We start from the raw sequence: 60948 nt of genomic DNA, 5'->3' as shown, positions 1-60948 counted from the left end.
CAGTTCAATAACAAATTTTTCTTCCTTCCTGTTAGCTTCCTTGTTTCTTCTTTCTCCAGCTCAGTGGAGGACTATTAACTCTTCTGACACTTTTTTTGTTTTCTTCCAAGAATATATTTTCACGTCTGAGTAAGCGCCAACGCCTTCCCTGACTCCTTTGGGAAGAATGGGCGCATTCTGAGTCACGTCCACCGATTTTCATGGCAAAGTTTCCGAGCATTCAGTGGAAGGCAGCGTGGCGTGGTGAGAAAAGTCGAATTCAGGACTCAGGTCACCTGGGTGTCTGGTCCCCATCACCATTTCTGAATCTACATGAAAGGGGCCGATGGCGCTGCCTTGGTTTCTCATTTGTAAAGTGCATCAAGTCCCGTCTTGGGTGTGAGCAAGCTTTGTCGCATACGCGGTAAGCGGTACCACCGCAGTACCCCAATCCGACCGCGCTTAGGCGCTCCGCCAGGGCCCGGCCCGCTTCGGGCGCGCGGCTGCGTCGCGGTGCGGGGAACCGTAGGCTGCGCGCGCAGCACCTCGGCCGCCTCCCGAACCCCGCGTCCCTGTTGCCAGGGGAACTGGGGGCGGTGCGCTTTCCGGCGCTGTCGCGGTGAGTCGGAGCTGTCATGGCGGAGACGGCCTGGAGCACTGACACCGGGGAGGCTGTGTATCGCTCCCGGGACCCCGTGCGCAACTTGCGCCTCCGGTAGTCGCATCGTCCCAGGGCCCTGTGCTTTTATGCTGTCAGATAATTCGAGCCTGAACTTTACTTCTTGTTTGCTGAGTCCCCACTTGTGCTTTCAATCCTGATCTCTGCCTCCTGGTCTCCCCGCGTCTCTCTCAACTACCCTCAACACTCTCCACTCATGGCTTCCAGACTTACCAAGCCCTTTCAAGTCTCTGCCCTTCTCAAATTCCTCAGAGCTTTGTACCCAATACACTCATCCGCACTCTTCCTTTTAAGACCCCCGGCCGCGCTCACGTGCACCCAACACACCTAGGTAGCCCCACCCTCTTCTTTTGTTCCCCCATTTTTGCTCTGTGTTCATCTTCTGGTTGTGTGTCTTGTAATGAGTATTCCGGGCTTTTCTTTTCCTGACAGAGTCCACCTGCAAAGAATCACATCCAGCAACTTCCTCCGGTACCAGCCTGCTGCCCAGCCTGGGAAGGACCTCATAGACTTGGCCACTTTTAGGCCTCACCCAACTGCCAGTGGGTGTATGGTGGTGATGCGGCCCCTTGGGGACCTGGGGAAGGGCCTGGGGCGGTAGTCGCCTTTTAAGACAGAGTAGCCCCAGATCTGTAGTCTGAGAAAAGGAATAGAGAGGTTGGGTTCCTTGCCTCGGGTCACATGGCTGATAAATGTTGAAGCAAGGCTTTGATCCCGACCAATTTTATTTAATTAATTAATTAATTAATTAATTTGATCCCAAGCAATTTTAAGTACTCCATTACATTGTGTTAAGAAAATTGAGTAAGACATGATTCTTGTCATCAAGAGCTGGTCGGAACTGTGGTCATATGTAGTAAAATAGCAAAAGACTATACTTTAGATATGTTAAAAATCTGCCTGGCAACCTAAATAGTGGTTGTGGCATTTTTTCTAAGAGAAAATATGCTCCAAACTCTTAATATATATGTGTGTGTATGTATATAGCATACTGTATGTATACTTTAAATATATATATTTATGCACCCTACTTAAAACACTTTTAAAATTGGGGTCTGCTTGAAAAAGGTACATATTAACATCAGCTGTGCTTTTGCAGTTTCCTTGTCTCAGAAGCCAGAAGAATGAGAAAGAGAGGCCAGTGTGTTGTATTAAATTGCTAGCCTCTCTGCGTTTGTTGTATCTGTTCAAATATATTTGCAGGCATGAGTGTGGGCTGGTGGGTTATGAAGCGCGTGTCTCAAAAAGGCATACTAAACCAAGAGTATATTTGATTTGATTCTTTAAGTAATAATTTATTTGCCTTTCTTCTTCTCTTCCGGTACTTGGTCTTCTAAGGTTACAGTGCTTGTGGTTCTAGATGTATGGCTTCAGGAACAGTAAAGACAAGAATGTCAGGATTTCTTTCTAGCAAATGTGGACAGTTGGGATTGAGGAAGAGCTATCCAGCCTATATTCTGAATTTGACTCCTGACACTGAATTAGATTAAGTAATTCGTGGGAGCCATGACTTCCTTTTATTCAAGTTAGAGTAGTAACTAAGACTTCTTGGGTCCTAATCCTGGCTTCTACATATATCCACAGCCTCTCTAACCTTTGTTTAGAGTGAGTGCTTAATAAATCCCCAAACTCCTGCTGGTTTTGTGGCAAATATTAGAGCAGGGACTTGGGTTATAACCAATCACAGAGCAAGAGGTGGCGCTGATTTGACTCAAACGTTTGACTCACTCTGTGGTCTTTGGAGGTGGACACCGCTCGGAGGAAGAGGAAGAGGAAGAGGTCGTGATTGGGTGGCAGGAGAAGCTCTTTAGCCAGGTGAGCCCGTGCCACTTCTCCACTCAGTTTACCTCCACCTGCTCCACCTCCACCTGGCTGGTAGCAGGGAAGGATTCCTGATACATAGCGCCTGATTTCCAGGAACTTATAGCAGTTTATACTTTCCCCTGTTGTGTTTTTGTTTTTGTTTTTGTTTTAAAGATTTTATCCATTTATTTGAGAGGGGAGAAAGAGAGAGGGGGAGAGAACATGAATGGGGGGAGGGGCAGAGGGAGAGGGAGAAGCAGACTCTCTGCTGAGCAGCAGCCTGACAGGGGCTCGATCCCAGGACCCCAAGATCATGACCTGAGCCAAAGGCAGACGCTTAACTGACTGAGCCACCCAGGTGCCCCCTCTCCCTGTTGTGTTTAAAGGGCAATATAACATAGTGACTGACACTGCCCAGTTTTATGATCCTGGGTAAAACACTTGTCACTTCTGGGTGAAACCTGCCATCTGTAACACCAGAGTTAGATGAGACCCTCACTCTGGTTCCATTTAGCTCTAACATTCTTTGGATCCCCTGCTCTCAGTTCAGAGAACTGGAAGTTGGCTTCGGAAACATGCCAAATTGCATCGGCTCTATAGAACTGATTCGATGAAACAGTTACAGGAACAAAAGTTTGACATATTCTTACTAGATCTCTGTGTCCTTGTGACCTCAGTTTGAAGTAGATCTGTACCGAAATGAAGCAGCCTGTCAGAGCCCTTTGGATCATCAGTACCGTCAAGAGATCCTAAAGCTGGAGGATTCTGGTGGCAGGAAGAACCGACGAATTTTTACCTACACTGACTCTGATAGATACACCAATGTGGAGGAGGTATTGTGTTTTTCTGGGGTCCCATAGCTTCCTTCTTTCCCTCCCCTAGCTTTCTGGCCTCGCTGGGTTCTGTGTGTTAAACCAGATGCCTGTTCAGACAGATAGCCTGTCTAGGAACTGCCTTGTGCTGCTGGCCCACAGGCTGGAGTAGAGTGGGTACAGTCATCAGGTGGTGTGGCTGCTGCTCCTTCTCCCCCTGCTGGAAGGCCTGGGGGAGAGGGCAGTGTCTCTCACAGTAGGCAGGCTAGAGACCGGGAGAAGCAGCCCCAGGCTTGACTTCCTCCTTGCGTCATGGGATGAGACGGGTGGGTGGAGTCTCGAACCATCTAGATAAAACCCATCAGGGGATGCAGCCACAACTCTGAGTCGATGGATTTGAAGAGGGATTCAGTACAGCTGTGGGGAGTGGCTTAGTGCTCAGTTCGCCTGTGCTCACATACCCTTCCACTCGCCTCAGTCCCTGTATGACACGTTCGTTCTTCTCAGGGAGATTTTTAATTGGGAATAGAGCCTGTATTTTCTGATTTTTGTCTGTGGCCTTGGCAGTTCTGCAAGGAGCAGGTATTAAATGAGTGTTTTTGAAAGATTGGTGCTTATGTTAGGAAAGCTCTGGGTTGGTAACATATGCAATTTGGGTTTTCTGTTTTAGAAAAGTAAATGAAATTAGTGCTGAATTACCCATGGGAGGACTTTTCACGGGATACTTTGTATCCCATTTGGCATTTTCCAAGTACCAGGTAACATCAGCATCTACCAGGCACACTCACCCAACTTTTTGCTGGTATTTACTTGGAGATTATAGATTCATTTATTTTTTTAGAAAGATTTATTTATTTGAGAGAGAAAGCACATGTGTGGAGGGGGGGCAGAGGGAGAGAGAGAATCTCCAGCAGACTCCGGCGCTGAGCGTGGAGCCTGACGAGGGGCTCAGTCCCAGGACCCCAAGATCATGATCTTGGGCGAAAACCAAGAGTCAGACGCTCGACCGACTCTGCCACCCAGGAGCCCCTGCAGGCTTATTTTAATGTTAGCACAAATAAACTCATTTCTGAAGGATGATATGCTGCTAAAATCTTGGAACAAACCAAGGCATGGCAGGAATCTTCCCTAGCTTCTTTGTGCCACTGTCCCCTCCCCTGACATGTATAACTGTGAGATGGCTGTACCTATTAGATTCAGGTCCCAGATGAGGTTTCAGAAGGAAGACTTGCCTTCAGTACCTCATCCCATATGGCCCTGACCAGATGGGTCACACAGGGCTTCTCTTTTCCTAGCACTGTCAGAAAATGACCACTGCAGCCCGGGAGGTGCCATCATTCTTGGTCGAACGAATGGCCAATGTCAGGCGGCGACGGCAGGACAGGCGAGGGATGTGAGTGCAAATGAGTAGGGGGTTGGGGGGGCCTTTGTCGTCCTTCCAGGCCAGTATCTGGGTATGTCTGCTGCCTTGAGCTTCCTGTTCTGCAGGAGGCCTCCCCCGGGTGTGCTCCCCCAGGTGCCTCCTATGGGCTCTTCATGGGGTGCCACCTTCCTGTGGTGTCTTCCAGGGAAGGTGGCATCCTCAAGTCACGAATTGTCACCTGGGAACCCTCAGAAGAGTTTGTCAGGAACAACCATGTCATCAACACCCCTCTTCAGACAATGTACATCATGGCAGACCTGGGGCCCTATGGGAAGTGAGTGAGGCCCTTGCTGCCCAGCTCAGGTCCTCCTCCTCTTCTCTCGCCACCCATCATCTACCCTGTTACAGTCCCCCTGGGGAATGCGGGAGGGAGGGACTGTTTCTTCTTTTTCTTCTTAGTCGTACTTGGAAGAAGGTATTTGACTATGACAATTCTCACTACAGCCTCTGTCCTCTCCCCTGACATGGGCTGACTACCTCTTCTTCTCTTTGGTTAGTGGGACCAGTGGTCCTGAGCCTGGGTGTTGATTTCCGGGTTTCTAGGCTTGGCTATAAGAAGTATGAACATGTCCTCTGTACTCTGAAAGTGGACAGCAATGGTGTGATCACAGTAAAACCTGACTTCACCGGCCTCAAAGGACCCTACAGGTGAGGAGAGGAAGAAAGGGGGAGGGAGACTGGCATTCCTTCCTTTGGCTTCACTTCTTGCCCTGAGTTGAGGAGATTCTGACAAAGTCCTTCATCTGCCCTGGTTTCTAAATCCCAGCCAATGTTTCATCTCCTTTATAACAGACCCTTAGGGTCCTGGGGACCCTGTTCTCGAAAAGTGGGCAGCTATACCAATTTGAAAGGGCTAACTTCAGTGGTGTAGTTAAGGGAAAATAATTCTCTGCGCTGCTGCCTATAGGGACCACGGGGGGGATGAGCTCAGCTAGACCTCTTCCTCTGGCCTGACTATTCCTACCTCCGTGTCTTACAGTAAGAGAACTTATAAGTTAGAAATGACCTAAGCCTACCTATCTGTTTTTCAGGCGAGAGAACTGGGTGCCAGGAACGTTGTGCGTTAGGGTTTCCCTGTGACTTTGAGGCAGAAGTGGGCCGCAAACCTATGCCCTGTGTCCACTCTGATGCCCTTTTGCTTTTCCACTTTGTTTCCCTCGCCCGCTCATCGTTCTGGCCACTTTCGTCCTCGTTTGCTTCAAGTGAGGTGTATGGCCAGTGATGGCTCGTCCTTGGGCTACATCTGGAGACCCATCTCTTCTCATCAGAGTTGGTCTTTTTGTGGCTTTGACCTTACAGAATTGAGACCGAGGGGGAGAAGCAGGAGCTGTGGAAGTTCACGGTGGACAACGCGTCCTCCCTCGCGCAGCCGGAGGAGGAGGAGCGGGAACAGCGTGTGTTCAAGGATGTAAGAGCGGCTTCCTTCCAAGCGCAGGGATGAGCCTGTGTGCCTGGGAGTGAGACCGTGTCTGAGCTTCATGTCCACAGCTGCAGGGTCTTTCTTACTGGCCCTCCCCTGCCATGGGAAGCATTGCTGACTTATCAGACCTGAGCCTTTGATCACAGTATAACATCATGATAATAACAATGACCATTGATTTGAGCGTTTACCCTGCTCTGTGAGGCCCGTCATGTACTTTATTTCATCACTTTGAGGCGAATACTTTTATTATTACCATTTCATAAATGAGGAAACAGATTGAAAAGCTAAGAAGTCTGCCCAAGGTCATGGGGCTTCTAAGTGCAAGAGATGGGCCTGGGTCCCAGACCAGAGACTCCAGAGCCTCTGTGCTTTACTTTAAAATGCCAGTGGCTTGGATGCTTCGGCCTCCGGCTCTCTGTGGCCTTTCAAATTACAGTACCCTTTCTCCCTCCCATTCCGAACTAACTCTGGTTGGCTGGGCTTGCATCTTGAGTTTGCATATGGTTTGTCTCCTCAGCTTTATGGCCGGCACAAGGAGTATCTCAGCAGCCTTGTGGGCACGGACTTTGAGATGGTGAGTGGCTTGGCTTCCTGCAGCACCACGAGCCAGGTTTAGCCAGAGCATCCGGACTGTGGCTGAGTCATAGCGCCTCTTGTAAAGGACGTCTTGTTTATGCCAGAAGGAAACCAGAGACTAGCATATGGAGCATAGTTCTTGTTATGTGTTTCAAAATATAGCAGTGGTGCCTGGGTGGTTCAGTCGGTTAAGCCTCCGACTCTTGATTTCAGCTCAGGTTGTGATCTCAGGGTCATGAGATCGAGCCCCGTGTTGGGCTCTATGCTCAGCGTGGAGTCTGCTTGAGATTCTCTCCCTCTACGCCTCCCCCACGGCCTCTTCGCTCGTGTATGTGCTCTCTCTCTCTTTAAAAAGAATAATAATATTAAATATAGTATATTTACAGAGAACTGTTAATGAAAAAGAAAACTCCAGTGAAAAAGGTCTAAAAGGGCACACACGTGCCATGGGTGGCTTTCTCTGGGGTGGGGATGGGGTTGGGAAGGTAGATGGGTGTTGGGTGGTGAGAGGGATATGTCAGGGATGTTTACTTTTTATTCCCTAAACTTGTTGGCTTCCAATTTTTATCAGTGTAGTGCATTCACATATTCCTTTATGATTAATTTAAAAAATTAATATTAATTGATGAACAATGTCTTTCTCACTCTTCATGTGGATATTTTTCGTAAGCGCCCCATAGAGAGGGTAGGGGCATCATTTCTGTTTGTCAAATAGTTTCTCTCTTAAGCAAGCAAAACAAAAGTTTCTGTCAGTTATTCTGTGGTCCCGTTCTTTGTCTTTCCTTATTCCAGCAGTTCCAGTCCACAATCAGGAGACAAGCAGAGGATTACCCAGCAGTTTCCCTCTCTCCCTCCCTAAAAAATTCACTACTTTTATATTGCATCAGCAGCAGATGTGCAGCATTAAAAAGTTAGATGAGAAAACACAAGTAATTAAAAGAGCAAACTCCCTAGTTCCTTGACCTCAGGCACCTAAAGGGAACAGGGGCCCCCAGCGTCCCCCTGGATGGTAACGGGCAGCCGTGCTGGCTTCCCTTGGCTATTCTTGTAAACTCTCTGTGCTTCATTGCCCTCCTCGTCCTTTAAATTAACGTGCTTTTTTTGCTGTGACAAACTTTAGAAATGAAGGAAATAGTTAAGTGGAGAAGCGGCAGGGTGGGGGGCAGGGAGGAAGCGCAACCGGGGCGCACCCATGTCTGGCCGCCGGTGTCAGGTCTTCCGGGCACTGGTGGGTGGTCTGGAGGACGAGTGCTGACTCTCCCAGACCTCCCGAGTCCTGATCCTGTCCCTCTTCTCTCTACCTTAGACTGTCCCAGGCGCCCTCCGGCTCTTTGTAAACGGAGAGGTAGGTAAGTGCCTTGCCAGAGAGCGAGCCCTCGATGCTGGGACAAGTGCCCTGACAGAGCTGCGAGGTCATCACACACACACACACACACACACACACACACACACACACACACACCGCCCCCGCTGGAGGCACTGGGTTGTCTGTCCTACTCGGGAAGCTCAGTCATGAGTCTTTCCTGGAAGCACAGGGAGTTCCTGGCCCTCAAGGGACTTGCTTCCCGAAGTGTGTCGGCCCTTCAGGATGGGGTTGGGTGCTAAGGGTGATAGGAGAATAAGCTGAAATAACTAAGTTTCTTGTTTTCTTAGTTTCAGCACAAGGCTACGAGTACGACAATCTCTACGTCCACTTCTTTGTGGAATTGCCAACCACTAGTGAGTGATATTCCTAAGTCTTTTATACCCATTCTGACAGTTTTCTAGAGCCATTCAGTCAGGCTTCCCCACTTCTTTCAAAGAAATTGTGACTGCCCTTTCCAAGGTCATAGATCACTTTCAGGTTGTCAAATCCTGTGGTGACATCTCTGCATTCACCGCACGTGACCTCTCGGAAGCATGTGGCACAGCTCACGTTTCCTCACTGGAACTCTCCTCTTGGCTTCTGGCTCCACACTCCTCTCTTCGCTTAACTGGTGGCTCATCAGTCCCCTTGGCTGTTTGCTCATCTGTTGGTCTCAGAGCTTTCGAGTGTCCAAGGCTGGGCCTGGGCCTTCTGTTACTCCCTCTGTACAGTCTTTCTAGATGGTCCCATCCATCCCATGGCTTGAATACTATGTATATGTCTCAGAGCCCTAGATTTCTCTCTAGGCTTGGCCTTTCCCCTGAACTTCAGGCTCATATCCAGTTGTCTCTTTGTCATTCCTGCGTCACATGACCCAAAGAACTCTTGATTCTCCCTCCGGCGCCACACCTGCTCTCATGGTCTTCCCAAAGGGACTTGGCAATGTCATTTACTTAGTGGCTGCTGCCAAAAACCTAGGAGACACCCTTGATTCCTCACTTCCTCTAGCTCCCTACAGCCAGTCATTCCATCAGTAGTTCCTGTCGGCTCTGTCTTCGGAAGATGTCCTGAACAGCTCCTCTCTCGAGCACCCTAGACCAAGCCACCTCCATGTCCTGTGCAGGCCCATGGGTTAACTTTCTAACCTGCCCCTTTGCTTCCTTTGCAGCTCATTTGCCACAGACCCCACAGCCAAGTGGAACCTTTGAAAATGTAAATTAATTGTATCTCTCTTGAGCTTTAAACCCCAACAGCTTCCCCTCCCACTTAAGAGTAAAATCCCAGCTCCGAAGCCAGCACAAGCTGGCCTCTGCCTATCTCTCCCTTCCAGCATTCCAGTCATACTTTTGTTCTTGAACACGCCAAGTTCATTTCCACCTTAGGGCCTTTTGGGGATCATTTCCTCTGTCTGAAACCCTTTCTGTCAGATCTTTGCACGACTGGTTCTTCCAAGTTCAGGTCTCAGCCCAAGTGTTCCCTCTGAGAGGTCCTCCCTTGGCCCCTCGCCTCACTCACCACGCCTCCCTCTGATCTTCCAGAGCCTGCTTTATTCTTGGTATAGCATCTGTCACTACCTGATAGGCTCTTGGTTGGTTGGTTTGTAGTGTGTCCCCTGCCAGCTGGCATGTTAGCTCCTTGACAGACCGGGATCTCTTCTGTTTGCTCACCAAGATATCCTCAGTGACCGGTCATAGCATGTAGGAGACACTCAGTAAATGTTAAGCGAATGATGGAGTGTGTGAGTGAATGAATGGGTGAAGGAACTTTGTCTTTTTCTCAACCACTTGACTTCCTCCCAGGTCATCTTACTATATATGGTCTCTGGCTTTCAGATTGGTCAAGCCCAGCATTCCAGCAGCTCTCAGGAATAACACAGACCTGTGCCACCAAATCCCTGGGAATGGTACGGAAAACAGGAGGGGTATCTGAAGGGGAGCCGGGGCTCTGAAGATGACCAGGCCGCCAGCCTGGGGAGCACTCAGAGTTGGGTCCGGCCCTTCTCTGCGAGCTCTGCAGGGCGGCCTGGTGCAGGGCTTCCCCCTCTGTCTTTCTGAGGATGGTAGCAGCTTGTAGGTGGGCGCCCCATCTCCTCTCAGCCTCTTATTTCCCCCGTGAGGGGATAGTTTTTCTTTTTCCCTTGTGAAGGCGTCACTGGCCGCAGGGAGAACAGATTCTCAGTGAGGCCTTGCCCACCCCATGACCCTGAGTGTGAAATAACACTTCTCCTTTTTAGGATAAGGTGGCTTACTTCTCCTACCCATTCACATTTGAGGCCTCCTTCCTCCATGAAGACGAATCTGCTGGTGAGTAGCCCAGTAGGTCCCGGCCCCGGGCACTGCGCTCGTGGCGCCTTCTCTTGGGGAAGGCGTCCTGTGACCCGGCTGCTTCTCTCGCTTCCCCAGATGCCCTCCCAGAGTGGCCTGTGCTCTACTGTGAGGTGCTCTCACTGGACTTCTGGCAGAGGTGCCGTGTGGAAGGCTACGGTGCCGTGGTGCTGCCCGCCACCCCAGGTGACGTCTCGTCCTCGCCCTCCACGTGGCCCACATGCCCTAGCTGCTGGGAGCGAGACTAACGCTCCTAAAACATTCAGCCTCCCCCAGGGAGGAAGGGGGATCATTAGGAATTAGAAGCATTTAACTTGCCGGGTTCCTTCCCCTCGTGAGGCCTTCTCCCCGCTCCCCAGAGACGGCTGAGTGGAGTCGCACCCAGCCCTGGAGCCGAGCGCCCGAGTGGCTGTGGCGTCTGCTCCCAGCTCCCCTGTTTAGACTCGCGGCCCGGAGGGAGAAGCTCAGGTGGGGTGGGCTCTTGGCATCCGTGTGTTGAATAGATCGGCATTTCTGAAATAAGAGCCGCCGTCTCCTGCTGGGTGCCGGCACTGTGCTAAGTGCTTCTCCGTAATTCCGCCAGCCACTCCGCGGGCGCAGGCGCTGCCGTTGCCATGTTACTAGTGAGGGGAATGCGGCTCAGAGGGGTTAAGAAGCTTGTCCTGGGTACACACGTAATAACTGGCAGAGCTGAGATGTGAATTTCTAGCTGACTGATTTTCAGACAGGTGCCCCAGACCGCCAGGATCCCCTCACCAGAGGTGGGTCGTCCCCAGACAAGGTGTTTCAGTGGTGGCTAGGCCTGTGTCATTGCTGGGAGTCCAGTGAGAGACCGCGTGCCCTTCCTGGCTGAGGCCCCGCGCTCCTCTTCCGGCCCAGGCTTGCACACCCTGACAGTCCCCACGTGGAGGCCCATGGAGCTTGGCACGGTGGCCGAGCTGAGGAGGTTTTTCATTGGCGGCTCTCTGGAACTGGAGGACCTCTCCTACGTGCGGATACCAGGAACCTTCAAGGTGCCTTTTGTCTCTGGGCAGACTTCTTGCTGGGAGCTTAGGTTCCTATCTCTTCTGGAGAAGGTGGGATCAGGGTTAAGGCCCCTTAGTTGCTTCATTATTACTTAGTCCCTTCCTTCCTGTGGCTTCAGCTGGAGGTCATGGCTGCCTCTTGAACCAGGTACAAACACCTACACTGCTATCCTAGGAGATCTCGGGAAGTGAGGGTACTTAGAGATTGCCCTGGCCCCGTCAGAGTTACTAGCCCCTCCTTCCAGCCCATCACTGAGGCTGCAGTCATCAAAGGCGGGGAGGATTAGCAGGCCGCTTGTCAGACTGCTTACTCTCAACTGAGGTTGGGGCGTCCCCTGATTGACAGTTGGGAGCCCCATGTTAGCCTTGAGGTGATGGAGTCTAGGTGCTAGAAGGAGGGTCCCCCAGCAGATCTGTTCTCCGAGAATGGGAGGAAGAATGGGGGTGACGTCCGTGTGGTGCTGGGGTCTAGAACCCACAGAAGCTTGACGCTGTCTTAACGGCAACCCCAGGGGGAGCGTCTGAGCCGCTTTGGGTTCCGCGCTGAGACCACAGGCAGCGTCACCTTCCGCTTGCACTGTCTGCAGCAGTCCAGGTGAGTGACCCCGGGCCCCCACCTTTGGGAGCCTTACCCCTGAGGGCTGGACGGCAGCTGTGGCCATGTGCTGGGCTTCTGTGCAGGGCCTTCATGGAGTCAAGTTTCCTCCGGAAAAAGATGCGGAGCGTGCTGGACCGTCTGGAAGGGTTCAGCCAGCAGAGTTCCGTTCACAATGTGCTGGGTAGGTTTCCCTCCTCCCCGCAGACGGCCACCCCGCATCAGCATGAGCCCCGCTCCTCCCCGCACCACGGCGGCTGACCACTGCGTTTGCTCCCCTCTCAGAGGCCTTCCGTCGCGCCCGGCGCCGCATGCAGGAGGCCCGAGAAAGCCTTCCCCAGGACCTGGTGAGCCCCTCGGGGACCATGGTTTCCTAGCTCCCAGCGACCCTGGCCCTCCGTGCAAGAGGACAAGACGGATGGTTCTGAGGCTGGCGCCGTCCTGCCTCTTCATCTTTCTCCCCGGTGACCCCGCTGGCCTGCCGAGAACCGGAAGAGCTGAGAAAGTCCCGGGCCGGCCCCTCTGCCTGGTCTTCGGCACGGCCTCCCCCTGCCGCGTAGCAGTAACGCTGGAGACCCCGCGGTCCCCCTCTGCACAGCTCAGCTACTGCAAGTGGCTGTCACGACAGGGCAGGCTTGTTGGGTTAGCCCGGGGTGGGGTGACCCCGCCATTAGTTCTGTCCTCAGCACAGCCTCTTTTCTGGCCTGTGGCACTGTCTCGAGAGCAGAGAGCTGCAGGGGCCTCCTGCTTCACAGCCTGGTTACAAAGGGAGGCCCAAGAAAGGAAGAGGAGAGAGCTTGGATTCCTGGCCCGGGAGCCTCAGCCTCCTCTTTCCAGGGTAGCCTTGTCCTGCCGCTTGGGGCCTGTTATGTTTGAGACCTGAGCAAATGAAGGCTGAAGGCAGTGCCCAGTCCTTTCTGCTAGCCGGGTAGTATCTTTTATTGTGTTTTTTGTACATAAAAACTTTTTGTACTGGCTGACGTGTCGGCTGTTTTTCTTCTCAGGTTGCCGGCATGGCCAGGGTATTCTCCTGAACCTTCCCCTTTCCTGCCCTTTCCCACTCTGGAGTGTCTCGAGTCAGGCGGCAAGAGAGGCTTAGGGGTTAGTGTTAGGGGGGCCCTGGCAGTGCTCCTCTTAAATGTCTGGAGCAAAACACGGGGCTGAGGTTACGCCCTCCCCAGCCGAACGCAGAAACCAGCTCTTGCCCTCAGCGGTCTTTTATTGGTACAAGCGGAGCTCGCTGCCCGGCCTGCGTGTTCCAGCGGATGGTGGGGCGGCTGGAGCCTGGGGGGGCATGGGCTGCAGTCGTGGGTGGGGGGTGGGGACAGGCTGGGGAATAGAAAAAAGAGGCCGGAGACCATCCAGCTGACTCTTCTTGCCTGGGCCTCAAGACCTCCTTGCACCCAGAGCCGATGCCTGACCTAAGACGTAGGAGGCGCCCAAGGGGGGAGGGTTCACTGCTGCTGGGAGCCCCAGCTGTCACTCCCAGCCACAGAAGCAGCCATGAGCCAGAGCCAGCAAAAGCGGCCACGGGGGTGGTTGCTCCGGGGAGAAGGCAGCCTCGTGGTCTTCGCCAGGTGCTCTCGTGTCTGAGGCCGGAGGCTTGGGATAGGCTCCTGTGGAAGCAGCGCACACGGGAAGTGAGGAACTTGTTGGGTGTCCAGACACGGAGCCGTGTGAGGTGCTGACGCCTAAGCTGCGTGGTTGGACACCTGATTGCCCCGCAGGGTCCTAGGCCTGGACGGATTAGCTGTCCGTCCAGAAGCCAGCGTGCCGGGAAGCCAATGGGAAGACTTCCCTGCCTCAAGTGGCGAATTTGGCTGTCTCTGCTTCGAGGTCTAAAAGGACGCAGCCGTCTGGTCTGGGAAGGATGTTGGAGGAGGGCCTCCCCTTACCTGTAGAGGCCTCATCTGCGCCGCCAGGCTGACAGGTTCAACCTGGGGATGCGGGTACAGCTCACAAAGCCCTGCGGGTAAGTGTTGGCCCTGAAGATGTCCCTCGACACGGTGGTGATGCCGGTATTGTCACACACAATTCGAGACAAGGAAATCCGGCGCAGGGCCTTGCGTTGTCTCTTGGTGAAAACACCCCGTTTTTCCCACCAGAACCTACCGAGACATGTGGAGAGATACAGGTGCAGGTGAGGGAGGAATGAACATAATGAGCACCTGTTGTATGCCAGGTACTTTACATTATTTCATTCAGTTCTCCAGAATTCCTGCAAAATAGTATTATTCCCTATTTATAAACGAAGAAGCAGGTTCAGCGCTCAAGGAAATTGCTCAGTATTAAGTGCACAGTAATTTAAGTGTCCAGGGCTGGATTTGAACCTGGGTAAATGCCAAATCCAAATAGGGAGTCGGGTCTTAAGCCATAAGCTTTATTGGAAAGAAACCAGATTTAGCCCTTTCTGCCCATGTTTTCTGGGACCCACTAGCGGAACAGCGGGGCTGACAAGTCTGTTTTGTGGGTTAAAGGTGCCTGTAGCCCAGGCACCATCCGCCTTGCCTGGCCCATGGTCTCTCTCACTCTGACCAAGCTCTCCACAGAGGAGCGTCCTGGTCTCAGACCCTGCGAACTTGGAAGAAACGATCTAAAAAGGGCACTTTCCCCCTTGCTGAGTCTTGACATGCTAGCGCTTTTCTGCCCTGCCTCTGGGGCTGGTCTTTTTAGGGGAGGGTCCCTTACCTGTCACCATTCCGGGCTCTCCTGAACTGGTTTTCAAAAAGACAAGCCAGAAGAGGCCCCACTCGGGCCCCTGGTGAAAGAGGCTCTGCGACGGCCCCAATCCAGATGTCAATGTTGTCAGGTGTCCCATACAGACTCAGGAACTTCCGTGCCAGACCTGGGTTTTGCAGCACCCGGCTGAGCTGTGCCAGATTCCGGGGCTGGGAGAGGCCACAGAAGCGCCTCCAGGCATTGTACCCTGTAGGGAAAGGGGGTGGAGGCGGTTCAGCCTTACCCTGCTGACTTCCCTTAGCTTCTGCTGCTCCACAGTTTCTCCCGAGAGAGCTCTGTGGTCAGGAAATGTCAGTCAGAACAAGATCCCTGCTGACGGAAAAGGTCAAACCTTCCAATCAAGCCACTGCCCTCTAGTTTTCAAAGCGCGTAGACAAACCATGCTTTGTCTTGGGAGTGTGTCCTGCTGTAACCCCCGATACCACAAGGATATTATTATTGGCCTCAAGTTCATCAATGAGGTACAAATAAGACCCAGAACATAAAAGACTTCCTCAGGTTTAGAGAAGGAAGGAATGAACAAATACATAGGTGAACAAACCAAGGAATGAAGAGTGTGGTTAAAGTTTACTCAGAAGAGGACCACATGCTGTGTGATTCCATTTATGTGAAAGGTCCAGAATAGGCAACTATGTAGAGATAATCAGTGATTGTCAAGGGCTGGGGTGGGGACAGGGAGTGACTGTTATTGTAAGGTTTCTTTTGCGAGTGATGAAAATGTTCTGACATTAGCAATGGTGATCAGTGGACCAAAGGCCTTAACAGACCCCCCCCCCACCAAAAAGTGACCAATGCCCAACTCTAAATATACGGAAGTCATTGAATCGTATACTTCATATGGGTGAATTAATTTATGATATGCTAATTATATCCCAATAAAGCCATTTGAATTTTTTTTTCACCTACTCAGAAACTCCTAAAGGCCAGCCTTCTGATTTCTCTGCTAGTAGGATCCTGCACCAGGCCCAAGCCAGAAGGTGGGGCAGGGACCATCAAGATAGGAGATCGATTTGCCCTGACCTTGAAGAATCTACCTGCCCAATATTGTCCATTGAACAACTCACCATCTTCCAGCTGAGCAAAGGAAATGATGTAATGCTTTACCTCACTAAGCACTGGTGTGCGAGAGTCTCTTAGGACCCTCACAGCACCTCCGTGAGGCACTTTGTAGTCTCCATCGTATCCATGGATACTGGCTGAGCTTGAGCAACTGTGACTTTGTTAAGGTCACTCCACCAGTCAGTGGATTTCAGACAAGCTCTTCCAATCCCAAATTCGGTGTTGGACTTTGGAAGGGATTGGAGGAGACTGTCAGAGCTAGTATCCGGACAATATTGCTGGGACAGCTTGGAGGAAAAGTTATGGGGGGGGGGTGTGTGGCACAGAAACGCACTATGTGGCACCTGGGTGGCTGGCAATCTCAGTTATCCAGCAGGGGGCGCCCAAGTGAAAGGAGGAAAGAAACAGGCTCTTCGCGCGCTGTGGTGGGGATTGCCCCCCCTTCCCCGCCCCCCCCCCCCCCCCCCCCGTTCTACACAGCCGCAGATGAGCCGAGGCAGACGGGGCTTCAGGTTGTATTTAGACAGGAAAGGAGGGGAGAGGGAGAGGGGAGCAAGGCGGTGACCAAAGCCTTCCCTTAACATTATGGCTTGCACAGGGGGAAGAAAGGAGAAATTCTGAACTTGATTCAAATTTTACTACTTCCTAGTTATGTGGCCTTGAGAGAATGACTAGATGTCTCTGAGCTTATTTCCGCATCTATAAAAACAGCTGTGATAGTTGCTTCTCAAGGTCCTTGGCAGAACAAAATGATTAATAGCCATGAAAATTCCTGGCAAAGTGGCTACATTTTCTTCTTTCCTGGGATACATTTTTCTTCTTTCCTGGGATTTTTGTGTGCCCTCAGGAAACAGCCCAGGCCGTCACCAGTTTATTCCACCTGTTCCCGCCTCTTGGGTTCTTTGCCTTTCTGCACTTAGAGCTAGGGCCTATTCCTATGTCCCCGGAATTGAGTCTTCCTCCTTGGAACTCGCCAGGGTAGTGGGGACTGGAGCAGTTCTTCCCTGCCCTTTCAATGTACTGTTTTCTCCCCCTGGAAAGCTCTAATCTGCTTTGTCCACTCCCGTGTCCAGGTCCTGGCCGTGCTGGGAACCTACAGCTAGAGGCCCTATGGTGGCGGGCGAAGATGTGGCAGGATGGCCAAAGGGTGGTCCCAGGGAGGCTTGACTGCATCGAGCTCAGCCTCGCATGCTTCTGAACCACAGCACATGGGGTAGACGTTTCCAGCCAGAAACGCTGCACCAAGGGTCTTCTCTGAAAGCTGCCCCCGCCCCCCGCCAGCAGCACCCCCAGGTCAGGCCCCTCACCTGGGAGGCCGTGGTCCCGGCTGCGCTGCATGTTGAGAGCTGCCAGGTCCAGCCCGATCCTTCTCACTTGCTGGAACAGCCGGTCCCGCAGCTCGTCCACTAGCATGGAGTCCTGACGGTTCAGCTTGGCAGGGGTGGCCATGAGGCCTCGGAGGATGGGGTCGATGCCACCTGGTGGCGGGGAATGTGAGCAGCACAGGTTGGCTCAGCCTCTGGGGAGCCCCTGGGTCATCACGGGACGCCACGCTAGCTCAGCGCTGGACAAGCCAGAGGCTTATATCCTGTCGTGTTTGTATCAGGAAGCAAAGGCCTGGATAGACTTGAGGGGAGCTGGGGCTGGCAAGGAAAGCAGTCACCCCCGCTTCTTAAAGAAGGAGCAGAAGGCAACCTCCCGCTAGGCCCACAAGCCCACAGTCTGACCTGAGGCTCCTCCCTTGGGAAATCCTCTGATCCCTGAGGGCATGGGAGGCGCAGGCCTGAGGGTCTCGGTGCGCCTGCCTTGCAGTGCCCCGGGGAGGTGATCAGCAGTGGCCTGAGCGGCAGCCCGGCCTCCTGGCACTAAGCTTGGCCCCACTCCCGCTCCCATCCGCTTTTAAAGCCTGGTCACCTTCATGCACGACTCGCCAGCTGGCGAAGAAGCTGGTGCTAAGCGGGACACGCGAGTTGGGTGCTGAGGCCCGGTACTGGCTGTCCAAGCGGAACAAGAAGGGCTGGAGCATGGTGTGGCCAAAGCGGAAGGCCAGGGTGAAGACGTTGGCCACACGAGGGTCCACGTTGGAGCAATACCCCCGGTAGGGCCCTAGGGTTCTCCTCGCCCGGGCCTCGCCCAGAACCAGGGGCAGAAAGTCTCGGTAGGTAATGATCTACAAGAGAAGGCAGGAGGAACGTTACCTTAGCGGCCGCCGCCCCCTTCCCTTGCCTTTGGACAAAACCTTTGCTTTCCGAAGGGCTGCTCAGAATACCAATTCTTTATTGCCATCGTGTCAAATGTGGAGATACACATTTCGCTGTTGGCTGATGAAGATCCCAAAGCCCAGAGAACGGGGTGACAAGGAGAGTGTCACACAGCGAGTTAGTGGCAGAGTTTGGGGTACAGGCCAGATCTCAGGTACACTCTCTATCACCCCAATCTAGCTGACTTGAGGCATAGCCCCAAAGAATGTATTAAGGAAAAGGAGCCACTCTCTCAAATGGTGTCTCATGCCAGATTGTCTTCTAGGGACTGCTGGGGCCCAGGGCTCCCTACCTGGACCATGGCCCCCACGATCTTCCGGGCCTCCTGGTACAGCTTGTCTCCAGTCCACTGGGGATTCAGATGCTTCAGCTCTGTAGCCAGCCGGTTGTGCTCCCGCATAAAGAGGGTGTGCATAGCCGCCAGTTTGGGGGTTTCCGATGATCGGGAATCACCTTGACAACCGCAAGTTCAGAGTCACCACAGCCCTTCCCAGAGAAACGACTTTCTGCTAAGGCAGACAGCTCTGGGGACTAGAACGAGGTGGCAGCACTTGGGGCCCCGGGCCGAGCTCCGGGCCCTCACCGGACCTCCATCTCCTCAGCTGTGCTATGAGGCTCCTCATGGACTGCCACCCTCCGCCCCCACACAGTGGGTCAGGAGTGGGAGGCAGCGGGGTCTCTGATCCCTGAGTTACTGAAACAGGGTCAGGCAAGGTGGGAAAGCACAGGGCGGCCAGTCTTGGGCCTAACGATTCTATCCTACAAGTGACCAGGTCCACAGCTGGTGGAGGGACCCAGATGACTCTGGGAACCTTGACTTTGGGACCGCGAGCCCACCTGTCCCGTGAACTGCAGCCAGTTCTCCACCAAGAGCTAGCCCTTTCCCCAGCCGTGGACTTGGGATCTGGCTGCTCATCCCCACGGAGCCCAGGGGAAAGAGAGAGAGGGTCGGGCAGAGCCCGTTCCTGGAGCCGGCACTTCTCCTGCAGGCCTGGCAGGAAAGCAAACTCCTGAAGGGGGGCCCTACACACGGTCACTTGCTGGCTTTGAACGAAACCCTCTTGCACCAGGTCTTATTTAATCTACAGTTCAGTCGACCGCGGGGGGCTGACCTGCCAGGAAGCAGGGGATGCGCGCTGTGCGGTTGGTGAGGAGGCAGGGGTCATCACGCAGGGTGTCGAAGGGCAGCAGGGCCCGGCCGTTGTCGCTGAAGCGGGTGTTGACGGCCAGCAGCCCCAGGAAGTTGGTCCGGTTGCGGAGCCGCAGGGCGAGGGAGACCTCGCTGCCGTACACCATGCTGGCGTCCACGAAGGAGGTGAGCGCGTTGAGCTGGTTTCGGACTTTGTTCCTGTTCTGGGGGCATGCGGGTGCCGAGCGGAAGAAGGGGATGCAGTCACGCTGGTTCCTGATGCGGGGGTCATTGGGCGGGATCTGAGGGGGAAGCGGAGCCAGTGACGTGGGGCCCCTCAAGAGCAAGCTCCCTCCTCTGATCATTCAAAACCTCGCTTGAAACTCCCCTCCTCTAGGAAGCCCTCCTCCATGCACCCAGAATCTTGCGGCTCACCAGGTCAATCTGAGCCTCCTTAGCACTTTTTTTTTTTTAAGATTTTATTTTATTTATTTATTTGACAGAGAGAGAGACAGCCAGGGAGAGAGGGAACACAAGCAGGGGGAGTGGGAGAGGAAGAAGCAGGCTCCCAGCGTGGGAGCCTGATGTGGGGCTCGATCCCAGAATGCCCGGATCACGCACTGAGCCAAAGGCAGACGCCTAATGACTGAGCCACCCAGGCGCCCCCTTAGCACTTTGTATCATAGAGTCATGGAAGGATCCTCATTTTACAGATGGGGAAACTGAGGCTCAGAAACAGGAAGTGACACCTCGCTAGCAGGAGAGGAAGGATTAAGACCTAATTCTCCTGACATTTGGGCCTGTGCTCCTCTCATTCCATCGAATTCTACAGGCATTTCCTAAGCGCCCTTCTATGCCGGGTGCCCCGGTGACCAACAAAGGTCAACAAAACCCAGCACAGCTTGCAGGAAGCTGGCGCTCAGTGCAAACGGGTACACACATAGAGACTGTAACTCTGAACTGAGGTGCTATTTGCTATGCTTGATTTAACAGCCAAAAGCAAAAGGTGCTCTAGGATAATATGGGACAATCCCCCCGAGGACGTGTCCCTGCCCCGGAACTTGAGGAGTGGGGAAGGCTGCACAAGCAAGGGGCCAGCCACGAGCCCTTCACGTGTCATGCTCCACAAATGTCGCCCTACCTGTTAGGGGTGAATGAATGGGGAGGGTATGCCCACGCGTCCCCCCGCTCTTGCCCCAGAGAGGCTCTGCTCCCTGGAGTCCGTCTTTCCTTCCCTAATGTTCCACACCATGCTTGCCTTTCAGCCTGAAGGATAGCACCCTGCTCACAACACCATCCCAGGAACTGGTGAGAGCTGCAGGGCCCTTGGACCTCTTCAGGAAGGAGAGAAGGGCAAGAGCTAAGAGTCCCTAAAGGCTCTCAAAAGCAGCAGCCCAGAGGCTTCCCCTGTCAGGATCAGACCTCTGGGTCAAGGCTGGTCTCCACTGCGTCCTCCTCTGTGAAGTCTGCATTAAACGTACTGGCAGACTGCCCCGCCCCCACCCCACCCCGCAAGCACGCACAGAACTAGGGGTCTGTACAGGGACGGGCCCCTTGCCTTTGTCTGATACCCCAGCATCACAGACAGCTCCTTAAGGAGGGTGCTTTAGTCTTACAGACCCCACCCCCAGCTCTTGGCCTGGGGCCCGGAGGGCTGACTGGGGTACCTTGATGGGGAAGCAGGGGGGCAGCTGGGCGCAGGTCTTCTCGCAGTCCACGCCCGCAGTGAAGGCCACTCTGGCTGGGGACTCAGGGGAGAAGTCCAAGTCGTGGTCAATGAACTGGCCCCACTGCATGAACATAAGGGCCCTGCCCCGGTCGGAGGTCAGCCTCTCACTGGGGAAGCGCACAATCTGGTTCGAGACCGCTCGGACCTGGTGGGGAGAGAGATCAGTGTGGGGCATCCTGGGCCATCTCAGCAGATTGCCCCCGCTGGCGTGAACACGGTCTCTCCTCTCCTGCCCTCCCCTCCCCAGCCCTACTTTGTCCCACCCCCTGCTGGCTGTCATGCCTACAAGGATGGCCTCTGGTGTGGCTCCTGAGGATTCCAGGAGTAGAGAAGGGGAGAGGCCAGGCTGGCTGAGACCCCACCAGCTCTTCCAAAGAGGTAAATAGATCGAATCAATAGACCAGTTTATAGACTAATGGGTACCTAGATGACAGAAGTGACCGAGAGATGCATGAACCAGTTGGTAGGGCTGGATAATAAGTATAGAGAGAATTGGATAGATAGATGGAAGAAGAATTAATAAATAGATATTGGTAGAAGAGTAGGTGACTGTCATACTGACATGAATAGACAATTGATAAGCTGATCGATGTGAAATCATTTAGAGCAATAGACACAGGTAGAATAAGACATACAGCTCTTTACATTCAGCTAGACACTTCGATACTAATTCTTCGAGAAAAAGCAATACTATAATGCCTAGCATTCCTAGATCCCATCCTGTGTAGGTGTTTATACTAAGGACCTTATAATTCACACACCAGCAATAGGAGGTGGGTTTTACTGCCATTTTACAGATGAGGAAACTGAGACTCGGCTGTGCGACTTGCTCAGAGTCACCTCGCCGGCCAGCGGCAGAGCCTGGGTGCCCACTGGCTCTGGGCTGTGCTCTTGCTCCCCGTGTTTCGAAGCACCCTCCAGACTCAGCTGCTACTCACAAGAGGGAGGAGGAAACCATTGCGCCTCCTGTTGGGCGTCCAGCCGAAGGGGAGTGACAGCCTGTCCTCGTACTCAGCTGGCAGCCAGCGGGCCAGGGCCTGGTTGGAGGCCCCCAGCCAGGGTCTTCTCCTGCAGCAGTCAGCAGCTCGGGTCAGGAGGAGTTCCGGGCCCAGAGGGGTGGGGTGGGGGAGGGAGGTGCCCTCGGGTCAGGTGCGGCCCCGGCACCCACCTGTTGTTGCATCTCCCGGTGATGGTTCGATACTTGTTGCTGCACTTCTCCTCCTGGTCCTGGACAGCACAGCCACTGGCCTGGGACAGCAGCCGCAGCTGGGGTTCTGTCAGCACATCTGGGGGTGGGACAGGTGGGCAGGGTCCTGGGTCCAGGGTCCTGGCTCCTTCCTGACCGGGGCCGTTCCATACCTCGCATCCCTCGACCCTCTTCCCTCCCAACAGCCCAGGCTGTCTGCCCTGCCTTCCCAGGTCAGAGCAGGCCCTGGGGCTCGGGGGGGAGCCCAGTACCAGTGACGTTGAAGGAGCTGGAGCCCTGGGATTGCAGCTTCCCCTCCAGCAACTCCAAGGCCACATGCATGTAATCAGCTGCCCGAACCGCTGTCCTGGTGGCTGCTAGCGGCTGTTTGAAGTAGGACAGGAGGTCCATGGGGCTGGCCAGGCCACTGCGGAGGCGCTCCTTGATGCTGCAAGAGGGGAGCAAGGGCTGGAGAAGGGAAGCAGGGCCCCTCAGCAGAGCCCCCCAGCAGAGCCCCAGCCCGGTGGTGGACGGTCAGGGCAGCGTGAACCAACAGGGTGGGTGGAAGGGAGGATCTCTACCAGCACGGTGCTGCCCCAAGGTGCCCGGGGGCAGGGTGATGGCTGACATGACCGTGGCTGGAGCCAACCCACCTCATCGACCCTTCCAGACCCACCTCCGCTGAGTCTGATTGTAGGCGGCATCCACCAGCAACTTGGCCTCCGTTATGCAATCCCGAAGGACTGAGGTCTCCACTGCCGCAGGGGGTGCTGTTCAGAGGGAAGGGGACTCAGGGTCCAGGGGAGCCACGGGCTCCCCCCAGACCCAGGCCCCTCCCCCTCCATTGCCGTCCTCCTTGGCTGTGCAAAGGTATATTACCGGGGCCAGTGCCCTCACAGGCTGGGGCTAGGATGAGCGTGGAGAGGACCCCTGCCAGGGCCAGGAACAGCTTCATCTCCGCAGTGAGGCCCCCGGCCACAGCGGGGCAAGGGATCGACACCCACGTGCTGCACACAGGTGGGTCCCCTGCGCCCTTCTCACCTGGAGGTGCCCAAGCTGGCCTCTCACCTCCTCTTTTCTGGAAGTAGCTGGGAAGGGACTTTTATATCCTGTCTGAGGGTGAGGGAGGGGAAGTCCAGCCTCCTGAGGTGGGGCCCTGGAACTTCCCTCTCATTTTCAGGGGAGTCATGAGACTGAAGCACCCCACCCACCCTCTTGGCTACTGAGTTCACGGATGTATTTCCCCCCAGGCTCAGGGCAGTGCCTGGAACACAGATATTGCTCGGTGAGTATTTGCTGGAAGATTGAGGAGCAGTGTGCCTCAGAAGAAGACTGGGCCTGGGCCTGCCTCTTACTAGTCGTATAGTCTTGGGCAAGTCACTGTCCCTCTCCAAGCCTCAGTTTCCACATCCCTAAAATGGGACTTGGACCAGATGGTCGGAAAGGCTCCTCTCCTCCCCTGAACTGGGGAGAGACAGGTCTGCCTTACACTTGTATCTTCCCAGACGCCTCAGCACAAGGCGGGGCATTCAGTAGGTGCTCAATAAATGTGCATTGAGTGCATGGATGATTTCAGGTCAGTGATTCTGCCCCTCTCCTTATTCCTTTCCCTGCCAGTATCTCTAAGATGTGGGAGAGGACCAGGCGTTGGCTGAGGCAGGGCTGAGTCATGAAAATTAAGGGGCTGCCTCAGGGGGCCACTGGGGACCCGGTGAGATGTCGCAGGGAAAGCGCCAGCAGAGGGATGGTAGCAGGCCGCCACGCAGGCGGAGGGCTGCCCCGGGCTCAGTGCCTCTGGCCGGGTTTCCTCAGTGTGCCTCGGTGGCAGGCTCACGCCCAGGCAGGGCGCCTGGGTGTGGATCGGCTCAGTCGCTACCTGTGCGAGCCTGGCTGGGCCTCCGTGTCCACATGGGAAGGGTAGAAGGCCCTCGAGGTCCACGCCTTCGCTCCCAGGGTGTCGCCCGCTCTGGGCCTCCGGGCCTCGGCTCCAGCCATCCCAGTCCTGCCACGGAGCAGGTGCGGGCTGCTGCTGAGCTCCGGAATCCTCACCCCACCCCGTCCCGTCCCGGCCCCCGCGGCCCACAGCCTGCCAGTCCTTGCTCCCACTCCAGGCCGTCCCTTCCTTGGTGCCCAGCCACACCTGCTCCGAGCCCCCGTGTACCCCACCTCCCACCCCTGCGCCCCGGCCGCGGCAGTTGCCCTTGAGACACCCCTTCAGCAATATCTTTCACAAGCTCCAGTTGAAGGCCTGGGCCCTACTGATCTTATCTCCCTTTCCTCAGCTGGTGCCCCTCTCCCGTGACAAGGCAGCCTAGACGGAAAGTCATGGGGTCGTGGCTAAAAGCACATGGAGCTCCTGTTGGTGACCCCCTGAATGGCTTGGGGTACATCACGCTGCTCCTCGGGCCTCAGCTTCCATGCCTGTGAGATGGGGACAGTGAGCCTCGGGAAGGAGAGATTTTAAAATCATAGAGCGCTCCTCAAATGTGCCTCAGCTCCCCTGCCCTCAGGGAGCCAGTTGCCACAGAAGACAGGCGGCCAGGGTGGGGTGTAGGTACCCCAGGTTGCCCTCTCTCCAGGATCCCCCCTAAAGAGGACTCGGAGTGAGTTCCGCTCTCCCCCCAGAGAGGACTCTAATTCTTCAGCAGTAGTGAGCTGTTCCAGGGTCCGGCACAGCCGTGAGCTGCCATGGCCTGGGAGAAGCTCCAGACAGAACCTGGACCCTAGACCCAGCCCTGCCGCGTTGGCTGGTCTCTGGGAGATCTGGCCCATCGACTGCTGGAGGGGGTGATGAGAGGCGAGCAGATGGGAAGGGACCACCAAGGAGCCCTGCACAAGTGGTCCCAGGAGGGCAGGTTCCCAGGGGGCGTGGCCAGGCAGACCTTCAGGCAGGGAGACCCAAGGAAAAGCTAGGTCTACCCTGTGGTTGTCCTGCCCCTTCAGCCTGTGTTGTGCTGCCCTCCGGCAGGACCCTGCCTCTAAGCTCCAGACGCCCAACCCTCCACGGACAAGCACTCTCACAGCCCTGCCCTCTGCTTCCAGGCCTCTCTGAGTCTGCAGGAAGGCTCCCTCTGACAACCACAGCACGGCGCACTTGGGCCAGCTGCTCAACCCCTGGGCTGGCTTCTTCGCTGTCAGATGGAGGCCATGACTGTGTCTACCCGAAGGGAAGCCATGTGAAACGCCACCGCGGTGCCTGGCACACAGCAGGCGCTCAGTAATGCTGAGTAGGCCTTGTCGTTCGGCCTCCACGTTGCTTCCTGTAGCGAGCTCCCTCCAGGCTGTCCCACAAGCGGAGCAACTACCTTCAGGGTGAAGGCAGGAGGCAGTGAATATAAGGGCTCCGTGGCCCATCCAGGCCAGGGCACTGGAAGGAAGGGAGGGAGGGAGGGAGGCCTCTTAAGTTAGGTTTGTTCAGATGCCGGTTCTCTGGGCCCGCCTCCTCCCAGCAGAGTGGGCATTCCAGCTGCCAGGGCCCGGGCCCCTGGAAACCGGGTGGACTGACAGTGACAGAGGGAGAAGCCCTCCAGGGGCTCCCCAGTTTGGGGACCTGCACCCCTCTCCTGCTGTGACCTTCCCTGGGAGGCAGGCTGGGCCCTGGGGGGTCCTTGCCGGGTCACACAGGGGTTTGCTTTGACGTGTGCTGTTTTCTGCGGCCAGGAAGGAACACACCCAGAGACCAGAAGAGGGGTAGGGGCTGGGGCCCTGAGCCCCAAACACTCGTCCCAGGGGCTTTTCACGAGGCCCATTGGGACCTCAGCAAAGGGATTTTAGATTTTCCTTGAGGCTAAGTGTTGCCCAGTGGCAACCTAGAGTATCTGATACTGGGAGCAGACTGTTTTTTGATAGCCTTTCCTTTACACAACAAAATTATTTCCAGTAATCTTCATTAAACGAAACAGGTAATGGTTAGAAAAGAAATGTGTGGACGTCCTCTTATTAAAGTTTGTCTGTGGAATCATACCAGTAAAGAAATAAAAATAAAATATTAAAATATACAAAGGGAAAGAGTATTGGATTAATATTTTTTAATTAAGCAACTGTGTTTTAAATAAAGGGGCAGAACTACCTACATACCTGTGGTTTCCGTCTGTAGGAAAGGAAACAGTTTCTGTTTTCTTGATTCATTTTTTAGTTTTAAAATAAACAACTTGAAATTTTAAAAGAAGAATCAATTTCTGGGGCACCTGGGTGGCTCAGTCAGTTAAGCGTCTGCCTTGGGCTCAGGTCATGACCCAGGGTCCTGGGATCGAGCCCTTCCTGCTCAGCGGGGAGCCTGCTTCTCCCTCTCCCTCTGCTGCTCCCCCTGCTTGTGCGCGCTCTCTGTCTCTCTGTCAAATGAATAAATAAAATCTTAAGAAATAAATAAATAAAAGCAAGAATATGCAGCCCCAGGGGGGTTGGGAGGCGCCAAGTGCAGCCAAAGCCAGCACCGTGGCTTTGAACCACGCAGCCCAGGGTGCCCTGCAGAGCAGAGCGAGAATTCTCCTACACAACCTGCAGGGAGAATTCGGTGCTGTTAAAGGATAAGGAGTAAGGATGCGTTCATCCGAGGCTTACAGGCTTACGAAGCTTACGTGTATTGCTATTAAAGCAATAGTAACTCGCAATTGTTTAGAATTGAGAGGACAGAAGACATCTTTGGGGAGCAGCGTGCATCGTGACTGCTTAGCATCACTTAAGCAAGGCGATCTTCAGGAGCAGCCCGACCCTTTGTCTGCGTTATTAGGACTTTTACATTTCCTACAGACAGTGCACCCCTTCTTTCCCGCACGGAGGTGACCGCGTCCTCTGCCGTGTCCTTTGTACTGGTGCTTTGCCCCTTCCACTTGCCCTTGATAAAAGACAAGTCAGGAGGCCGTCAAGTCCCTCCTCACACACTCCAACTTTGGGTGCCTGGGAGAGCGCAGAGGGGGAGCATGGGGCTCTGAGCACCTGGGGGTGGGGAAGGGCTGCTTATGGGCTGTACTGGGGATGAGCCTGGTCCTTTCCAGGATTCTAGTGGGCAGCATCGTGGTCTCTGAGAGTCTGCACAGCAGCCCAAATCCTTCCATGTTTCCTGGCCTTGCAGAACCTCTCCAGCCTCCACTCACCCCTCCCCACCTGCTCACTACACTCCAGCCTTGATCTCCCTGATGCTTTCTGGAAGCACAATGTTCAGCCTCACCTCCGGGTCTTTGTAATGTTCCCTTTGCCCGACAAACTTCTACTCAACTGCACAACCCAGCTGAGAAATCACCTCCTCCAGGAAGCTTTCCTTCATCCCTTTCCTGTTCACCCCCCAACACAGTCTGGGTTATACCAGCAGAGCACTGATGCTTTTCTCAGCACATATCAGGCCATTCCAAAGGCGCACTGTGTCACCACGTCCAACTCCTGGACTGGCCCGGAGTCCTTTGGGGACCCCAGGCCTGATCTTGTTTACAGCTGTGTACCTAGCACCTTGCACTGGCCGCGCCCATGGCCAGTGCTCAGAAATGTTTGTGGAACATGAGTGAACCGGCTTAACTCCGTGAGTGTGCACACCCCCTTCCACCCTGGACAGGAGGACATGCCCCTTTCCCCACCGAGCTGGGATCCCCTCTTCCTTCTCCAGGTGGCAGTCTGGCACCCCCAGGATCTTGACCCTGATAGGCCAGGTAGGCGGGGTGTGGCAGGGGTTGGGGAACCGCCATGGTGATGATGTAGAGGCTTGAGCGGGCACTAGGTGCACCCCGTGACTATCCCCAGTGTGAGGCTGCGAGGCCAGGAGCCTGCGCTGGGGGCAGTTGGAGTGGGTACTGCCTAAGGGATGTGAGGACGGACAGTCAGCTGAGCATGGAGGCCTCTTGCTGAGAATATCAGAGGGGGATGCCCCCCAGGGCTGGGTGTTTGGGAAGCTGGGCTGCCTGCCAGGCGCGGGTGAGTTCTCTCCATCTGTGGAGTCCAGAGCTTGCTGCTGGGGATGGGCCAGGCTCTTACAGGCTGTGGCCCGCTTGGACCTCAGACGCTGGGGAGTCTTGCAGGAGAGCTCTTCCTCTGAAAGGGAAATGGGCACAATGAGAGTCCAGGACTGAGCCACACAGGAGGGAAGGATTTTTTGAGACCCACCAAAAAGACAGCCTGGGGTGACGGGAGGAGATGGGGCTGGTGGAGACTGGGAAAAAGGGGGCCAGAGCAAGGGTAGGGGTGCCTGTGGGTCAACCCCTCAATGGCTCTCCCTCCCTCCCTGGTGGCCGTGGGAGTATGAGGCCCTGGGGCACTTGGCACCGCTGGTCCCATAAGCATTCCGTCCCCTCTGCTGGCTCGTCTTGGCCCTCCATACAGCGTCTCTTAAGGAAAGGAGCTCTCGGACTCACACAGTCAGGTTCCTGCCCCCTGCCCCCTCCCCTCTCCTCCGAGCCTCCATCTCCTCTCTATTCCTTGCCTTCTAAACCCACTGGCTTTCAGCTCCTACAACAGGCCTGTGTCCGCCTACTGTGGGTTTCAACCATGAAGGCCCTTCTCCGTTTGTGCCTGGTGATCCCTACGGACCCTCCAGGCCCCACCTACAGGGAGCCTCTCCTGCCGCAGCCCCACCGGCCAGGACTCAGACGGCTGCGTTTTCCTGTTTCCTGCTCTTACAGCTCCTTTCATAGCACTTAACACCATTGTGACCATGCATGTAGTTTTGTGGTTGGATCTGATGAAGCTCCGCCCCCCGGAGGTCTGTACTCGCCTGTTCTAACGCTCACCGTAGCCGCAGCAGCGAGCACGAGGGGCTCACCGTAGCCGCAGCAGCGAGCTCGAGGGCTGGTAGAGCCGTAACAAGGCTTTGTGGAACGGAGGCACGTGCTGTGACCTCGCCCGCCACGGCTCTTGGGCCAGGAAGGGGATTTGTGCCTTTTCATCATTTAGGACCTGGTGCCCCTGGTCAGCGGCATTGATCTCCCTGGGCTGGGCCAGCTCTGGGTGAGCGGATGCTGTGGTAGGCCCGGCCCTGCCAGGTTGAGGCCCAGACCCTGGACCACAAGGGAGCCTTCCCTCCCTGGCTTCTTTTAGCTGCAATAGCCTAGAATCTTCCCGCCTGCCCTCCCCTGGCCATCTCGAAACCTCAAGATTCTGCAACTACTTTCATAAGAACCGTCCTCCAGCCACGGTGGGGCTGCTGGCCACAGGCACGATTGGATCTCTTTATCTGCTCAGCTCCAACGGCCCCCATAGGGACAGCTGCAGCCGAGCAGGGCTCGCAGCCTGCCGGGCCTTCTCCTGCTCCCGGGGTTTCTGGGAGTGGGGACCTGGGCCCTGTTCTCATGAGGAGAACACTGAGGTCTGCAGGGAGGAGGGGCTTGAAGCCTGGACTGGCTGGGAGCGTGTGCACATGCGTGTGCACGTGTGTGTGCACGCGTGTGCACGTGTGTGCTCCAGAGCTGAAGACTCTGCTGAGCGAGGCTGGAAACAACTTACTGTGGGGCCCTGGAGAGCTGGCCTGCACCACGCTGGCTCTGTGGCCTTGAGTAAGGGCTTGACCTCTCTGATCTGCTAGTTAAGTTGGCACTGAGGGGGAATGTTCAGAAGGCAGGAGCATTCTCTGGTGAGCATTTGAGAGATGCACGGGTCCAGACTGGGGGCTCAGCTGAGGGCAAGCACCCTTCCCTTCTCCTCCTTCCTGCCTTGGCATTCTGTGAGAGCTGTACCTCGCCTCCTCCATTGGACCAGAAACTCCCAGGGGCAGGGACTGGGGGCGGGGGGAAGGAGGATTATGGGCTTGCAGACAAAGCGGCAATGCAGTGAGTGAGAGGGCTCAGTGGGGCCTATGACCCACAAGGCACTGCCACTTGTGGGGTAACTGAGGCCAGGCTGTACCGGCTCCAGAGGGAGGCCGACAGCTGGCTTGGTGTGAATTATTGTCCTTGTCATTTGCCAGCCTGGGCTCCATGCTTTACTCCGCTCACCTGAGCCCTCGCTGCAACCCTGTGAGGCAGGTGCTGCCCCTGAGACCTGGGTTTTATTGTGAGGTAGAGCGAAAACTTGTCATGGTCTTGGAGCCAGGGTGGGGCTTTCAACCTGGGTCTTACTCGACACGCTGCTTCCTTCTCCCCCAAGCTCCCAAGAGCACAGGTGTGACAGCCTGGGAAGGTGACCTGGGCCTGAGCACAAATGCAGGCCTGGTGGCCCCTGAGTAGGACTCGGGGCAGTCTGACAGGCCACCCTGGCGACCCACCATACTCTCCAGGCTCTCCTGCTGCTGTGGTGGCTGCCCCAGCTGGGGAGGGGGGCGAGGGATGGAAGGCACTCTGGGGCAAGGGGAGACAGGAAGGAGCACAGAAAAGGGGAGGGGCTGGGTCCCAGAGCCTGAGAGGAAGGGCTGCACCCTCCTTCAGTCCCCTTGGCCTCACGCTCTGGATAAAAACCCCAAACAGTCTCTCCACAAGAGCCCACACTGATTGTTTGGGCCTCCTGGCATCTTGACACATCTCAAAAGAATAAATGCCTGAAGCCCGTAAAAATGTAGACACCCTGTTGAGCACAATAGTCTCTTGCCTGGGACACTTACAGTTTCGGAGTTCTAAAAATGCAACAATGGGGGCGCCTGGGTGGCACAGCGGTTAAGCGTCTGCCTTCGGCTCAGGGCGTGATCCTGGCGTTATGGGATCGAGCCCCACATCAGGCTCTTCTGCTATGAGCCTGCTTCTTCCTCTCCCACTCCCCCTGCTTGTGTTCCCTCTCTCGCTGGCTGTCTCTATCTCTGTCGAATAAATACATAAAATCTTTAAAAAAATAAAAATAAAAAAAATAAAAATGCAACAATGACTTGAGTGGTGTCTGGAAGGCTCAGGGGTAGAGCGTCTGACTCTTGATCTCGGGGTTGTGAGTTCGAGCCCCACGTTGGGTGTAGAGACTACTTAAAAAAAAAAAAGATTTAAGAAGCAAACGATGACTTGAAAGATTGTGCAAATCTTACCCCTACCCCCCCAGTCACAGCCTCCCCAGCATCTCTGGTGGGGGTGATGAGCTTGGGGGTGGCCCCAGCCCCTCAGCAGCACGGGAAGTGGCTGGAACCAGCGCCCAGTGTCCTGGGCGGAAAGCTTACTAGCCAGGCCTTTGTGCTAGGTGAGGGCCCCTCTCTCTCTTACTCTTCCTGTCCTACCCCACAGTGCAGTCTTCTGGTACTGTCACAGGAAGAGCAACGTTCTTCCCCGCAAGGCACAGCAGCCAAGCACGAAGGTGCTACTATTTAATGCCTCCTTGAGCCCTCAGAGCCCCAGAGTGGGCTGTTTCCTGAGTCTGCCACCTGTGCTGGACTCTGGGCAAGGACAGGGCTTAGCTTTAGTTACGTCCATCTGGGCAGTGATGACAGTTCTGAATGCAGTTGGGCCTTGTGGACTCCAATACACAATGGGCACAGGAACATTCCAAAAGAGATGGAGCCTTGTCCCCTCAATCCTCCTTCCGACACAGCTGAGGGCTTGCGGGTTGGTGGATACACTCCAGAACCAGAAGGTCAGAGAGGTCTGTTGTCAAGGACCAATATTTACAATAGCATTGTAAATATTTATTCTTTCAACAGATACTTGTGGAGAGCCTTCGCATTCCAGGTCCTGTGCGAGGCACTAGGGTGAGGAGGGGTGAGCAAAAACAGGCATCTAACGGAGGTGGGACATGAAACAGACATTGCCCGCTGCAGGTCTGAGGGAGGAAAAATCCTAGGTACGTTCCAATAGATGCCAAAGGGAACTCCTATATCCTCATGTTAGGAGACTTGCCCAAGGTAACAGCTAGTTAATTCAAGCACTTGAACTTGAATCCAGGTCTCTTTACTCCACGTCAAATGTTTAATCCCATCTACCAGGTCTGACCTCTATAACTCATTCTGTGCCTGGCAGCCAGCATGTCCTTTTTAAAGTATAAATTAGATCATGTTCCCACCCCAAACTCCATTCAAACCTTCCAAAGATTCATTGCATTTAGAATAAAATTCAAACTCTCTCCTCGACTGGCTCTTATCTATATATCCCTAGTAACTTACAATATATCCACAGGGGCTCTGGGGTGGCTCAGTCGTTAAGCGTCTGCCTTTGGCTCAGGGCGTATTCCCAGGGTCCTGGGATCGAGCCCTGCATCGGGCTCCCTGCTCCGCTGAGAAGCCTGCTTCTCCCTCTCCCACTCCCCCTGCTTGTGTTCCCTCTCTCGCTGGCTGTCTCTCTCTCTCTGTCAAATAAATAAATAAATAAATAAATAAATAAATAAATAAATAATCTTAAAAAAAATACATATCCACAAATTCTTTGACATTCCCCATTCAAAAGACGGAGTTTAATTCCCTCCTTTGAATATGGGCTGCACTTGGTGGCTCACTTCTGTCTAAGAGAATGTGGTAGAAGTGATGCTCTGTGACTTCGGAGACTAAGTGGTAGAAAGGCTACCTCCTACGAAGCTTCCACCTGGCTGTCTGTCCCAGGACACACGTCCTCGGAACCCAGCTACCGCGTAGTGGTAGACCAGTTGACTGCCCCGACTGGGCACCTAGCCAACACCGACATCAACGGCCAGACATACGGGCAAGTGAAACTCAAGTGACTCTACCCTCTTGCCTTTGAGGCTTCCAGCGGAGGCTCAAGAAGCAGAGATAGGTTGTCTCTGCCATGGCCTGCCAGAACTCCTGGCCCATGGAACTTGTGGGAGACAATATAGGACTACTTGTTTTAAGCTGCTAGGTTTGGGCTTGACTTGTTATGCAGTAGTAGATAACTAATACAACATCTTAGAGCTCGCCTCCTACCAAGATCCTCTTTGTTCACCACACTCCACTTACACTCTATTTTCTTTTACCCTTTGGCCACCAAGTTCATGCTTACCTCAGGACCTTTGCACTTGCTATTTCTTCTATCTGGAATGCTTGCCCATCACCCACATCTTGGCCTGACCGGCTCCTCATTTTCCAGATCTTTGCTCAGATATCCTCTCCTCAGAGAATCCTTCCCCAACCACACCTTATAATACAGCCCACCTTACCAGTCACATTACCCCATGCCTTTCCTTCATAGCTTTTATTCATGAAATTATTTATTTGTCCGTTTATTACTTATCTATCTCCTCACACTTCTTCCTTCCTCTTCCCAGCACCTCCTTGTGGGGAGGGTGAAATGATGTCTTTTCCTTATGAGAGTTCTCACTGCAGGGCAGTGGGTCTCCTGGTCCTTGTAGCTCCTCTGTCAATTCATGCCGTAGGGGAAGTCCAGGGGCCTGTGCGCCCCATTTCCACATTCTTGGGAGAGCTGCAAGGGGCTCTCTGGGCACATTCCCTGTCATGGGAGACAGGGCCTCCCTTTTCCCCCCTGGCCTTTGCCTCAGCGGTCACCCTACAGCCTTGCTGTTTTATTGACATCAATATAGAATCAGAGAGAGCATGAGATCCTCTCTTTCTGCTGCTCACACTCTCCTCCTTCATAAGTCCTCTGGTCTTCTCCCCTCTCTAGTTCTAATTCTTTCCCCAATTTCTCAGGGTCCCCCCATATCTCACACACACAACACACACACACACACACACACACACACACACACACACACACACTCCAGGTTCATGAAGGGCAGGGTGGTGGGAATAACCCACTTGGCAGGGAGAATTTTAGCCCCGATAGAGTTCAGAGTTGCCTAGGCATGGTACTTATTAAAGCACCTTTAGTCAGTTTTACTGTTTTAAATTCTCCACTGAGAAAGAACCTCTTATGGCCCGCTCAGGCATACTCTGCCCTTTCCTTGGTATGCCCCTGCATCCATGAGATGTGGGAGACATGGCTGTAGGTGGCTCTCCGGGAGGCATCATTGTCCTTGGTGCCCCAGCTGCTTCCTCTCCTGCTTTTGGCTCTCTGTCCAGCCCAGCTCCCTCAGCAACTGCTGGAGGTTCCTACTGGATTAGCCTCTGCTGCAGCCGCATGAGTCTTCACAGGATTCCCTGCTGCCTCAGGATCCCGTCCTTTCTTCCCTTGGGTCAGCCAAAACAAAGTCAGTTACCCTAAGAGCCTAGGGGTATAAAGAGGACAAGTAGGGCAGAAGAACTAAATTGGAAGCACTCAATAAATACTTGTTTAATGGTGTTTAATGGATGAATAAAAACATGAATGTCTAGACATAAATAATTACAAGTTCCTTGGATGGTGTCATTTAAGGAGTACCCTGTCTGTGCCTTTCATGGCAGACATATCTGGGAAGGGAGTCTGTCCACATACATGCTCCTTCTTTGGGAACAACCCTCACCCAAAATTCCTGCTGGAGGGATGGACCTCGATGGCCATGCTTATGTAACATGACCTGCACATCTCCTCAGCCACATGGGACATGTGGCCCAACCTCAGCCCATCAGATTATTCTCGTAGGGTTTTGGAATTTGAACCTGAGACACTGAGCTAGTTGACTGCAGAAAGCAGAATGGGGGGGCGCCTGGGTGGCACAACGCTTAAGTGTCTGCCTTCGGCTCAGGGCGTGATCCTGGCGTTCTGGGATCGAGCCCCACATCAGGCTCTTCCGCTAGGAGCCTGCTTCTTCCTCTCCCACTCCCCCTGCTTGTGTTCCCTCTCTCGCTGGCTGTCTCTATCTCTGTCAAATAAATAAATAAAATCTTAAAAAAAAAAAAAAGAAAAGAAAGCAGAATGGGAAGGTCTGGTTTCCGGGTTGAGGCTCCCATCTGAGTCATATACAAGATGGCTGCGTAAGGACAGAGGGAGGGTGGGAAGGAGGAGAGACCAGCTGTGTCTGCCCTGACAGCTTCTTATTTCCACAACCCACAACCTCATGGGGAACTTTAAACCTCCTCTTTTTATTAAAGTAGCCAGGGTTGCAGCCCCTTACGAATATAACCATAACCTACTTCTTTTCAATTCTGCCGAACAACCTGACCCCAAACCCAGTGTGAGAGTGAAGGAAACATATGATGGGTGTGTGGCAATGAGGTCCAGGAAGAGAGGAAGCAAGGAACACCAAGGAACTGGAGGCAGGGGGAAAACCCACATGGATGTAAAGACTGAACTGGCAGAAATCAATGTAGGGAGGGAGACGAGGGAAAAGGGGGTGGGGACAAGAGAAATGAGCATCAGCATACTGCTAGGGAGCATTGTCTACACACAAAACACTGCAGCAGGCCCCAAATGTATGTTTACAGGAATACATGAATGAACAAATGAACACATCTTCCCAATTCTATTTGCAAGAAGTGTGGAGTCTGAAAATGGGGGTGAGGAGGCAGGGATAGCAGTAAGTTGTTAGAGCCTTGCAGAAATGCCCCTGAATTTATGTTCACTCTGTTCTCTGTTTCACTATTGGGCATGTTGCATGGCCCTCTGGAGCTCAGTCCCCACCCTCTCCAAGCCTCCCTCACGGCACTGAGGAATTGCCACCAAACACTTCCAAAACACTACCCATCTGATGAGAGAAGAGATGTCAGGGAGAATGATAACAATGACAGTAATCCTTGCCTGGGTTCTATGTAAGGTTTATAAAATATTCTACGTGTTTTGGAATCTCACAACAAACCTGTGAGATGATTGGGACAGATATTGCTCTATGCCAGTGTGGTGAGGAAGAATCCATGAGTTCCAGAGAGGCCAGGTAGCTGCTCCAAGGTCACCGTTCTGGGAACAAATAGGTCAGGGGCTCCCAGCTGAGGGCTAAGGCGTCAAGGCCTGTGCTTTCTCTAACACTCTGGACACCGACCAAAAGTGGCTGGGAAAACACATAAACTAGAACTGCTCTCACCGGGGAAACAGCCTCCTCACAAGAGGAAACCATCCACCGAGAAGAGGAAAAGAAGGGTGTGGCTTTCCAGAGCCGTGAGAACACTTCTCATTGTAGCAGGAGTTTCAGAACTTCAGCATAAACCTAGACCACCAAAGACGACTTTTTCCCTTTGCCTAAAAATCTGAATCTGGAGTTGCTTAGTTTCAAAATCACTCATTTTATTTTTCTGATAGGCTCCATGCCCAGAGTGGAGACCAACACAGAGCTTGAACTCATGACCCTAAGATCAAGACCTCAGCTGAGATCGAGTCAGATGCTTAACTGACTGAGTCACCCAGGTGCCCAAAACTCAGTCACTTCTATGATGACCTCCACAACATATCCACACGCTATGAAGTCAGCAGATACAGTAGCTTTCCCTCCAGTTTACAAATGGAAAACGAAGCCAAGGAGAAGTGACCTACTCATTCTCGCTCCCTTTTACAAACCAGCCGGCGCCTCCCTAGTCTCTTCACTGCTGCCTGCACCTCCTGGTTCCTCAGGGTGTAGATCATGGGGTTGAGCATGGGGGTCATGACCGTGTGGCCGATGGACACAGCCTTGTCCATGGAGAAGGGGGTGAAGGGCCGGGCATAGAGGTAAATGCTTGGAATGAAAACCATAGACACGACCACGATGTGGGTGGTGCAGGTGGAAGCTGCCTTCCTCCTCGCCTGCCCAGAGTGGGACCTCAGCATCACCAGGATGACTGAGTAGGAGGCCAGGAGGAGAAAGAACCAGATGACATCCAGCATTCCACTGTTGGAGATCATGAGGGGCTCCAGGAGGGAGTTGTCAGTGCAGGCGAGTCTCAGCACTTGTGGGACATCACAGTAGAAGTTGTCCAGGATATTGGGGCCACAGAAAGGCAATGTGAGCATCAGAGCCAGCTGGACAATGGAGTGAACAAATCCCCCTACCCAACTAGCCACCACCAGCCCCACGCAATGCTGAGTGTTCATGATGGTGACATAGTGGAGGGGCCGGGAGATGGCAACAAGGCGGTCATAGGCCATCACCGAGAGGAAGAAGACCATGGCGCCTCCCAAAAAGTGGAAGAAGAAGAGCTGGGCCATGCAGCCCTGGTAGGAGATGGTCTTCTTCTCAGAGAGGAAGTCTACCAGCATCTTTGGGGCAGTGACAGAGGAGAAGCAGAGGTCTAAGACAGCCAGATTGCGGAGCAGAAAGTACATGGGTGTGTGGAGCCGGGCGTCTGAGGTCACCGTGACCATGATGAGGAGGTTTCCCACGACAGTGGTTGTGTAGACAAACAGGAACACCGGAAACAGGAAAAGCTGGAGCTCTGGAGTCTGGGAAAGTCCCAGGAAGACAAATTCTGATACCCACGTGACGTTCCCTGGCTCCATGGCATCTTCTCTATGCACCCAAGGAAACTGAGCCACAGGCATTGCTGCATGAAGTTACAACGTGCATTTCTAGTGTCTGGAGCTCAGAGCTGAGTTGTCCAGGTGTATATGATGGGCATCCTATGTAGACCGAATCACTAGGTTCTGATTAAATGGCCTTGTCTGTAGACACTTTACAAGTTGGTGCTATAATATACATTCATGAGATATCATAAAGCCATCCAGAGACATATGCAACGTGTTTTTTAAAGACTCCATGTGATGTAGTGGTGGGGAGACACTTGGAGTCCAACAGAATATCAGTTAAATTTCAGGACTTCCGTTTCCTTAAGATTTGATCTTGTTTAAGTTTACTTAATCTCTCTGGGTCTGTCTCATTATCTGAAAGTTAGGAATAAAAATACTTTATGGAATTTTCTGAGGGCTTAAATAGAATGACACATGCAAAGTTTCTAGAACGGTACCTGGAAATAAATGATAATCACTCTCTGGCTCATCTCCTCCTCTAAAGACATCCTTCCTTCTTACAGTCCAAAAAAAAATATTCTACCAGTCACTTTTCACACAGTATTTAACACATCATAATGTTAACGAACTTTTTATGTCATCTGTTTTCCCTCCACAATACATCCCTATATGATCCTATAGGAATATGGTCTCAATTTCACAATGTATTTATGTCTCTCTGTGCCCATCCTTGCTCACAGTCGGTACTTAATTACCTGGTGTTGACTGCTGGATGGGTGAATGGCTACGGGGTATGCAGGTCCCTGCCGAGGAGCCCCTGGACATGGTTGGACGCCTAGGATATCCAGTCTTCCCCACCCGCTAGGGTAAGTGTTCCTTTACTTGCTAAGGCAAGTAGCAGAGGGATAGGGGACTTTCATTAGATTAAGTAATAGATGACGAATATATTGCTTGAAGAAGTCTCAGCTCTTCCAGAAGAACTGCAATTTTAGAAAACAGTACTGAATCCCAGGGCAGAGAAGAAAGGAAAATGTTGCAGGAATAGAAATGGAAATTGATGAAGAACTAAAGGAAGATGAAGAGGGAGGGAGAGGGAGGAACACAGCAGGTGAAGGAAGGGGAGATGGGAAGGTGGAGAGCAGGGGAGGGAGAGAACGGACCAAAGCTGGAGAAGGAGGTGATGGAGGAGGAGAGACGGAGGGGGACAGGGTTTCGGGTGGGGTGGCCTCAGTCTCCCATCCTCTCTCACCTGCCTGTGCAGCCCTTTATCTGCTAGAGATCTTTCTGTTCTGATCTCCCACATCCATTTGCTTTCCCTCCAGTTCACCTTCCGCACAGCTGTCCTGGAGACCTTTCTCAGTGCGACCTCACGCCTCCCTCAAGTTCTTACGGTGCCGCACAGTAGCTAGCGGTCCTTAGGAGCCAAACACTTCGTAGACCCTGTTACAGTGGAAACACCTACCTGCATATGTGCAAACAGCATTCACACAGCGTGTCAGATGGGCTGTGGGCTGTCAAAACAAAGCCTCCGCCTGCCTTTCTAATCAGGATCTCTGCCTCCGAGGACCACTGTTCTTAAATGGATTGTAGTTTCTTAACCCTGCCCCCTATTTGCTCATTTCCATGTTTGTGTCCTAGAATTCTGTTAGCTACCTTCTCTGCCTCAGAAAATACTCACTTGGACCTCACCCTGTCTGGCACTCGTTTCGCCCATTCTCTCCTGCAGAACTAATTCCCATTTCTTGGGCTTCTAGTAAAATTTTAAGAACACCTCGGTTGTAGGTTTATCATCATTTATTTGTTCCATCTTCTCCTGTAACCAACTGCATTGTAATTTCCATATCTTAGTAACCCCAGAACTTGGAACAGCAGCTCTGATGTGGCACGTGCTCAATAAACGTTGTCAAATTAATGTAGCAATTAGGTAATTAAGGGATGACTGATTGGCTCAGTAGCTTGAGTGTCTGCCTTCAGCTCAGGTTGTGATCCCAGGGTCCTGGGTTGGAGCCCCATGTCGGGCTCCCTGCTCGGTGGGGAGCCTGCTTGTCCCTCTCCCTCTGCTTGCTGCTCCCCCTGCTTATGCTGTCTCTCTCCCTCTCTGTCAAATAAATAAATAAGATCTTTTAAAAATTAGGTAATTGATTATGTGGAGAGTTTTTGAATAATGTTACTTATCCCCTGCCCCTACCTCATAGGGCCAGTTCTATGCCCAGTTGCTAAAATTGCTGGGTTTTACACGTAACCTGAAGCCGCTGTTTTAACAGCGCATTCCTCCTGAATTACTTCCCGAGGCTCTCCTCACACTTTAGTCACCGTCAAGTCTGTCGCCTATTTATTCTGCCCACCAGCAGGTGTTTTCAAGAGCCAAATTATTGCTGACCTATTGGCAGGTGAGGGGACCCTCAGTCACCTCACATGCACCCTTGTGGGCATGACCCCGGGGAAGAGGGCATATCCTCAGGGAGAAGCTATTGGATGGGCTCAGGAAGCAGAGCTGGAATGATTCCCACTGGGGGCAAGGGAGCAATGGGAGTCGTTAAAAAGTTGCTAAGTCTTTCAAAACACTATTGGAGAGGTCTGCCTTGAGGGCAAAATACAAACAAACAGAAACGCTACCAAGGACATTGAAAATTGTAGAGATTCATGAAATATAGGATTAGGAGGCCAAGATGAGAAAGGACAAGATCTCTTCAAAAGAAGTCAAATTTCTGGGATTTTTGGAGGGACCCATTTCAGAGACTGGAGCATGCATGAGAATCACCTGCAGGGCATGTTGAAACTCAGAAACCCCACATGGAATTTTGATTTAGTAAGTCTTCAGTGGCACCTGAGAACTTGCATTTCTAACAAGTTTTCAGATGATGCTGATGCTGCTTCCCTGGGACCCCAGTTTGAGAATCACTTCAAGTTTGTCGGCACAGGGCGTGGACAGTTCTCTCTCACAGCATCACCAATACCACTGGTTTGATATCTCACTTCAAAGAGGAAACAGCTCTATCAAGGGAATGATCAAAGGGTAAAGGGCTGAGCCACTAGCCATGTTTGGGAAAAGCTTCCCAGAGGAGGTGACATTTGAACAAAGGGGTGGCTCATGCATGTGGGCAGAGCTATGTTTCTGGCAGGAAGAACAGAGGCCCAGAGACTAAATGGCACAGCATACACTCCAGGAACCCCGAGTGCCTCAGCAGGGCCAGGGCACAGGGCAAGTGGGGGGCGGGGGGGATGAGGGTGGAGAGGAGGCAGGGATCAGACTCTGGAGAGCTTTGAGAAACCAAGTTAATGACTTTAGATTTTATCCTATAGGACATGAGAAGCCAGTGGAGGACATGAGCAGGAGAGTGACCTACAGATAAAGGCCTTCCTGGCCACAGTAGGAGGGGAAATGGGAGGGTGAGGAGAATAGACAGAGAGGGAGCCACTCCTTTGTTTCTCCACACCCCATCTTGTTTCAGAAAAGACTTAATGAGGGCAGTTACGGGCCTGTAACTTTACCTATGTCCTTGACTCATCCCATCCCTGCTTCAAAAACCCTTAAAGATGTGGAAGGTGAAGAGAAGAGAGGAGAAGGGAAAGGAGATGGGAGATAAGAAAAGAAAGGGGAGGATAAAAAGGTAATTCAGAAAAACCAGGGAGTCAAAGCCAATGAGCCAGCTGGGACCCACGGCCCAATGATATCAAGATACTGTTTCAGTGATTCTGAGATGCTCTTGGCCTTTCCATCATGAGCCAAGAAGGACTCCATGGCTTCAATCATCGTGTGTGTCCTCACACACTCTCATTCAAAGGCTGGAGGTGAGGAAAGCGGTGGCGGCAGTTTCTTTCTCCTGCATCTCTTGCCTTTAATCATGGAGGAAAAATCTTTCTGAGAAGCTCCCCAGCAAACATATTTTTTGTTTTATTTGTCATTTCTGGATCACTTGAACATGTAAGTACTCCTAGCTTTTAAGTGTTCTGGCAACGTGAACATCTAGGTTAGGGGATAAGCAAGGGAGAAGTGGTTGGGGATGGCTGTTGGGTAGGCCCCCAAGAGCAATGCTATGTTCTTACAAAGCACTTGGGAACAAGAATGAACATAATGGGCCAGAGGCAAGAGAATCTTGACAATGCTGCAAAGTTTCTCTTAAATAAGAAAATTCATAATAGTGGAGGTCACAAGCTCAAATGTGAGTAACGTAAATGAGAGAGGGAGGTCAGGTAGGAATCTCTCTCTCCAAAGAAGTACTGAGGCTCATCACCCACTGTCCCCCAGTGCAAAATTCCAACATCTGGGCCAAAGAAAAGAAATTAAGTGTTTTTTTCTTTAGAGAAAAAACTTCAGAAAAGTAGACCTTTATGTGTTAACTTGGGGGTCCTTCAGCAAATAGCCGCTTCCCGCCTGAACCCCTGAAGTGAAGTCTAAAAGCTTTACCTCCTCGTAGAGGTAGCAACTAACATTGTATTGCCTTACTCTTAAGTGCAGTTGAACAAATTTCACCAGGGGTCTGAGGAAGATCACCAACACGAAGAGCAAATACAAACTAAACAGAAAAATGAATGAGAAGAAAACCGATGGGGGAAACAGAAGAAAACTTTAAAAAAAAAATCCCCTGTTTATATAATTAGCATCCTTCGAGAGAAGCAAGAAGTTATAATAGCCATAAAATAAGAACAGGACGGAGTGGACGAAAGTCACAGAACAAAAAAGAGCTCTCAGAAATTAAAATATGTTGACAGAGACGTGAAAACTATAATAGAGGAATTGGAAAATCGAGTTGAGAGAATCACTTCTGAATATAGACTAAAAACATTGTCTGAAGAGGGCATCCACAGGATGGGATCCAATGTGGGTTGTCGGAGTCTAGGTGTTTCCTCCTGGCAGCTGCCCATTGTGGACATCCAAGCAAGATGAACAGAATGTCCCCACAGGGAGATGGCTCAGTGTGGGAGGTCAAAGCTTCAAAGGGACGAGAAGTGTGTTCGTGCAGAGGTGCAGTCTGACATCAGGTGTTGGAGACCCAGCAGGACGAGGAGGGTGTCCACGCGGGGGATGTTGGGATGTGAGGTTTCGGAGCACAGGTAGGGTAAGAAAGCTGCCTGAGTGGGGGGCTGGCCTGCAGTGTGATACCAAAGCCCAAGTGGAGTGAGGAAATGGAACTAGTGTGGAAGATTGGTTGTATAGAGGGAGATGAATTAAATAAGTTAGTAAATTAAGGATAAAGTGATGTCAGAGAAAATGGCGGAGTGAAGAACTCCAAGGGCCCATCCCTCTACAGAAACACTGAAAAGATCTATATCTATATCTATATCTATATCTATATCTATATCTATATCTATATCTATATCTATATCTATCTATCTATCTATCTATATATATATATATAGAGAGAGAGAGAGAGAGAGAGAGAATAGAATTGAGAGTCCAGGAATAAATCCATACATTTACGGTCAATTGATTTTCAAAAGACTCTTCAATGGGGAAAAAATAGTCTTTTCAACAAATGGTGCTGGGACAAGTGGATATCCACAGGAAAAGAAAAAAGTCAGAATACTACCCCAGACCATATACAAAAATTAACTCAATATGGATCAAAGATCTAAACTAAAGGTATAAAACTTTTAGAAGAAAACTAGAGTAAATCTTCATGACCTTGGATATAGTAATGAGCACGCCCAGCACCAAGATAGTGACTCCTAAAGGCCATTGATCAGCAAAAGGAAGCAGGACTATTTAGGGAAATGCATGATTCCAGAACTGGAACAGGGAAATACAACATAAGCATGGGCATGTCCCTGGGCCAGGAAGTAAGGATGTGATCAAAGAAGGAAAAGAACATAGAAGCCAGCTAGGAAAGACTCCAACCGGCCAAATCTGGGGCAAATTAGTAATAGATTATAACAACTGATTTAAAAAAGGAAAATACAAGCCCACACAGATATAAATAAACAAAAGAATAAACTGGAAGTCTCAAAGTACCTACCCACAAAATATTAACTATTTTTTAAGAGAAAATGATAAGGGAGATGAGAAGCCTAACAAGTGAAAAGTGATGGGACGACAGTAATGGGACAGAGCGAAATCACTCGCACCTCATAAGTTGCAATAAGAACACAGCATGACTTCTGGGATGTCCCTGAAAAAGTCACTGAAATGCATCACTTGAGTCTAATCACCATGAAACATCAGAAAAATCCAAATTAAGGGACGTTCTACAAAATCACTGGCCTGTAATCTTTTCGAAAGTTCTAAGATAACTAAACTCAAGGAGAAGCTCTTCCAGATTCAAGGAGCCTAAAAAGAAATGACAACTAAACGCAACATGCGATTTTGAACCAGATTCTCTTTCCATTCAACTTTACTGGGACATTTAGCAAAACTTGAATAGAGGCTGAAGATTGGATTCTGGCAATGTATTGTTACGGCATTAATGTTAATGACTGTATGGCGGTATCATAGGAAATGTCTTTGTAGAAAATGCATATTTAAGTATTAAGGAATGGTGGGCATCATGTTGGCTATTTATGCTCAAGCCTTCGGGAAATAAAGCCCTTTATACCACACTGGCAACTTCTCTGTAAGTTTGAGAATTTTCAAGAAGTTAAAAATTTTTTTAATATTTATTTATTTTAGAGACAGAGTAATGCGCTCATGAGTAGGGGAAGGGACAGAAGGAGAGGGAGAGAAGCAGACTCCCTGCTGAGCAGGGAGCCCAACGGGTGACTCGATCACGTGACTCCAAAATCATGACCTGAGCCTAAATCAAGAGTCGGTTGCTTAATCCACTGAGCCACCCAGGCGCCCCCCCCTCACCAATTTTAAGTTGAAAACATGATCAAATTGAAGTAAAAGAAATATGTAGACTATCTTTCTGTCCTCTGGGTAAGAAACAATTTTTAAAAATTAAATATCAGTAAGAGTTAATATTAAAATGAAAGACTGATACACCTGACTACATTAAAATTAACACCACATATAGAGAAGACAGACCACAAGCTGTGAGAAGACAGTGCAATGACATAACTGACAATAGATCAGTAACCAAATGATAGGAGAATTCTTAAATTCACTAGAAAAAGTCAAGAGAAAAATTAACAAAAGGCATTCACGGGAAAAATGAATGCAATAAAAACATGGAAAGAAACATTAGGGAGGAGAGAAATGCAAATTTCTACAGACTACAGAGAAATATTTTTTACCCACTAAACTGGCAAAAATTAAGAGTTCTGACAATATCAACTGTTAGAAAAATGTGAATTGATGGGATCACTTGACACTGCTTATGAACATGTGACTGGGCACAACAATTTTGGGAAACAATTTGGCACTATTTTATAAAGTTATCTCTTTGGAGATCTCAAAACTTGCAATCCCATTATAAGATACATAACCCATAGCTCCTCAACCAGGCAATTGGAGACAAAGAGCACTGCTGTCAAAAGCAAAAAAACCCAAACAAACAAACAAACAAAAAAAACCCAAAAAACAAAAACCGAAAAAAACCAACAAACCTGGAAATAACCCAAATAAGCTTAAAAATATACTGTTGAGTGAAAAAAAAGCAAATCCCAGACTATTATGTATATTAGGATATTTTCATAATGTTCAAAATAAGCAAAACAAAACAATATACTGATTATGTAAAAATGTGATAAAAGTGTTTTTATAAGCAAGTGGATGGTAAATGTAAAATTCAGGAAAATGGTTTCATAGGAGAAGAGCGAGTGAATGTGAGGAAAAGGACCCTCTGGGTAGGTATCAGTTACTGGTAACTTCTATTTCTTGAATCAAGTAGTCTTTATGGGAGCGTTCATAATGTTATAATGCTTTATAACTTACATGTATTTTACACATAATCTCTTGTTTGTAACAATTATTACACTACACTGAAAATGTAAAGAGGAAACATTCTGAACATTCATGACATTTTCAAATTTGAAAATAAAATAAAAGCATCGAAAAAAGACTAGAAGAAAAAATAGTTACATGGTTTGCCCAATGTTATGTCACACTTTTTTTTATTTGGTTCTTGTAATAAATGTGGAGGCTTGGAGGTCAGATATTAATTTAAGCAAGTTTATTGAAGAAGAAGCCATGAGGCCAAGAGAGGCCAAGTGAATCATCCCAGGTCATCATCAGTTTGATAAGTGGTGGGTTAGGGCTTCTCATTTAAAGACTAAGCTTGAACTCTTGTGCTGTTTCCAACAATCCAGACTCACATCAAAACAGAGCATTGGAAAAAGAGGTCAAAATACAGCCAGTAGACACCAGTTAGAATGGCAAAAATTGACAAGGCAAGAAACAAAAAATGTTGGAGAGGATGTGGAGAAAGGGGATCCCCCTTACATTGTTGGTGGGAATGCAAGTTGGTACAGCCACTTCGGAAAACAGTGTGGAGGTCCCTTAAAAAGTTAAAAATTGAGCTACCTTATGATCCAGCAATTGCACTACTGGGTATTTATCCCAAAGATACAGACGTAGTGAAGAGAAGGGCCATACGCACCCCAATGTTCATAGCAGCATTGTCCACAATAGATAAATCGTGGAAGGAGCTGAGATGCCCTTCAACAGATGACTGGATTAAGAAGATGTGGTCCATATATACAAAGGAATATTACTCAGCCATCAAAAAGAACGATTTCTCAACATTTACAGCAACATAGACGGGACTGGAGGAGATAATGCTAAGTGAAATAAGTCAAGCAGAGAAAGACAATTATCATATGGTTTCACTCATTTATGGAACATAAGAAGTAGGAAGATGGGTAGGAGAAGGATGGGAAGAATGAAGGGAGGGTAAACAGAAGGGGGAATGAACCATGAGAGACTATGGACTCTGGGAAACAAACTGAGGGCTTCAGAGGGGAGGGGGTGGGGGAATGGGATAGGCTGGTGATGGGTATTAAGGAGGGCACGTATTGCATGGTGCACTGGGTGTTATACACAAGTAATGAATCATGGAACTTTACATCAAAAACTAGGGATGCACTGTATGGTGACTAACTTAATATAATAAAAAATTATTATAAAAAATACAGCTAGTAGATAGCTCTTATGGAGAAATGGTATCATCATAACAGAAAACTATCCACCAAGAAGGCAAAAATAGAGTGTGGCTTTCCAGAATGCTTCCATGAGACTATATCTTACTGTCACAACAGTTCAAATCATCCATCACGAATGAAAATAAGAATATTTTTTTGAAGACACGTCCCTGAATTTATGTTCACTCTCTGTTCTCTGTTTCACTATTGGGCATGTTGCATGGCCCTCTGGAGCTCAGTCCCCACCCTCTCCAGGCCTCCCTCACGGCACTGAGGAATTGCCACCAAACACTTCCAAAACACTACCCATCTGATGAGAGAAGAGATGTCAGGGAGAATGATAACAATGACAGTAATCCTTGCCTGGGTTCTATGTAAGGTTTATAAAATATTCTACGTGTTTTGGAATCTCACAACAAACCTGTGAGATGATTGGGACAGATATTGCTCTATGCCAGTGTGGTGAGGAAGAATCCATGAGTTCCAGAGAGGCCAGGTAGCTGCTCCAAGGTCACCGTTCTGGGAACAAATAGGTCAGGGGCTCCCAGCTGAGGGCTAAGGCGTCAAGGCCTGTGCTTTCTCTAACACTCTGGACACCGACCAAAAGTGGCTGGGAAAACACATAAACTAGAACTGCTCTCACCGGGGAAACAGCCTGCTCACAAGAGGAAACCATCCACCGAGAAGAAGAAAAGAAGGGTGTGGCTTTCCAGAGCCGTGAGAACACTTCTCATTGTAGCAGGAGTTTCAGAACTTCAGCATAAACCTAGACCACCAAAGACGACTTTTTCCCTTTGCCTAAAAATCTGAATCAGTCGCTTAGTTTCAAAATCACTCATTTTATTTTTCTGATAGGCTCCATGCCCAGAGTGGAGACCAACACAGAGCTTGAACTCATGACCCTAAGATCAAGACCTCAGCTGAGATCGAGTCAGATGCTTAACTGACTGAGTCACCCAGGTGCCCAAAACTCAGTCACTTCTATGATGACCTCCACAACATATCCACACGCTATGAAGTCAGCAGATACAGTAGCTTTCCCTCCAGTTTACAAATGGAAAACGAAGCCAAGGAGAAGTGACCTACTCATTCTCGCTCCCTTTTACAAACCAGCCGGCGCCTCCCTAGTCTCTTCACTGCTGCCTGCACCTCCTGGTTCCTCAGGGTGTAGATCATGGGGTTGAGCATGGGGGTCATGACCGTGTGGCCGATGGACACAGCCTTGTCCATGGAGAAGGGGGTGAAGGGCCGGGCATAGAGGTAAATGCTTGGAATGAAAACCATAGACACGACGATGATGTGGGTGGTGCAGGTGGAAGCTGCCTTCCTCCTTGCCTGCCCAGAGTGGGACCTCAGCATCACCAGGATGACTGAGTAGGAGGCCAGGAGGAGAAAGAACCAGATGACATCCAGCATTCCACTGTTGAAGATCATGAGGCTCTCCAGGAGGGAGGTGTCAGTGCAGGCGAGTCTCAGCACTTGTGGGACATCACAGTAGAAGTTGTCCAGGACATTGGGGCCACAGAAAGGCAATGTGAGCATCAGAGCTAGTTGGTAAATGGAATGCACGAAACCTACCACCCAGGCTGTCACCACCAGCCCCACGCAATGCTGAGTGTTCATGATGGTGACATAGTGGAGGGGCCGGGAGATGGCAACAAGGCGGTCATAGGCCATCACCGAGAGGAAGAAGACCATGGCGCCTCCCAAAAAGTGGAAGAAGAAGAGCTGGGCCATGCAGCCCTGGTAAGAGATGGTCTTCTTCTCAGAGAGGAAGTCTACCAGCATCTTTGGGGCAGTGACAGAGGAGAAGCAGAGGTCTAAGACAGCCAGATTGCGGAGCAGAAAGTACATGGGTGTGTGAAGCCGAGAGTCTGAGGTCACCGTGACCATGATGAGGAGGTTTCCCACGACAGTGGTTGTGTAGACAAACAGAAACACCGGAAACAGGAAAAACTGGAGCTCTCGAGTCTCTGAGAACCCCAAAAAGACAAACTCTGATACCCACGTGAGGTTTTTTGGCTCCATGGCATCTTCTCCATACTCCTAAAGCAAGGGAATCATAGGTACAGAAGCAAGAAGCCACTTTTAGTGCTCGGGGCTCAAACTGAGTTGTCCAGGTCTAGATGGTGGATACTCATGTGCAGATCATATCACCAGGAGCTGATTATTAATGGGTTTGTCTATGGACAGTTGACAAGCTGCGCTGTAATATACATTCATAAGATATCTTAAAGCCATACAGAGACATATGCATCCTGCCTTTCAAACACTCTGTTGGAGTCCAACACACCAGCAGTCAAATTCAGGGCTTCTGGTTACTTGAGATTAGACCTTGATTAAGCTACTTAATCTCTTTGAGTCTGTTTCCAGTCCTGTAAGATAGGAATAAACACATCTTTATAGAATTGTCTAGGGCATGAAATAAAATAACGCATCAAGTTCCTAGAACAGTACTTGGAAATAAATCACTCTGGTAATCACTTCTGGGTATTCTCCTCCTCTAAGACATCTTCCCTTCTTCCAGTCTCAAATAAACTTTTCTAGCAATCATTTTTCATGTGACATGTAACACATCCTCGTGTTAATGGGCTTTTCCTGTGACTATGTTTTTCCTCCACAATTTAACTGAAAGCTGCCAGAGGCAGAGACATGGATCTTTATTTGTGCCCCACAGTGCCCATCTTGGTGGACGGTCCATGCTCCAAAATCAGGTGGCGTTGATGCTGAGCTGGCAAAGAGCTGTGGGGTGCAGCCACTTACCTGGAGAGGCCTGGAAAGATATGAAGTGTGTTATGAGACAAGAGAAAGGCCACACAAGAGAGAGACTCTGGTTTAAGAAATAGATGATGAATATTGCCTGATGGGGACTCTGAGAGCTCTACTGAAAGGAACAAGAAGTTTAGAAGATGTTTCTGATACAAGGGAAGAAGACAAAGGAAGATGTTGAAACCAGAGCCTAGAAACAGACAAAGGAAGCAAGGTGGGAGAGGAAGAGAAAGGGGGAGGGAGGAAGAGAGCAGGTGAATGAAGGGGAAATGGGAAGGTGGTGGGGGAGGAGGGAATGGGGCAAAGCTGGAGAAGGAGGTGGAGGGGGAGAGATAGAAGGGGACGGGTTAGGGGTGGGGGGCCTCCCCACTCCTCCTGCCCTGTCTCAGTCCCATCCTCTCTCACGTGCCTACTGTGGTCCATCATGGGTTAAGGGTCAGGTTCATCTCATCCTTTGCCTTCCATTTACTTCCACTGCAGGCCGGTTCTGTAAGACCGTCAATGAGACCTTTCTAAGCTCATAGCTGATCAGGTTTCTCTCTCATTAGAATCGTCCAGTGACTGTCTAGTGCCCCTGGCTTATAACTCAAACTCTTTGAATCTGCCTACCTTGCTTTGTGGATTTATACAGGGTGAAGCACATGCTTACCTATGTGCATGCATCTCCCTCTCAGCATGTCACACAAGGCTATAAAACGTAGCCTTCACCTACCTTTGTAATCAGTATCCCTGTCACCCGGGAACCGATTGCCATTCAAGAAATTCATAGCTTCTCACATGTGCCATATGCTCGGTTATTTCCTTGGTAGCCTTGGTAATGAGTTCTGTTCTGAAATGCCCCCTACCACCTTCTCACCCTACAAGGACTGGGATATCACCTGCTCTGTGGCTCCTCCCCCTATCTCTCCCAGGCAGAATTAATCCCTTCTTTCTCTGGGTTCCAATAAGGTTTTATAACTAGCTCCATTAGAGCATTTTCCAGCTTCTTCTCTTGTCCCTCTTAACTAGACTGTGAATTCAGTAACGTAACAGCTCCAGCACCTCGAACAGCAACACTGACTGAGCAGTTGCTCCACACGTGTTTGCTAACTTAATGTATTAGAAGGTAATTCTGTGTCCTTGTTTTCACATCTAGGTGGGGAGTTTGTGGTGTGTTTCCTCATGCTCTGCTCTCAGCAGCCTCCATACCGCTTGGCTGTTAAAAGCCTAGGTTTTCACATGACCTGAGGCATCTGTTTTCAACATCATATTTGCCCTGAACTCCTTCCCAAGACTCTCCTCACACTTCAGACTTACTACCATCCAGTCTATGTCACTTGTTTATTCTCCCCACATTCTAGTAAGTGTTTCTGGGTCCTTCTTGCGGCTGATTTTTCTACAGGGGAGAAAACCTTGGTGTCTCACCTTCCTCCAGCCCAGAATGGGAGAATGGCTTCAGGTCTCACATCATCTTGGGTAGCCCCTTCCTGCAGCATCAGTTCCCTGGCCACTGCCCACATGTCACCTACGACAGTGGGGCTGACCCTAGGGAAAAAGGGCATGTCCTCAGGGACACACTATTGGACTGGGTTTGGCTCTAGAAACACAGCTGGCCCGATTCCCCTCCAATTCCCGATTCCCACTGGAGGCAAGGGAACAATGGGAATTGTTAAAAAGTTTCTAAATATCTCAAAAACACTCCCTCAGAAGTCTTCCTTAGGGGCCAAAGTACCAAGGACACTGAAAACTTTAGAGATTTGCAGGGTATGGGATTTTCCGGCTGCAATCTAATAGGACAAGAGTCTTTTCCAAATACACAAACTCCGGGAGTTTTAGACAACCCCATTTGTTAGACCAGTGATTCTTAACCTTAGAAGAATCACCTGGGAGCTTGTGAAGACTGAGTAGTGTGTCCCCAGCCCCAGACTTTCTCATTCAGTTGGTCAATAATAGGGCCAAGAATCTGCATTTGGAGCAAGTTCTCAGATAATGCTGATGGTCCTCTTTCTGGGCCACACATTCAGCACCACTGACTGTTCTTTCTCCGGTGGGTGCACTAGAATCACCAAGCTAACTGGTTTGATTTCTTTCTTCCTTCTTCTCCTTCTCCTACTTCTTCCTTTTCTCCTTTTCCTCCTACTTTTAAACTTAATTGATCTCTATTTAGAGAAATTCAGAGGTTGGATATGTTTCTATACTACAATGGAAACTTATGAAAAATCTTATTCTTTATTTGACCACCCAGACCCTCCAGTTGATTTACCTTCCATATCCAGGTTTACTCACATTATCTATAAAATGCTAGAATTACTTAAATTTTTATTTAAATTCAATTAATTATGATATAGTGTACTGTGAGTTTCAGAGGTAGCGTTTAGTGATTCATCAGTTGCATATGACACCCAGTGCTCATTACATCAAGAGCCTCCTTCATGCCCATCACCCAATTAACCCTATGGTTTGTCTCCATTTCTGATTTCATCTTATTTTATTTTTGCCTCTCTTCTCCTATGATCATCATTTTTGTTTCTTAAATTCCACATATGAATGAGATCATATGATAACTGTCTTTCTCTGATTGACTTATTTCACTTAGCATTATACTCTCTAGTTCCATCCATGTCATTGCAAATGGTAAGATTTTGTTTTTTAATGTCTGAGTAATATTCCATTGTATTAAAACGGCAGCATTTTTCTATGTGAATTATTTCTGCTTCTAACACGAGGGTTCCTATAAGAAACGCCTATAATCACTCATTATGAGAACTTGATCAAAACCCAAATTGACTGTCTTTGTAAGCTTGATATGCTGTAGAGCCTGATTTCGTAGACCTCCCTGATCTACACAGCATTTCCAGATTGGTCTAAATTCTCTCATTGTGCATGTTTACACTTGGCCAAATTAAGTTTCTGCCTCTGGCAGATAAGAATACAATATGAAGATCTCCCACAAACAGGGGATGTGGGGTAAAAAACAAACCAACCACCAACTCTTCTTTAGAGCTTCGGTCCCTTTCAAAATTTAATCACGTGGATCCAATTGGCCTCCACTGATTCTGGGGAAGGGGACAGGACTTGCACATTTCATTGACTATCATGTGGGGGATTTTGAGTTCTGGTTCGGACTCAGCTTTCACTAAGAGAAAGCTAATGTGTTTCAGTTAATATATTTCCCCTGTCAAGGCACATAGGGGCCTGTAGAACGTCCACCAAACCTCATCTCTTCACTGCATCCACTAACCAACATAATGAATTCCAAAGACGAGAAGGGCAGGAGGAGAGGGTTCATGCTAAAGACCCAGGCAAGGAAAACTGAACTGAGAAAATGATTTTGCTATGTGCTATATATCTAAGAAAATAAATATTTGTCAGGCTTAGCTATTGTTACCACTTCAGACTTAATGCAGGCAGGATACATCCAGAAGCAACTTCATTTATATTCATTTATACTCTCCTTGAGGGTGCCCAGCATCGCTGATAATCAATAATTCTCCCATTACGATGGTCGGTTTTATATGTCAACTCGACTAGTCTATAGTTCCCAGTTATTCAATCAAACACTAATGTAGGTGTTGCTGTGAAGGTACTTCACAGATGTGATTGCTGTCTATAATCAGTAGATTTCAAGTAGAAGAGAAGTTCCTAGATAAGCTGGATGTGCCTGATTCGATGAGTTGAAAAGCCTTGAGGGCAGGACCGAGGTTCCCTTGAAGAAGGTGACCTTCTTTACTGAGGCTTCAGCTTGTGCAGAGTCCCTGCCTGCCTCTCCTGACCCCTGTCCTGTGCATTTCTACTGGCCCCGGGGATCAGTCTCACAATCATGTAAGCCAAGTCCTTGCAATAAATCTCTTAATAGGCATATGTTAGATGTATCCAACTGGTCCTGTTGCTGTGGTGGAACTCGGACTGATACACCACCTTTTATGGATCCAATGTAAAGTAAACATCTTAGGCAACGTTGACTGAGGTCTTTTCCTCCTCACACCTCAGTCATCCCTGAACTTGATTATAAATCCAACTGGAATGGCAAGCTCTACAGATTAATAAGGCTGAGACATGAAGTATTCTCCGAGCCAGAATCAAACGATCACTGAGCATGCCAGATAGAGAAGGTGAATCACTATGAGGTGCACCTGGAAGTCATGTACCACGTGCATCAGTTGAGTAGAGTTACACTCAAATAAAAAATTGTTTTAATCTGCTATCCCTGAAATAATTTACAGCCTTCCATCCGCAACTTCTCAGAGAGCTGTTTTCACTAATCCTGTATAAACAAAATGACAAAAGACTTTCATCTTCTCCCCATTGAGAATGATATTCACTGTAGGTTTTTCATAGGTGGTTTTTATGAAATTGAGAAATGTACCCTCCATCCCTTCATCTGAAGGGTTTTAATCAGGAAAAGATGCTGTATTTTGTCAAATGCTTTTTCTGCATCAATTGAGAGGATCATATGGTTCTTGACTCTTTTCTTGTTGATATGATCTATCACACTGATCAATTTGTGAATGTTGAACCACCCTTGCATCCCAGGAATGAATCCCACTTGGTCATGATGGATAATCCTTTTAATGTACTGTTGGATCCTATTAGCTAGGATCTTGTTGAGAATTTTGGCATCCATATTCATCAAGGATATCGGTCTGTAATTCTCCTTTTTGATGGGGTCTTTGCCTGGTTTGGGGATCAAGGTAATACTGGCCTCATAGAATGAGTTTGGTAGTTTTCCTTCTGTTTCTATTTTTTGAAACAGCTTCAGGAGAATAGGTATTATTTCTTCTGTTTGGTAGACTTCCCCAGGGAGTCCGTCAGGCCCTGGACTCTTGTTTTGGGGGAGGTTTTTGAACACTGCTTCAATCTCTTCATAATTAATCAGTCTGTTTAAATAATCAATTTCCCTTAAGATCAGGAACATGACAAGGATGCCCACTCCTGCCATTATTATTCAACATAGTACTAGAAGTCCTTGCAACAGCAATCAGACAACAAAAGGGATAAAATGTATCTAAATCGGCAAAGAAGTCAAACTATCTCTCTTTGCAAATGACATGCTATTCTATATGGAAAATCCAAAAGATTCCACCCCCAAATTACTAGAACTTATAGAGCAATTCAGTAATGTGACCGGATACAAAATCAATGCTCAGAAATCAGTTGCATTTCTATACACGAACAATGAGACTGAAGAAAGAGAAATTAGGGAATCGATTCCATTTACAATAGCGCCAAAAATCATACGTTATCTCGGAGTTAACTTAACCAGTGAGGTAAAGGACCTATATTCTAGAAACTACAAATCACTCCTGAAAGACTGAAGAAGACACAAAAATATGGAAAAAATATTCCATGCTCATGGATTGGAAGAATAAACATAGTTAAAATGTCTATGCTACCCAGAGCAATCTACACTTTCAATCCCATCCCGATCAAAATACCAATGACATTTTTCAAAGACCTGGAACAAACAGCCCTTAAATTTGTGCGGAACCAGAAAAGGCCCCCAATCACCAAGGAATTGTTGAAAAGGAAAAACAAAGCTGGGGGCATCACGTTGCTGGATTTCAAGCTATACTACAAAGCTGTGATCACAAAGACAGCATGGTACTGGCACAAAAACAGACACATAGACCAATGGAACAGAATAGAGAACCCAGAAATGGACCCTCAGCTCTTTGGGCAACTAATCTTTGACAAAGCAGGAAAAACATCCAGTCTCTTCAATAAATGGTGCTGGGAAAATTGGACAGCTATATGCAAAAGAATGAAACTTGACCACTCTCTCACACCATATACAGAGATAAACTCCAAATGGATGAAAGACCTCAATGTGAGACAGAAATCAATCAAAATCACAGAGGAGAACATAGGCTGCAACCTCTTTGACATCGGCCACAGCAACTTTTTTCATGACACATCTCTAAAGGCAAGAAAAACAAAAGAAAAAATGAACTTGCGGGACTCCATCAAGATAAAAACTTCTGCACAGCCAAGGAAACAGTCAAAAAAACAAAGAGGCAGCCCACGGAATGGGAGAAGATATTTGCAAATGACACTACAGATAAAAGACTAGTATCCAAGATCTACAAAGAACTTCTCAAACTCAATACACGAGAAACAAATAATCAAATCAAAAAATGGGCAGAAGATATGAACAGACACTTTTCCAATGAAGACATACAAATGGCTAATAGACACATGAAAAACTGTTCAAAATCACTAGCCATCAGGGAAATTCAAATCAAAACCATATTGAGATACCACCTTACGCCAGTTAGAATGGCAAAAATTGACAAGGCAAGAAACAACAAATGTTGGAGAGGATGTGGAGAAAGGGGATCCCTCTTACACTGTTGGTGGGAATGCAAGTTGGTACAGCCACTTTGAAAAACAGCATGGAGGTCCCTTAAAAAGTTAAAAATTGAGCTACCCTATGATCCAGCAATTGCACTACTGGGTATTTACCCCAAAGATACAGACGTAGTGAAGAGAAGGGCCATATGCACCCCCAATGTTCATAGCAGCATTGTCCACAATAGCTAAGCTGTGGAAGGAGCCGAGATGCCCCTCAACAGATGACTGGATTAAGAAGATGTGGTCCATATATACAAAGGAATATTACTCAGCCATCAGAAAGAATGATTACCCAACATTTGCAGCAACATGGATGGGACTGGAGGAGATTATGCTAAGTGAAATAAGTCAAGCAGAGAAAGACAATTATCTTTATGGTTTCACTCATTTATGGAACATAAGAAATAGCAGGAAGATGGGTAGGAGAAGGAAGGGAAGAATGAATGGGGGGATAAACAGAAGGGGGAATGAACCATGAGAGACTATGCACTCTGGGAAACAAACTGAGGGCTTCGGGGGGGGTGTGTGTGCCTGGGATAGGCCGGTGATTGGGTATTAAGGAGGGCACATATTGCATGGTGCACTGGGTGTTATACGCAAATAATGAGTCATGGAACTTTACATCAAAAACTAAGGATATACTGTATGGTGACTAACATAACATAATAAAAAATTATTATTAAAAAAACCCCCCAAAACCCAAAAAAGACAAAAGAGCATTACTTGACTAGACTTGATTGTTTAGACCCTAAAGAATCTTGGTTTAATTTAAAAGTAAAAGTTTCAACTTATATTACAAAGCTCAAGTAATCAAAGCAATATGGAACTGGCACAAAAATTAGACACATACACCAATGGAACAGAATAGAAAACCCAGAACTAAATCCACAATTATATGGTCACTTAATCTTTGACAAAGCAGGAAGGACTATCCAATGGGAAAAAGACAGTCTCTTTAACAAATGGTGTTGGGAAAACCGGACAGCTACATGCAAAAGAATGAAGCTAGACCACTTTCTTACTCCATACACAGAAACAAACTTGAAGTGGATTAAAAACCTAAATGTAAGACCTGAAACCATAAAAATTCTACAAAAGAGCACAGTCAGTAATGTCTCTGACATCAGCCATAGCAACATTTTTGTAGATATGTCTCCTGAGGCAAGGGAAATAAAAACAAAAATAAACTATAGGACTACATCAAAATAAAAAGCTTCTGTACAGTGAAGGAAACAATCAACAACACTAAAAGACGACCTACTGAATGGGAGAAGATATCTGCAAATGACATGTCAACAAAGAGGTAGTATTCAAAAGATGTAAAGAACGTATACAGTCAAGAGCAGAAAAACAAATCATCCAATTTAAAAATGGGCAGAAGACATGAACACACATTTCCCCAAAGAAGACATTCTCCAATGGCCAACAGACCCATGAAAAGACACTCACCATTGGGCATCATCAGGGAAACTTAAATCAAAACCACAATGAGATATCACCTCACAGCTGTCAGAATCGCTATAATCAAAAACACAAGAAATTACAAGAGCTGCTGACGATGTGGAAAAAAAGGAACCCTTATGCACTTGGGTGGGAATGCACACTGGTGCAGCGACTGTGGAAAACAGTATGGAGGCTCCTCTAAAAATTAAAAATAAAACTACTCCATGAGCCAGTATTGCACTATTCCATATTTACCCAAAGACTAGGACGACACTACTTGAAAGGATGTGTGTGCCCATATGCATACAGAGGCATCATTTACTACAGCCAAATTATGGACACAACACAAGTGTCCACCAACAGATGACTGGATAAAGAAGATGTGGTATATATACAATGAAATATTATTCAGCCATATAAAAGAATGAAATCTTGCCATGTGCAACAACATGGATAGGTCTAGAGAATATATATAATGCTAAGTGACAAAAGTCAGAAAAACAAGTATCATATCATTTCACTCATTGGAATTTAAGAAATAAAACAAATGAACAAAGGGGGAAAAAAGAGATGAACCAAAAAATAGATGCTTAACTATAGAGAACAAACAGATTGTGACCACAGGGGAGGTGAGTGGGCGGATGGGTAAAATAGGTGAAGGAGATTAAGAGTCCACCTACCCTGATGAGCACTGAGTAATAGATGGAAATGTTGGATCACTATATTGTACACCTGAAATTAATTTAACACTGTACATTAACAGTACGTACTGGAATTAAAATTTAAGAAAAAGTATTGATGGGAAGTCAAAAATAATTGTGAATGGGAATGTGTGGAGGAACTAACAGTAAGTGAATACCTACTATATGCCAAGTACTCTACTAGAATTTTCACTTACACCCCTGACCCACACAACATTGTGAGCAACTGTGTAAATTTTATAGCTAAAGAAGTAGAGATTCAATGACATTCAAGAGGATAGCAACCAGCAGTAGCTATACTGGATAGAGTGCCCCGGCGGCAAATTCTGTTAGTGTCTCACTATACAATTTAAGACATCACCAGAAGATGGGGAACGTTTTCAATTTAAGAGATCTTATGAACAGCTTCTTTTCAATTTTTTCTCCACAGTCTTTATAATGAAAGACATTGTACCACCCCATTTAGGGTTAATAAATTTAGATCTGAGTCACATTTACATCACAAACATAGTATAACTTCAGTAAGAGATGTCTTAAATTCTCAAGGATATAACTGTGTTCACCAAAAAGGGATATCTCTCAACAAATTCACTTTAGAGTTGAGTACCTCATGTTATGGAATGTTCACATGTAAGATATGTCTGAAGAAATGTCTCCCATGTCTTTCCCTTAGGTAGTTACTTCTATGCTACCATCCCTAAAACTGATGTACTGAGTCACATAAAAATTTTTTTTCAAAAATTAAAAAAGAGACTCAAGATAACATTTTTAAAAAGATTTTATTTATTTATTTTTGAGAGAAAATAGAGGGAGGGAAAGAGGGAGAAGGAGGGAGGGAATCTCAAACAGACTCCCCACTGAGCCTGGAGCCCACTGGAGGGCTCAACCTCACAACCCATGAGATCATGACCTGAGCCAAAACCAGGAGTCCGACGCTTAACTGACTGAGACACCCAGGCGCCCCTCAAGACAACTTTTTAAAAAAAGTGAACCAGTAAGTGACTTCTAGTCATTTACAAATGGAATCAATAGATTGAAAGGACACAGGAAAATTGACAACCATCAGTGAATGCAAAGACATAGCTCAATGAAGTTACAGAACTCCAGAGATAAAGAAGAATAAAAGCAGGGAGCAGAAAAGACTGTGATTGTTCCAGAGTTAAGATGAGATTGTTCACCTGCCATCACAGATATTATCCACAGCTGAGGAACTCTCCAGGATTTCCCTTGTGTTTGTGGGAAACCTTGAGTTTCACATCCCACCCATAGCCTTCCCTCTAAACTTGGAGTCAGAGGAACCAAGTCCTACCCAAGCTCTGCCACACTCTTGCTGTTCACTAGTGAGCAAGTCACTTCTCTTTGAGTTGTCTCATTTGTTAAAGTGTTTAATATAAAATAATATATCCACTGTCCATTTTATGAGGGTGAGATAAAAGTGAGAAAGTGCCTAACACAATACCTGACACAGGAGTAGGTCCAGAGAAGTATTTTTTTTTAAGATTTTATTTATTTATTTAACAGAGAGAGACAGAGCGAGAGAGGGAACACAAGCACTGGGAGTGGGAGAGGGAGAAGCAGGCTTCCCGCTGAGCAGGGAGCCCTATGTGGGGCTCAATTCCAGGACCTGGGATCACGACCTGAGCCGAAGGCAGACGCTTAATGACTGAGCCACCCAGGCGCCCCCAGAGAAGTGTTCATTTAATTTCAAGTGTCAAACTGAGGGTTTCAAATGGGAGGGGGAAGGGGGATGGGCTAGCCCGGTGATGAGTATTAAGGAGGGCACGTATTGCATGGAGCACTGGGTGTTATATGCAAACAATGTATCATGGAACACTACATCAAAAACTAATGATGTACTGTATGGTGACTATTGTATCATAATAAAAAATAAAATAATAAAATAAAATAAAATAAAAATAGAACACAAAAAAAATAATTTCAAATGTCACACTTTATAAATACTTCCTTCCACTTTTCAAATGGGAAATCAAAAGTTCAGAGGGAAAACTTGTCACTTAAAGTCAAGATATTTTAAGTTCACTCACTGTTACATATCACAAGGCGCTTGCCTAATCTCTTCATGGCTGCCTGCATCTCCTGATTCCTCAGGGTGTAGATCATGGGGTTGAGCATGGGGGTCATGACTGTTTGGCTGATGGACACAGCCTTGTCCATGGGGAAGGGGGTGAAGGGCCGGGAGTAGATATAGATACAGGGAATGAAGATCATAGACACCACAATGATGTGGGTGGTACAGGTGGAAGCTGCCTTCTTCCTTGCCTGCCCTGAGTGGGACCTCAGCATCACCAGGATGACCGTGTAAGACACCAGAAGAAGAAAGAACCAGATGAGGACCAGCATTCCACTGTTGGAGATCATGAGGAGCTCCAGGAGGGAGGTGTCAGTGCAGGCGAGTCTCAGCACTTGTGGGACATCACAGTAGAAGTTGTCCAGGACATTGGGGCCACAGTAAGGCAATGGGAGCATCAGAGCCAGCTGGACAATGGAATGAACAAATCCCCCTACCCAAGTGGCCACCACCAACCCCACACACAATCGAGTGTTCATGATGGTGACATAGTGGAGGGGCCGGGAGATGGCTATGTAGCGGTCATAGGCCATCACTGAAAGGAAGAAGACAGTCCCGCCTCCCAAGAAGTGAAAGAAAAAGATCTGGGCCATGCAGCCTTCGTAGGAGATGGTCTTCTTCTCAGAGAGGAAGTCTACCAGCATCCTTGGGGCAGTGACAGAGGAGAAGCAGAGATCTAAGACAGCCAGATTGCGGAGCAGAAAGTACATGGGTGTGTGGAGCCGGGTGTCTGAGGTCACTGTGGCCATGATGAGGAGGTTTCCCACGACAGTGGTGGTGTAGACAAACAGGAACACCAGAAACAGGAAAAGCTGGAGCTCTCGAGTCTCTGAGAACCCCAAAAAGACAAACTCTGATACCCACGTGAAGTTTTTTGGTTCCATGGCATCTTCTCCGTACTCCTAAAGAAAGGGAATCATAGGTACAGATGCATGAAGTCACTTTTAGTGCTCGGGCTCAAACTGAGTTGTCCAGGTCCAGATGGTGGATCCTCATGTGCAGACCATACTACCAGGTGCTGATTAATTGGACTTGTCTCTGGACAGTTGACAAGTTGGTGCTGTAATATACATTCACAAGATATCTTAAAGCCATACAGAGACATATGTAACCTGCCTTTTCAAAGATTCCGTGTGATCCAGTTTGGGGAAACAGTTGGAGTCCAACACACCAGCAGTCAAATTCAGGGCTTCTGGTTACTTGAGATTAGACCTTGATTAAGCTACTTAATCTCTCTGAGTCTCTTTCCAGTCCTGTAAGATAGGAATAAACACATCTTCTTTATAGAATTGTCTAAGGCATGAAATAAAATAACACATCAAGTTCCTAGAACAGTGCCTGCAAATGAATCACTCTGGCAATCACTTCTTCTGGGTATTCTCCTCCTCTAAGACATCTTCCCTTCTTCCAGTCTCAAATAAACTTTTCTAGCAATCATTTTTCATG

At 49.4% G+C, this 60948-nt stretch overlaps 5 protein-coding genes across 5 annotated transcripts; 1 reads left to right on the top strand and 4 right to left on the bottom strand.

Annotated features, from left to right (window-relative positions):
• Window positions 1-592: 592 nt before the first annotated feature.
• On the top strand, window positions 593-12961 carry MKS1 (MKS transition zone complex subunit 1). The gene is made up of 18 exons (XM_045773385.2): window positions 593-694; window positions 1091-1200; window positions 2403-2473; window positions 3139-3294; window positions 4569-4666; window positions 4842-4970; window positions 5240-5344; window positions 5996-6104; window positions 6637-6693; window positions 8002-8044; window positions 8349-8414; window positions 9873-9943; window positions 10274-10343; window positions 10443-10550; window positions 11244-11377; window positions 11902-11984; window positions 12071-12168; window positions 12270-12961. Exons 1-18 carry the CDS (start codon window positions 615-617, stop codon window positions 12359-12361), a joined length of 1680 nt encoding a protein of 559 aa, XP_045629341.2. The 5' UTR covers window positions 593-614; the 3' UTR covers window positions 12362-12961.
• Window positions 12962-13183: 222 nt separating this feature from the next.
• On the bottom strand, window positions 13184-23155 carry EPX (eosinophil peroxidase). The gene is made up of 13 exons (XM_045773384.2): window positions 22967-23155; window positions 22764-22857; window positions 22360-22535; window positions 22070-22187; window positions 21840-21969; window positions 20840-21046; window positions 19156-19474; window positions 18336-18496; window positions 17697-17952; window positions 17090-17260; window positions 14673-14910; window positions 13880-14092; window positions 13184-13600 (listed from the first exon to the last, which is right to left on the bottom strand). The coding sequence occupies exons 1-12, from the start codon at window positions 23040-23042 to the stop codon at window positions 13891-13893; spliced, it is 2148 nt and encodes a 715-aa protein (XP_045629340.2). The 5' UTR covers window positions 23043-23155; the 3' UTR covers window positions 13184-13600; window positions 13880-13890.
• A 13088-nt stretch (window positions 23156-36243) lies between these two features.
• Window positions 36244-37185, bottom strand: LOC123777130 (olfactory receptor 4D2). Its single transcript, XM_045773622.2, has one exon. The coding sequence runs from the start codon at window positions 37183-37185 to the stop codon at window positions 36244-36246; it is 942 nt and encodes a 313-aa protein (XP_045629578.2).
• A 10071-nt stretch (window positions 37186-47256) lies between these two features.
• On the bottom strand, window positions 47257-48198 carry LOC123777129 (olfactory receptor 4D2-like). The gene has a single exon (XM_045773621.2). The coding sequence runs from the start codon at window positions 48196-48198 to the stop codon at window positions 47257-47259; it is 942 nt and encodes a 313-aa protein (XP_045629577.1).
• Window positions 48199-59450: 11252 nt separating this feature from the next.
• Window positions 59451-60386, bottom strand: LOC123777076 (olfactory receptor 4D1-like). Its single transcript, XM_045773533.2, has one exon. It carries the CDS (start codon window positions 60384-60386, stop codon window positions 59451-59453), a length of 936 nt encoding a protein of 311 aa, XP_045629489.2.
• Window positions 60387-60948: the final 562 nt, after the last annotated feature.

Source organism: Ursus americanus, chromosome 23 (assembly GCF_024610735.1).
Source record: "Ursus americanus isolate L20-20 chromosome 23, mUrsAme1.1.p, whole genome shotgun sequence".
Classification (NCBI taxonomy): domain Eukaryota; kingdom Metazoa; phylum Chordata; class Mammalia; order Carnivora; family Ursidae; genus Ursus; species Ursus americanus.
This window is presented reverse-complemented; position numbering and strand designations above follow the sequence as displayed.

Bases quoted from the DNA above. Each gene is read 5' to 3' on its own strand.
- MKS1 (XM_045773385.2), top strand. From the start codon at position 615: ATGGCGGAGACGGCCTGGAGCACTGACACCGGGGAGGCTGTGTATCGC. The intron at 2,474-3,138 runs GTGAGCCCGTGC...TTGTGACCTCAG, and splicing joins AGGAGAAGCTCTTTAGCCAG to TTTGAAGTAGATCTGTACCG. The intron at 11,985-12,070 runs GTGAGTGACCCC...GCTTCTGTGCAG, and splicing joins CACTGTCTGCAGCAGTCCAG to GGCCTTCATGGAGTCAAGTT.
- EPX (XM_045773384.2), bottom strand. From the start codon at position 23,042: ATGAAGCTGTTCCTGGCCCTGGCAGGGGTCCTCTCCACGCTCATCCTA. The intron at 22,536-22,763 runs GTGGGTCTGGAA...CCCCTCTTGCAG, and splicing joins TACAATCAGACTCAGCGGAG to CATCAAGGAGCGCCTCCGCA. The intron at 21,970-22,069 runs GTGGGTGCCGGG...TGACTGCTGCAG, and splicing joins ACCGGGAGATGCAACAACAG to GAGAAGACCCTGGCTGGGGG.
- LOC123777130 (XM_045773622.2), bottom strand. From the start codon at position 37,185: ATGGAGCCAGGGAACGTCACGTGGGTATCAGAATTTGTCTTCCTGGGA.
- LOC123777129 (XM_045773621.2), bottom strand. From the start codon at position 48,198: ATGGAGCCAAAAAACCTCACGTGGGTATCAGAGTTTGTCTTTTTGGGG.
- LOC123777076 (XM_045773533.2), bottom strand. From the start codon at position 60,386: ATGGAACCAAAAAACTTCACGTGGGTATCAGAGTTTGTCTTTTTGGGG.